Source organism: Schistosoma haematobium, chromosome 4 (genome assembly GCF_000699445.3).
Source record: "Schistosoma haematobium chromosome 4, whole genome shotgun sequence".
Classification (NCBI taxonomy): Eukaryota; Metazoa; Platyhelminthes; class Trematoda; order Strigeidida; family Schistosomatidae; genus Schistosoma; species Schistosoma haematobium.
Genome location: NC_067199.1, coordinates 10,295,573 through 10,367,661, shown reverse-complemented (window position 1 = coordinate 10,367,661; position 72,089 = coordinate 10,295,573). Strand labels below are relative to the sequence as shown.

Genomic DNA, 72,089 nt, shown 5'->3' with positions numbered 1-72,089 from the left:
ATTAGCCCATCCCAACACGGGTTTGTGACTAAACGCTCATGCTTCAAATCGCACCTGGAATTTTTTGATCAAATTACCCAGCGAAGAGATGTTGGTCAGTCAGCGATAATTCTTTACTTCGATTTCAGTAAGGCTCTTGACAGTGTCTGACACAAACGTGTTCTAAAACTCTCTTCATTTGGAGTGCAGGATTCCCCTATATCTTGGCTCAAATCTTTTTTTGGAAGAACGTAGTCAAATCGTTCGCTTTGGATCTTGCTACTTTCAACCTGTGAATGTGACCAGTGGGGCTATACAGGGAAGTGTGGTTGGTCCATTACTCTTTCTCCTTTTTATCAATGACGTGTGTTCCCTCTTTCAGTATGGTAAACCTTTCCTTTTTGCCGATGACCTGAAAGTAGTTTATTCATTCTCTTCCACCAAAGGAAGCTATATTTTAGCGGTAATCCACGAAGAAATAAACAAATTATACGAATGGACTGTTCCGTGGAACTTGCCACTTAATGTTGACAAAAGTGGATTTATTCACATTGGCCGCTGTCTTAACTTAAATCTGACTATACACAAACATACACTCAAACCTCTCAACACTGTTTGTGACTTGAGTTTAAGATATAGCAACAGTCTGAACATTTCTGAGCACATTATATCTCAAGTATCCAAAGCTAGACAGCTGATCGGATTGATAATGATAAACTTCAATAATATCGAATGGAGTTATTATTATACAGAAAATGTATCTTACCCATTCCTGAATATGGTATGTTAGTTAACAGTAGGCATAATGACCTGATTAAAATTGAAGGTGTTCAAAGAAGGTTCACTAAAGCCGTTTTGAGGTATCCCGACAACATGGGTTATTACCGAAAATGTCAACAACTCAGATTAGAACCCCTCTGGATCAGGCGTATCAAATTAAACCTTGTCTTTAACTACCTGGTTATTAACAGTATTTCCTACTCTTCGGTATCCACCTCTTCATACACTATGATATCATCCCACAAACTACGCAGTAAGGAAAATATTCCAGCGACTCCAAGAACCTACACAAACTTACGCCAGAATGTTTTCGTTGTTCGCTACTCAACCATGTGGAATAGACTGCCAGTGAACCTCCGTTCCAGTGAAACTACAACCCGGTTCAGAAGTCTCCTTGATGATTTTCTTCCCGAAAGTGGATTGTGTCACTTATTGAATATCAATGTGTTTAATAATGGTTTATACAAACAAGGTCCATCATGTATCTAATTGGCTGAAAAGCAAAGTGTAACCTTTGAAACTTTCAACGTCCATTTTATCTTATTTCTATTCATCTTAATATATGAAGTCTGTTTATGTTCGTATTTATAATTACTACTGTTATTAGTATCATAATATATACTGTTCATCTCTTCTATTCCTTCTAAACATATTTTGTTCCTAAACATCCAAGGTCTATAATAACGAATTATCTTACGTTACACTTAAATAAATTAACTTCTCACATTCATTTTATCTTCACCACATATTTATAACACACAGAAATTAATATTTAAATATCCTTTGCAATTAATTGTGGTTTCATGGCATCATTCTAAACTATTATTGCACAAATGTTTATACTAAAATCAAGTTTCACTGTATATACTACTACATGAATCTACATGAATTTATCCGAGTGCACTAGAGGAATTTTCCTATTTCTTTTTTTATTTATTGTTGCCTTCCTTCAGAGGTCAATATTCATTACACAGTTATTATTATCATCATGGTTGAACCCATTCACTAGACGTTCATTTCTTTTCTCTCTTTTTTCCATCTAGATAAATATTATTCCTAACTTTTCGAAGTTTATAATTAAGACAATAACTTGTGTTGCACTTAAATTAACTTCTCAGACTCGTTTCATCTTCACTATGCATATATGACAAATACATATCGATATTTAGTTATTCTTTTCACTTAATTGAGACTTTCAAAGCATCACTCAAACTATGATGCATACTTACTTACGTACTTACTTACTTACTTACTTACTTACTTACTTACTGTTACTCCTGGTGAAGGAACATAGGCCGCTCACCAGCATTCTCCATCCAACCCTGTCACAAGCAATCCTTTCCAGCTCCTTCCAGTTGTTATTCATCCTTCTCATATCTGCTACTATTATCCGACGTGATGTGTTCTTAGGCCTTCCTCTTTTCCGCTTCTCTTCAGGATTCCAAGTTAGGGCTTGTCTTGTGATGCAGTTTGACGATTTGCGTAGTGTATGTCCTATCCATTCCCATCGTCTTTTCCTAATTTCCTCTTCATCTGGAAGCTGGTTTGTTCTCTCCCACAGAAGGCTGTTGCTGATGGTATCCGGCCAATGGATGTTGAGTATCTTGCGTAGACAGCTATCTATAAATATTTGTATTTTCTTGATGATGGTTGTTGTAGTTCTACAAGTTTCAGCTTCGGACAGCAGAACTGCCTTGACATTCGTATTGAAGATTCTCACTTTGATATTGGTTGAAAGTTGTTTTGAGTTCCATATGTTTTTAAACGGTAGGAATGCTGTCATTGCTTTGCCAATCCTCGCCTTTCTGTCTGCATCTGAACCTCCTTGTTCATCGATTATTCTTCCCAGGTATGTGAAGGATTCTAAATCTTCCAGAGTTTCGCCATCAAGAGTGATTGGATTGCTGTTCTCCGCTTTGAATTTGAGGACCTTGGTTTTCCCCTTGTGTATGCTGAGAACTACTGATGCAGAGACTGCTGCTACACTGGCTGTCTTTATCTGCATTTGTTCATGTGTATGCGATAGGAGGGCTAGGTCATCTGCGAAGTCCAAATCGTCTAATTGATTCTGAGCTGTCCATTGTATTCCGCGTTTTCCCTCAGATGTCGAGGTCTTCATAATCCAGTCGACCACCAGAAGAAAGAGGAAGGAAGAGAGTAGACAGCCTTGTCTGACTCCGGTCCTTACTTGGAATGCATCTGTCAGTTGTCCTCCATGCAAGACCTTGCACTGTAGTCCGTCATATGAGTTCCGGATAATATTGAAGATCTTCTGAGGAACTCCGTAGTGTCGAAGAAGTTTCCATCACGTTCTCCTATCCACACTGTCAAATGCCTTTTCATAATCAATGAAGTTGATGTATAGTGACGAGTTCCACTCCACTGATTGTTCGACGATGATCCGTGGTGTCGCAATTTGGTCTGTGCACGACCGATCCCTACGGAATCCAGGTTGTTGATCTTGAAGTTGGGTGTCTACTGCATCTTTCATCCGGTTCAGCAAAACTCTGCTAAAGACCTTTCCTGGTACTGACAGTAGTGTAATTCCTCTGTAGTTTTCACATTTGCTCAGATCTCTTTTCTTTGGGATCGTGATGAGGTGTCCTTCTTTCCAGTCCATCGGCACTTGTTCCTCCTCCCAAATCTTCTTGAATAGAAGGCAAAGCATATTTGTAGTTACTTTGATGTCTGACTTCAGTGCTTTAGCTGGTATATTGTCGGGTCCTGCTGCGTTCCCGCTGTTGATTTGTCTGATGGCCATTCTGATTTCTTCCGTCGTTGGTGGATTGACACATATAGGAAGATCTGTGTGCACTGCTTCGATGTCCGGTGGATTCATTGGAGCCGGCCTATTCAGGAGTTCCTCGAAGTATTCTACGCATCTGTTCCGCTGTTGTTGAATTTCAGTGATTGGCCTGCCTTCTTTGTCCTTGACCGGTCTCTCTGGTTTACTGTATTTCCCTGTTACTTTCTTCGATATATCGTAAAGCTGTTTCATATTTCCTTCCCTCGCAGCTTTTTCCGCCGTCGTTGCTAGTTCTTCCACGTATTTCTTCCTGTCGGCTCTAATGCTCCTCTTCACTTGCTTATTTGCTTCTATGTATTCAGCTTGTGCTTGGACTTTCTCTGCTCGTGCCCGGCTGTTGTTAATTGCTATCTTATTGTTCTTCCTTTCTTTGATCTTGTTCAGTGTTTCTATAGAGATCCATTCCTTATGATGGTGCTTCTTTAGGTCCAGAACCTCTTGACACGTTGAAGTTAATGCTTCTTTGATACTTTTCCAGTTGTCCTCCATAGTAGTTTCTTCTTCCTTCAGTAGATCTTGAAAGGCTTGGAACGTGTTGTTGAGAGCTATCTTGAATTCGTTGATTTTATTAGTATCTCGAAGGAAGGCTGTATTGAACCTTTGTAGTGCTGTTTGTCTACTTGTCCAGTTCTTTTTTAGCTTCAGTTTTAAATTGGCCACAACTAGGTGGTGATCTGAAGCTATATCAGCACCTCTCCTGGTTCCCACATCTTCCATTGTCCTTCGGAACTTCTTATTGATGCAAATGTGATCTATCTGGTTCTCTATGGTGTGGTCCGGTGAGATCCATGTAGATTTATGTATACGTTTGTGAGGAAATATTGTGCTGCCTATGACCAATTTATTGAATGCACATAGATTTGCAAATCTTTCCCCGCTTTCGTTTCTCTCTCCCAGTCCATGTCGTTCCATAATATCTTCATATTCGGTGTTGTGTATTCCGACTTTGGCGTTTAGATCTCCCATAAGAATGGTGAGTTCCTTTCTTGGGCATTTCTCAATGATTGACTGCAGCCTCACATAGAATTGATCTTTAATGTCGTCGTTTCTATCATTGGTGGGTGCATAACATTGAATAATATTCATTAAGATCCCCTCCTCCTTTGTTTTGAATGACGCTTTGATGATTCTGGATCCGTGAGATTCCCATCCTACAAGTGCATTTCGTGCTACTTTGGACAGCATTAGAGCAACTCCCAGAGTGTGTGGAGCATTTCCCTCTTCGTGACCGGAATATAGCAGCATCTCCCTCGTGGCTAGCCTTTTCTGTCCAGCTTGGGTCCAATGGGTTTCGCTGATTCCCAGTACTGCCAAATTGTATCTCTTCATTTCGGTTGCTATTTGACTGGTCTTCCCGGTTTCATACATTGTTCGGACGTTCCATGTACCTACTCTGTTTCGTCTTTATTCATACCGCGACAGGAAAGCCATTCTGCCCCTAGTTCATTTGATACTCAAAGCTTCAGAATTAACTTTTAAGCACAAAGGAATGATGACACAGAGATAGTAATTTTTGGGAATTTTGGACGATTTATTCCATGGGATGTGTCACAAAGTACAGATTCCCTATGATGATGTTTTTCTTTGACTCGTGGTTTTGTCAAAGATAGGTCGTGCTGAAAGATTGTTGTACTACTTTTGAAGATAAGTGACTTCAAAAAAGTCGACTGACATAAAGTCAACCCTTGATAAATGACGATTAATTTGTCTATATCACTTGTTTTTGAATTTCCTAGAAGTGATAATTCTTGTGGCTATTACAGAAGTTTCAAAACTGTGACTGAAAATCTTCAGTAGGAATACAATTTTGTCACAGAGTGGTCAACAACTAGAACGTTCTGTCCAATGAATCTGCATTGTAATATTTAACGGAAACTTCAAAAACAAAAACATTCAACGAAATACTTAATGTAAGGACTAACATAGAACAACTGATCGACCAAAATATACCTATAGACGTAGCCTACATAGACTTCAGCCAGGCTTTTGACAAAGTCCATCACAATGGACCGTTATATAAGCTAAGAAATATCGGGGTTGTAGGCAAGTTAATAATGTGGATAAAACACTTCCCAGTTGGGCGACAGCAAACATTACGGGCGAACATAAAGTTGTCTAGCTGGGAAACTGTGCTTAAAAGAGTGCCTCATAGTACAGTTTTGGGGCCAGTGTTATTCCTCTTGTACGTAAATGACATTCTTCGTCTCTATCACCGTCGGTCTTGCTATATGTTGACGATGTCAAGATATGAAGAGCGATACGAAGTAAGGGTGATAGCTTAGAACTTCAAAACAGCCTAGAGAAATTGTCCGAATGATCTCAAACTAGGCAGTTGCCGAGTGTATTGTGATGTATATTGGTCATCAAGGTACAAATACATACATGATGAATAACATTGAGCTTGAAGATGCCACAGATATTTGGAGTTTGACAACGCTTTAACCAGTAACACCTAATATGAAGCGCACCCACCAAGTGAAATCAAAAGACAGGAGCCAAGAGGTTTGAAGATACATGTGATAAGCTATAAATATATCGAGGATCGTCTGATCTAATCTAGCTAGCGATTGCAGGGGTTGTTGAGAACGGCGTTCCCACTCGTGATCTGGTGCGGATGCACCACCGAGCGCCTTCAGCCAAGTGAATCCATTAAAACATGTGGTCAGCATCCAATGTCGAAAACCTACAGAGCTGTTTATTTTGGGGATTTATTTGCCGCTACAAGCTACCTGTTGTCCAGACACACAATAACTTGGGAGTTATCTTTAGTCAAAACTACTGAACATCGCAGTGCGATATACGTCAAGGGTTTTAGAAATCTATGGTCAGTACGTAAGGCGTTTAATCATGCCGACTTTTTAACTTTGTATAGTGTTCGTGTGACCCAAAACTTGAGTACTGCATACAAGCGGCTATCCCCTACTTAAAAAAGACACTGAGCTTTTTGAAAAAGTTTAGAGGACAACAACTGGGCTGGTTTCCGGAATAGCGAAGCTCATGTATGATGCTCGACTGGCTGAAATAAACCTATTCCTGATGATGTCACAGGTATTCAGTGTTTGACAACGCTTCTACCAGTAACACCTTCTAATGTATTTCGTTCCCACCCAGAGAAATCAAAAGACAGAGTCGAGGAGATCGGAAGAGTATATTTGGCGATGACCAATATATCGGAATTCTCTGATCTAATCTGGCTAGCGATTGCGGTTGATGTTGAGCACGGCGTTACCACACGTGATCTGGTGCGGATGCATGACCGAGCGCCTTCAGCTAGATGAGTCCACTAAAACATATGGTCAGCATCCAATGTCGAAAACTTAGTGCTATTTATTTTGGGGATTTATTTACCGCTACAGATCACTCCCCCCCTAGTGGGGCAGTGACGACCCTAAGACGTGGCCAGCCAGAAGTTTAAACCCAACGAGTTTGTCGTTGGTAAACACTCTTCTGATAGCTTACTAAGTGTAGCAGCGTCTGGTCGTCTTTCCTTACTATATGGGACCGAGGTACAACATAGTAAAAAAAAGTTACAACGAAAAATTTCGATTCCTCGTAAACGTCATCGTTCTTTTTCAGCCGTCCTGGAAAAGAAAAAAGAAAGTGTAAGTGCATGTCGAAATACACTCGTATGTGCGTAAAAACACAATGTCGGCGGAAAAAAAATGGAAAATAACCTCATGAACACGTAATAGCGTTAAAAAAATTGTTTTTTTTTAAATAGAAATAAAAATATATAAGCATATTAAAATTGCTATTTTTAAAAAAATAATATAAAATGTCGAGAAGTGTCTTACGTGCAATAGTCGTTTAAATGTTCCGGAAATCTCACCCTTCTTCCAGAACGCGTCGTTTTAAGTTTATTTTCGGATACTGTCGAAGTATCATCGTGTGTGTTGGTTATCGGATGAGGTATTATAAGTGTCGGAGTCGTGTCGTTCGATTGTACCGAAGGAAAATCCACGTAGATAGGATTTCCTTCTAAATACGCTGCTTTTAAGCGATCGATGCTGATGCTATCGTTGGTTCCGTTCTTATCGACTATATGGTACTTAGATTCACGTTGAAGAACTTTGAAGGGTCCTTCGTATGCTGATTCGAATGGTCGTCGATGCGAGTCTCGACGAACGAAAACGTGTGTACTATATCGTAAGTCAGGTTGAACGAAAACATCAGTTGATTGAGGTCGAGTGGAAGCAGGTTTAACTGAACGCATTGCGTTTGTAAGCCTGTTCGTGTAGGAGGTTAGATCCATGTTCATTGAAGAGGATGAAGGATCCACGAATTCTCCTGGAAGTCGAAGTGTCGTTCCATAAACGAGTTGAGACGCAGTGTATCCAATGTCAGCTTTCACTGCATTGCGGATACCTAGTAAGACGAGTGGAAGAGCGTCGGTCCACTGTGAAACGTTTGCAGCTGATAGTGAAGCTTTTAGTTGTCGGTGAAAACGTTCTACCAACCCGTTTGCTTGTGGGTGGTAGGCAGTCGTTCGGAAGCGAGTGGTTCCTAAAAGTGTGGTCAGACGACGGAAAAGATCAGATTCAAACTGACGTCCGCGGTCTGTAGTGATGGTTGAAGGGCAGCTGAAGTTTGCTACCCATCGTTCGACGAAGGTGCGGGCCATTCTTTCAGCAGTGATGTCCTTGATAGGTACTGCTTCTGGCCATCGAGTGAAACGGTCTACGCAGGTTAAGAGGTAAGAGTATCCATTTGAATCTGGTAACGGTCCTACTAAATCCAGATGAACATGGTCGAAACGAGCATCGGGAGTTTTAAATGAGCCTAAGGGACATTTATTGTGTCTGATAACCTTAGATTTTTGGCAGCTTACACAGGAGCGTGCCCACTCCCTCACGTCTTTATTCATTCCAGGCCAGCAAAACCGTTCTGCTATAAACTTGATGGTTGCACGAACACCTGGATGCGAAAGTTTGTGCAATGTGTTGAAGACATTGCGTCGATAATGCTTCGGCACGATTGGGCGATCCCTACCTGTAGATGTGTCACAAAGTAAGGTTTCCTTACCTGTTCCCATCTGTTTGATGCGTAGTTTAAGTGTTGTGGACGATAACTCGTGCTGAAGATCACTGTCTTCTTTTTGAAGCTCGGCGAGTTTAAGAAGGTCGATTCCTTGGAAACTGTTCAAGGAAGTTATGCGAGATAAGGCGTCTGCAACTACATTGTTTGCTCCAGAGATGTGTTGAATATCTGAAGTAAACTGCGAAATGTAGTCCAGTTGTCGAGACTCACGGGGAGAGTACTTGTCAGAAGGAGAGCTTAACGAGAAAGTGAGCGGTTTATGGTCCGTGAAAAGAGTGAGTTCACGGCCTTCGATATAGTGTTGGAAATGCCGTACAGCACAATACATAGCTAGGAGTTCCCTACCGAATGTGCTGTACCTCGATTCGGTGTCCAGCAACCTTCTAGAGAAAAATGCCAAGGGTTGCCAGGAGTTGTTAACCCATTGTTGTAAGACGCCACCGATTGCTGAGTCGGATGCGTCTACTGCGATGCTAATGGGTGCTCGGGTGTCCTGATGTGCGAGCATTGTTGCTTTAGCAATCAGTTCCTTAACTGTGGAGAATGCTTTTCGTGCGTTGTCGTCCAAATTAATGGATTTCTCATTTCCACGAAGTTGGTCAGTCAGAGGTTTAATAAGTAATGCGCATTTCGGTATGAAACGTCTATAGAAACTTACGAGGCCGTTAAACGTGCGTAATTGCTTGACGGTGGTCGGTTCTGGGTAATCCAGAATGGCCGCCACTTTGGTTCTAAGGGGTCGGATACCTTGAGCATCGATAGTGTGTCCCAGAAAGTCTAACGAGTCGGTTCCGAATTGGCATTTCTGAACGTTTACAGTAATGCCATGTTTTTGAAGTCGTTCGAAAACAAGATCCAGATGCTTGAGATGTGTTTCTCTGTCCGGACTTGCGATTAGACAGTCGTCAACATACGCGTGTACGAAGTTGAGACCTCGAAAAACGTCGTCTATGAATCTTTGGAATGTTTGAGCAGCATTTCTTAGACCGAAAGGCATTCGCAAAAATTCATAGAGTCCGAAGGGAGTTATGATAGCTGTTTTCGGTATGTCGTCAGTAGCCATAGGGATTTGGTTATACGCTTTAACCAAGTCGATTTTCGAAAAGACAGTTGTACCTTTCAAGGTAGCTGTCAAATCGTGAATGTGAGGCAACGGGTAACGATCGGGAATGGTTTTCGCGTTCAATCGCCGATAGTCACCAGTTGGACGCCAATCGTTGCTGTCCTTTTTAGGGACCATGTGCAACGGAGATGCATATGGGCTACTTGAAGGTCGTATGATTCCTAAGTCCATCATGTGATCGAATTCGTTTTTCGCTAACCTTAGCTTTTCAGGAGCTAGTCGTCGTGTTTTAGAGAATACAGGTGGTCCTGTAGTCGTGATGTGATGTGTAACATTGCTGGTTACACACGGTAGTTTCGGTTGAGTTTGTTGTATCCCAGGGTACTTATCGAGTAGTGGTTGATAGAGTGGGTCTATCATATGTTTAACTGTGACTGGGGATACTCTACAACCAGTAAAAGAAGTTACGCAAACGGACAAATTAGTGTTCCCGTCTACTAGCCTCCGTTTGCGCGTATCGATGATCAGATTGTGGTGTTGTAGAAGGTCCATACCAATGATTGGCATAGAAACATCTGCAACAACGAAAATCCAGTGTATGGGTTTGCGTAAACCCACGTTAAGGTAAACGCACCTTTTGCCATATGTAGCGATCGGTTTTCCGTTTGCCGCCTGTAAGTTTAGGGTCGATTCGTGTAGTCGGTCGTTAGGATTTGCTAGGAGAACGCTAACTTCTGCGCCAGTGTCGACGAGGTAGCGAACTCTCGTTGTCACATCTGTGACGAATAACAGACGGCTTTGTTCGCCGGCTACGGTTGCCGTTAACGCGTGCCGACTTGGAAGTTTCCCGAGTTGTTTTTCGAGTCACTCGGTTTCGTGTTGGGAAAATTGCAGGGTTTTCTGCAATTTCTGGAAAACTTTCCATACTGGTTATGATACCAGCACCAGTCGGGGTTATCTGTCTCTCGTGGTCTAGAGACAGATCGCTTACGAGAAATGCTTCTACGTGGTGTACGCGATCTCTTACGGTCGGTACGAAGACTAAGATAACGCGTGAGTGTGTGACATAAGTCGGTTATATCATTCTGAGTCGTGTGAGGCTTTTCTTTGACTGAAAATACCTCGGTAGTAGAAGGTTTCGTAATTTCTAAAATGCGGTCGGCAGATGCAGCTAGCTCGTCTAAGCCGTTGTTCTGGAACGAGACCAGAACTGCTTGCACCTGTTGGGGAAGTTTAGACAAGAAGAGTTGTTTGAATAGACCTTCGTCGAAAGTTCTTAGGCCTATAACCTCTCTCATCCGTTGCAACATGTCCGTCGCAGAACCGTGTTGCAGGTCGATGTTATTGAAGAGTTGATCTAACCTTTGTCGATCGGTTAGGTCTCCTCGTTTAAGAATCGAGCGTTTTAATATTTCGTAAGGATCGGAAACATCACTAGTAAACATACTAGGTGTTACGTACCTGTTGAATTCGCGCGGTAGTGCCTTGACTACTGCGAGGAATTGTGCACGTGTGTCGATCACGCCGTGCTCGGAGAAGTCGGCTTCTGCGTAGCAAAACCAGGCTTCGATGTTGTCGGGCCAGAAAGGCATCAGTTGAAACGAAGGCGGGGACAAAGTCTTAAGCTTGAGTACTTTAGGTGTCTGTTCAGTCATGATGAAGTATGAAGTACGATAATGAACGAGGGGAAAAAATATATATATCCAAGAAAAAACACGAAAAAAAATCACAATGTTTAAAAAAAAATAAAAAATAAGGCAATGATATATAAAAATCCCAAAAAGGAACAGACTCACAGTTGCAATAAGGTGTACCAGATCACGTCGGGCTCACCAATGATGATGTCACAGGTATTCAGTGTTTGACAACGCTTCTACCAGTAACACCTTCTAATGTATTTCGTTCCCACCCAGAGAAATCAAAAGACAGAGTCGAGGAGATCGGAAGAGTATATTTGGCGATGACCAATATATCGGAATTCTCTGATCTAATCTGGCTAGCGATTGCGGTTGATGTTGAGCACGGCGTTACCACACGTGATCTGGTGCGGATGCATGACCGAGCGCCTTCAGCTAGATGAGTCCACTAAAACATATGGTCAGCATCCAATGTCGAAAACTTAGTGCTATTTATTTTGGGGATTTATTTACCGCTACATTCCCATTGTAATATCGAAGAATTAGAGATGACATGATTACAGTTTTCAAATTACTTGGTGATAAATTTACACATGATATGTCCTAATTTTTTTGTCTTGTAAAACAGAAAATTTACGAGGACACTCCAAAAAAGTTCATAAGCCCAGAACAAATTACTTGCCACCTGACTATCGACTTTCTCATCAAATCATCAACAAGTGGAATTTATTAACTCAACATGTGATTGAAGCTCCATCTGTCGACACTTTCGAAGGGAAGTTGGATCAACTGAGAGGCCGTAATTGTCAGGACTAACACAGGCCATCAAGTCTCCTGTCCTTTCCAAACTGAAAGTGATGGGAAACAGAATACCCCACGCGGGCTATTAAAGTTTGGACGTCTACTCAAGGCTAGTCATTCAAAGTAAATAGTACGTAGATGTCATGATACCTGTTGCCGTTAAGTCAAGTGTATTGTATCTCAGGATTCCAGTCATTTAGTGAGCTGTTGCTTTATGTGGTCATTGGTCGTTTCCTTAACTGTGACCGAACAAATTTAGTCCCAATTGGTCGATTAATCGACCAATATAAAGGGGAAATAGAGGGGGACAAAGAGAAATAAAGAGGAAGTAAGCGTAAATAGGGAGAAAATGTAAATTTTCCCTCCTATGTCCTGCAGCAACTCATGTTACTGCATATCGACATGAAATCCATAAGTTATAGTCTCGCCAGATAGTTAACTATCTCAATTGAGATCATTGTCTGAAAATTACTTAAAGTAACATCTTATCATATATCCTGAAAACTCACTAAGTAGACTGAGGGAAGTTCTGCTTGGTAGAAACTAATTTGTGGACTAATCGGTGAAATTAAGGATAACAAGTGTTGGATTCTGGTGCAAAATTCGTCCATTCATACTGTAGCGCATCAACTTTTCTGCTTCTAGTTTGATTCCAGGAATGTCTTAATCCGTATCCAGTGTTATTGCTGATTATTGAATATTGCTTTCCACGATAAGTGTATGTGAATTCTGTACGCTTGTTGGGTAGTCGACCCACCTTTTGTTCTCTTTTTCTATGCCACTCACGCTGCTCTGCACGTTTGTTGTGTGCGAAAAGTACCTTTTGGCTAGAAAGCCGCTAAATTACGGTTAAATAGTATCTTGGCATCATAGCTTATGTCATTTCTTGATGAGAACTTCTGCTTATATTTCTAACTCAAAATTGTAATCATAGTTCCACCTTTAAACTTCTATACATATTGTACTTTAGCTTGTAGACAACAGTTTTAATAATTTGCATGATTTTTCTTGGTCTGAATGGTTCGAATCTCATAACACTCCAGTACACTTGGAATAAAACTATACTGTAAGGAAACCTACATCAATCTACGGTTTATTTAGTTGAACAGATACTATGAACACAAGAAACCGCTATGGCCGCTACTGTATTAGCAGACAAATGAAATACTAGGAGTCTGGTCATATGGATACTGTTGAGAGGTGCGTCTTCACATTTTAATCCAAATTATTTTAAACGAAACTTTGTAGGTTGCTTCCTCAAGAAAGTGTATGTCACCAAATTAGAAGTCCTTGTGAAGCAAAGATATCATATATCTTAAGTACTCTTGTTGATGAGCTAGTAAAGATATTCGAGAAGTCTGTTTATATGATTATTTGCCGTTGATGACGTTACAAATGGAGTACCTTTTTATGAAGCCAAAGCCATACCACTGTTTTCTGACAAAAATGGTTTCTCACTCCGTTTAAGCGTCTTTAGTAGACTGAGTTTAGTACATTTTCGCTCGTTCAGTTTCTCTCCACATCTAAGAAACCTTTCTAGAAGAATTCTTTACAGCCTTTTCTGTCATGGATAGCTCTTTATTTCATTTATTTTCATTTATTTGAACATAAATATTGGTACAAAGGGGCACCGAATACATATGCGCCACACAACTCACTTGATTTGTGTGTAGGCTGTGATACTGTCCGGGTGCCCAGACTGAAGCAGGTGGTTTTCTTAGGAGGCCACACCTGGAGCGTCAGACCTAAAAGTTCGATCCACAAGGCAGTGGAGCAACGTCAGGAGATGCAGTCCTATGGTAGTCGGTGACCAAGAATAGGTTCATACGCCATTTGTTCCCCCAGGATCCTGGAGTCCATGATTTGGAATCAGGGTCTTCCAACTCCCCTTAATGAACCTTCCGTGTACATCAACCCGATTCAAGCGCCGAACTTTCTCTTTTTGTCCTCTCTATTTTGTAAACATCACCCCCACCGCGAGAGGGCAGTGAGTAGGACTTCCCTGATAGTGGTTGTATGCAAGTGGCCATGTGGGAGCTTTTCGAGAGTTGACCCAGATGTTGCTTAGGAAGATATACAAACAGCTGTGAGCAGTGACATCTATTAGTGACGTAAACCAAAGGGTCACATAATACCGATGGATTTCTTCTAAGTCTATTGCACTGATGAGTTCATGTAAACTCATACCATCAGGCTTTGAATACGATAAAGAGCGAGAGCGAATCAGATCTAGGTTAACCAAAAGTTTAAGGAACAACCGTGAGCAGTAGTGAGCAATGGAAACAAAAGAGATAGAAAAGGCGGCGACTGTAAGTAACACAATACAGCTCTTCAGACTAACAAAAGAAACTGGGAATAAGAAGTCAGATGTAAGGGACAATCTCGGAAAAAGACGACACTTATCTGTTCTTAGCCCAGATGTTTAGAACGATGAGCGGGACACTTTAGAGAACAGTTTAGCTGGCCTTAAGCTACTCTATAACTACCACGATTCTCAAACAGCCTAAATGGAACAATGAAGTAGGTCCCCTAATCTAGTTGAAGTTCAAAAGGCTATAGTTAATCTGAAACAAGGAAGAGCAGCTGGTCCAGGTGGATTAGCTCCAGAGGTCTTTAAGTATGGTGGTCCAATTTTAGCGACTAGGTTGAATAATATTTTAGCTAAAATCTAGGAGTTGAACGTCATCCCATCTGACTGGTCACAATCACCGATTGTCCCAATGTATAAGAAGGGGTCAAAGTTGTCATGTGATAATCATCGGGGGATTAGTTTGATTAACATAGTATCTAAAGTCCTAACCTCAATAATTATTGGGCGCCTAAGACCCATGAACTGCAAACATGAGAAAATCAGACTGGCTTTAGGCCTGGTCGTGGCTGTATCGACCACACATTCACCATTTGTCAGGTTTTAGAACACAGGCATGCTTATCGGCGTTCAACAATGATGGTCTTTTTTTTACTTCAAAGCAGTATTTGACTCCGTAGATCGAGAGGTTCTATGACAGTGTCTGTCATTGCAAGCTTAACCTCAGAAGTACATAAACCTTTTGAAGTCTCTTTACTTGAACACCACCGGTCGAGTCGGAGCTTATGACGAACTGTCATCTGATTTTGCAACCTCAAGTGGTGTCCGGCAAGGCTGTCAGTTATGTCCATTTTCGTTTAACTTCATCATAGACATACTGCTGGAAATAACGTTTTCGTCGACTGAATTTTCGGGCATTGATCTCCTTCCAGGAGGTCCACTTATGAACTTAGAATACGCAGATGACATAGTCTTGTTTGATAAAGACGCTGATAAAATGCAGTCTTTTGGTCGCACTGAGCAACAATGCCAGGATCTTTAGGATGCGTTTCCCCCTCTCTAAATGCAAGTTGTTGTTTCAGGACTGATCTGCGTCAACACCTGAACTAAGGATAGGGAGTGAAGTAGTCTGATCAGCCCTAATGGGTTGGTGTCTGACGAAACCTCAACACGGATTCAGAACGCTCGTTTGGCTTTTGCCGACTTGCGTCACCTATGGCGAAGGCGAGATATCCGTTTATTAATTGAGGGACGAATATACTGTATAGTAGTTCGTTCTGTTCTACTTTATGGCTGCGAAATGTGGCCACTAAGAGTAGAAGATACTCGTAAGTTGCTAGCATTTGATCAACGATGTCTTAAAAATATCGCTCGTATCTGCTGGGATCGCCGGGTAAGTAATAGTGAGGTTAGACGTAGGGTATTGAGGAATGGTGGTAAATCAGTTGATGAGGTTGTGAATCTTCATTGACTGAGGTGGTTGGGTCACGTGTCACGTATGCCTGAACATCGATTACCACTACGTGCAATGCTGATTAGTGTTGGCGATGATTGGTAGAGAGTTAGGGGGTGGCCAAACCAAAACCTGGTATCAGTGCTTGAAGTCACTAACTCCTAGTCTGATCTATGTTGGTAGATGTAGACCACTTGGTTGGGGTCCGCGTAACCATCGTAACCAATGGTCAGAGTGACATGGCTCAGAATCGATCACTATAGAGCAAATGTATACATTCTTTGTTTTCCCTTAAACGATGACATTAAAATTGCTTAATATTTTTCTACCAACCAAGTCTTCCTTCCTGTGCTATATCTTTATATGCAATCCTTCTTTTATATATTACCACCATTGAATTAACTACTTCTATGCATTCGGTGTTCATCTTATTGTGCTAATGAGGTGTGGCAACTTGGACCGATGCATATATCTGCCTAGTCCTACGTTGTAGCTGACTTACCAACTGATTTCGAGAGGAAGAGCTGACTGTCCCCACCCTCGGCCGTACCGGGGCATTTGGGGGCAATAGTATGTACTACAACTAATGTTGAAGTGTTTATATATGTACAGTTTGTATCAACTTCTTAAATTCCCAGTTTTTATTTGTTTTTACTTTTCCAGATATTTAACAACTTTTGGTCATACCGTACACTCAACTAATGATTAGCTATGGATTTTTCCCAGCTTGATAAAGTTCGATCTTTAATTGAAGTGGACCATTGTTACACATCTTCAAGTAAAAGTAATTGTGATAGTGATAACGAAATATTCAACTTGTCACCTTACCATTCAAAGTAAATTATTGCTATTCTCTTTTTAAATCTTGATAGTCTTGAAGTAGAAGAAAGTTGCTTAGATGTTGGTGGGCCTGCTCCTAGATGTTCATTTGAAGAGGGAAGAGTTCATCAAAATCTATCATTCACTAATTGTTCGTCTGTGCCTGAGTTATGCCAAAGGTTTCCTACAAAACAACCCAAAGGTTGCCTTAGTTAATAATTCTTATTGCTCAAAAACGTTATAGATGATAACCATACGTGGGTTTTGTGTGAAAGAAGGCATTTGAATCAGATTTTATCATCTCTGAGAAAAGTTTTGAGAAATGAATACTTTTACTGCTCTCAAGTTCGCATTTATTATGTTATTTGCTTTATTAATCTCAGTTTCATGATATTAAACGCCTGAATGTATACAAGGAACTTAGTCTTCATCGTGCTGCTAATACTCTGAGAAGAATATTCGCTGACCTTTTTTGGGTACGATTACTTATGGAATTTTAAATGCCTCTCATTGCAACCACTGTTATGCTTATATATATATATATATATATATATATATATATATATATATATATATATATATATATCCACTACCTCGTCATAGTAACCGAACTTAACTGTTGTGATAATTCATTAAACCTAAAATTCTTGATGGTTAAGGTCCCCTGGCAATGAAATTTTGGTGTATTTTTACTGTCACAGGATTGGTAATTAGACTATAACACCTCTGATGGCTATGTTACACCACTTACCCTACCGACTTTCTGTGACATTTAAGTTATCTGAATACAAAGTATAAGCAATGTAGTTGTTTATGAATCTTGTAAACATGATACAGACTGTTACTTACACTAGGCCATTTTTTATACGAATGCGCAATGGTATATGTATCATATGTTGATTGTTAAAAGTTTCCTGAAAATCGGATAAAGATGACAAGACCGGTGCACGAAAACATCGAGTGTTAGTTTGAATAGTAGTGAAGAGCTGTGGACTTCATTACTTGTCTAGACACATCCACATTGGTACAAATGGCACCAAAATAGATATGCGCCATACAAACCAGTGAATTCGTGTGAACTGATATACTTTCCGGGTGCCCAGATACAAATAGTTTCCTTAAGGGGCCACTCCCCGAGCCTTTGACATAGAGGTCGGATTCACAAGGCAACGCTAGGAGATGCGGTCTCACGATAGTCGGTGACCAACAATAGGTTAGTACGCCATTTTCTCATTCAGGATCCTGGAGTCCATGTGCACCATTGGTTTGGAATTAGGGTTTCCTAACTCCCCTTGGTGGATCCTCTGTATCCGTCAACTCGGTCCAAGCGTCGAACATTCGCTTTTCATCCTCTCAATTTCGTAAACAACGACCTCAATGAAGAAAGACATTGAGTAGGACTTACCTGGTAGTGGCTGTATACGCGTGGTTATGCGAGAGCATTTCTAGAAGAAGAGCAAACTCTCTCCACCCTCGACCATACCACAGCATTTAAGGGCTGTGTTGGTAGCCGCAGAGTAACCGCTATCAGTGGTTGAAGGCTTTGGGTGACATGTTTCAGGATCGATCTCAATGCCTCAGAAACATTCACTCTTTGTTTTATCCTAGGTCTTGAGTTCCAGTATTCCTTTCATATATGCATTTTTATTCCTTTTCTCCAATTCCTAGTATCTCTTAATATCATTGGTATTCTAGTTATTTGTAGTCCTTTGGTACTCTTGTTGTTGATTTTGCCTCGTACTGGTTTATTATGGCAATTTAAACCAATGCATATTTGTGTTTTGCTTTATGTTGATTACAACTGAGTGACATTCTAAAGTGTATTTTGTAGGTAGAGTAAACAAAATATTAGACTCTTCTAGTTGTTTCTGTTTTTAACCATAAAGTCAATTTGATTGAATAAATTAAAAAACTTAAAGTTCAACAAGTAGTTCACTAAACTACGAAGAGATTATTTACCAACTTTAACGCATTTCGAGTTACACGGGAATCACTGAAATGAACTTGACTTAAGAACTGTTGAGTAATGAGTGGTAGGATAGAGAGATTCTATGTGCTTTATAGTTTATTTCGTAAGGCTTTGGTGATAACTTTGCCGGTGATAAATTTCTCAATTCAAAAGATTTGCTACTATTTATGTAAAATTAAAAGCATCAGCAGTTCTTACTTAACTCTACTCCAACCCTTTTATTTGATTGTAAACGGTCAAAATACAAAGTGTGAAGTTCGTACTACAGTTGTAAAAGGCGAAAGATTTATTCGCAAATGAGGAGACACCAGAGCCCCCAAATGCCCTGGTACGGCCGAGAGTGGGGAGTCAACTCTCCCTCTCGCAATGCTCTCACATTGCCACGTGCATACAACCACTATCAGGGAAGTCCTACTCACTGCTTTCCTGTGGTGGGGGTGTTGTTTACGAAATTGGTTGTATGCACGTGGTCACATGAAAGCATTACTAGAGAGAAAGTGAATTACCATAACATCATGAGCAATTTTATTAGATTTAATTTTCACTCTATTAGGTACCTTCTTGTACCTATGTTAATGTGTTTAAATAAATAAATAAATAAATGAACCAAAGTGTACTTTTTGCTGTTAGTCATACGAAACAGTTATTGGAATCTTGTGTCTATGGAAATTACTTTTCTCACTTCGAAAAACAATCAATTGATTCAAATTATTATCATTACAATTATTGTCATTATTAATACTATTATTATCATTATTATTATTACTATTATTGTCATTATTATTATTATTTTCCACATTATTCACCCTCTTTTATACTCATACAGCGGCTCGTCTTTGGTGGAAATTCGACTGTATCTAAACGTTCTCGAGTCACTGTCCGGTTGAAAATTGTATGTTACCACTGAATACGAGAACTGAAGCAGTTTTTCTGAAACCACGTGCACCATTCAAACTGGCTGCCTTCAACGTTCGCACACTTATGCAGGTCGGACAACAGATAGGGCTAGCTATTTCTTTGAAAAGTCTAATATCGATGTTTGTTGTCTATCCGAGACCCGTATTCAAGACTCTGGTGAAGTACTACAAATTCGATCTCCATCTGTCGCTTCGAAAAGCTTGTTTTACGTGCGTTTATCCAGGGACCCTGTGGCATCTTCGTCTGGTTTTGCTGGTGTTGTTGTCGCACTAAACGCTAGAGCTGAGGCAGCACTAATCGATTGGATCCCCATTAACAGTCGGTTATGTGCTGTTAGATTAGAAAGTTCGATCAAAGTGAGAAAAAATCGGCGTGAGAAACGATGTCTTTTCGTCATCTCCGCCTATGCCCCGACAGGTTGCAGCCCAGCTGCAATCAAGGATGAGTTTTACCACCAGTTATCTGTTCTTCTCCAGAAAGTGCGTTCGACAGATATTGTGGTACTAGCCGGAGACTTGAATGCTCAGGTCGGGCGTCTAGGCACAGAAGAGAGTCGTTTAGGTGGCCGATGGGGACTCGGTCGCAGGTCAGATAACGGGGACCGTCTACTGCAACTGTGCACAGACCATAACCTGTTTCTGGCTAGCACTAACTTTCGGCACAGTCATCGCCGATGTGCCACCTGGCGTCCTCCCTCTGCATCTCAAGCCTGGACTCAGATTGATCACATCGCGATCAGCTACCGCTGGCGTGGTTGTGTACAAGACTGCCGCTCCTTTTGGAGTACCTATCTGGACTCTGACCATGCCTTGGTCTGCGCCAATCTTGCCTTACTTTTCAGTGGACAACGAAGTGACCGCCATCAACGGATTGATGTCAGCAAGTTGGTTGCAACTTCTGTTGCAAGTAAGTATCGAATCGAGCTAGCTTCTAGGCTAGCTACCATTCCATCGAAAAGCATGGGTCAGCAGTGATTGTAATTGCATGACGCCATGAAAATGGCGGGTACAGTCAGTTGTGGGTTCGCGAAACGTCCCGCTTATAAGCACTGGGTTTCGTCAGGTTCCTTACAACTCATCGAAGCCCGTCGGTCTACTCCGAGAGACTGTGAGTTTGACCACAAACGAAGGATGTTACATAATCAAATCGGGCAAAGCTTGCGTAAGGACCGAGAAGCCTGGTGGTCGGAGCGTGCTAATGAGCTGGAAGCAGCAGCTGCATCTGGTAACTACCGGAAGCTCTTCCAATTCATCCGAGCCACTAGCAGCAAGAAGTCTGGTGTGAGCAAAACAATCTGCGAGGATGATGGGATGCCAATCACTAACATCCATCGACGTCTTGGACGATGGGCAGAATTTTTCGAAGGGCAGTTCAACTGGCCTGCTGCTCCGGCAACATCGGTCAGACTGTCCTGCCCTCCATGGCCGGTGACGACTGATCCACCAAACGAGGAGGAAGTCCGCAAGGAACTCCAACTCTTGAAACGCTACAAATCACCTGGCCCAGATGACTTACCTCCGGCTCTTTTTAAAGATGGTGGTGACTTTTTGACTAAGGAATTGACGACGTTGTTTACAAAGGTTTGGGAACTAGAGAGTGTACCAACGTCATGGAATGAGTCGATAGTTGTCCCTATCTTTAAAAAGGGTTCACGTCGTTCCTGTAACAACTATCGGGGATAAGTCTACTTCCGATTGCGTCCAAGCTATTGGCTTCTGTCATACTTTGTAGATTGTTCAAAACCCGAGAAAGATTGACTCGCGAGGAGCAGGCTGGGTTTCGTTCTGGTCGAGGATGTATTGATCATATTTCACCCTCCGCCAAATGTTAGAACACCGCCATACTTATCAAGGGCCAACAATCGTAGTGTTTCTTGACATCAGGGCTGCCTTCGATTCGTTGGACAGGACTGTTCTCTGGGATTGTCTATTGAAGAAGGGTGTGCCTGAGAAGTTTATTAACATTTTAAAGGCCCTATATACAAATACCTCAGGCAAAGTGGGAGCATACAACCACCTCTCTCCATTGTTCCATTCGAGCAGTGGGGTTAGGCAGGGTTGCCCAATCTCACCATTCCTCTTCAACTTTGCCATCGATGACATTCTGGAAACAGCTCTGATGAATGTAAGTAATGGTGGTGTGGATCTGTTGCCTGGAGAAAGACTTCTCGACCTTGAGTATGCGGACGATATTGTGAAAGCCAGAGCGGCTTATGCCAATCTGGGCCACCTTTGGCGCCTTCGTGATGTTAGTCTGGCTGTAAAAGGTCGGATCTACAACGTGTCGGTGAGAGCAGTTCTGCTCTATGCTTGTGAAACCTGGCCTCTCCGAGTTGAGGACGTTAGACGACTCTCTGTGTTCGATCATCGCTGTTTCCGAAGGATTGCTGACATTCAGTGGCAACACCATGTCAGTAATGCAGAGGTTCGGCATCGTGTGTTCGGGCACAGAGATGATAATTCAATTGGTGTCACCATCTTGAAACACCGACTTCGGTGGCTTGGACATGTTCTCCGAATGTCGTCCCAGAGAATTCCACGTCGTGCATTATTTGCCGACTCTGGGACTGGTTGGAAGAAGCGGAGAGGTGGTCAGTGCATGATATGGTGTCGTGGCATGAAAGAAAGCTGCAAATGACTGGCTTCTGTCGGTCCTTCACGACTCCCTGGTTGGGGTCTGAGAGATGGTGCTACACAGTGGCTAGAGACGTTATCAGATATGGCTCAGAATAGAAGCCAGTGGCGATTCTGCTGTAACCTTCTTTTACTTTCTTCATAAAAAGTGGTTGTGTCTCCCTTACATGAAAGATTTCTTCTGATTGTACCTTTCCGTTCCCTCGTTACTACCACACTACCTTACGCCATTCTCTTCGTTATTGTTCTGTTTTTCTTTTGCGCTCCTTAGTTTTTTTTTATTTCTCTTTGAATTCTCATTGTTTTGTGTGGCGCATATATATTGGCGCTCTTCTGTACCAATATTCATGTGTCCAAATAAATAAATAAATAAATATTGCAGGGATAATACTTATATGTCCGGACAAAAACGTTATGTTCTTAAAAAATCGTCTTATTTTTTATAACAACAACAACTTTGTGGAAGTATTTTAGAAAAAAATACTCAATTGTTAGCCTCAGTAGCAGTTTTATCATGAAAGTTTGTATACAAGCTTTAATCAATATGATTTGTCTGCTCTAAATTTCTAAAAATAATTAGCAGTGCCACGGTGTGGATTCCAGTAAAGGAAACTAGATACCATCTGTGAATTGATTGGGTCGCTTAGTCCTGATGTTAATATGTTAGTGCTACAAAATATCACTAAATACGAGAACGCTCTGTAGACTTTTGTTATTGAATAAATTTAAACGGTACTAAATCCTTTCACACATGTATGCCACATATTGTTATCGTGCAAATATCTGTTACTTTCTACACTAACTCATTAGTAATCATTGTAACTGACCTTTTTCTCAATCTATGTGAAACTGACTTTTGACCAATCAAGAGACCACTAGATCCTAGTTGTCCGTGAATCTGATTGGATAAATACATATTCCTCATTTAGAGAGAACCGTTAGTCTTATACATGCATCTCTTTTGCATTTAAAATCCCATTCATACGAATTGCTGGTATTATTATCAATTGATAATCAGTAATATGTTTGATATTTCATCTTCACAAATATCTAAATTGTCAACTTTTTCTCAGCAAATTTTATTTCTTGTATTAAAAAGATATTGTGTTCTTTTAATTTTATTAGCACATAGAGAAATGTCACAGCATTCACCTATGGTGTGTGAAAAATCTTTCAGAAACTCTGTTACCAATTTATCGTTCAGTTTTTTGCATATTATGGAGAAAAAATAAGGTGAGCAGTGATAATAACTATTGTTCAATGTCCTAACACTTAAAATATATCTACAGTTGATTTACATTCATGTGTTATCCTTAAGGCCCGACCGTTGTTGCTACCTTGACGTGGTGGTCGGGCTTGCCTATCGTGATGAAGCGACCGAGCTATACTGGCTGGAACAACTGTTCCTCAAGGTCCTACCATGTCAGACAGGTCGGCTGAAGAGCGGTAAGACTAAAAGCAACAAACCCAAGGTCCGAAGGCGAAGTCGTACTGCTGACTGTACAGAGGTGTGACAGCAATAAGGTGTTTCCTTCAGACAACCAGCATGATAGAGATGCTGCCTTCCCACAAGGAGGGGTGGGGTTAGAAAAGGTCGACCCTAAAAATGCACACCTCGCCTTGTCTCGCGGATATCCGTCTCTGGCGGTAAGGTCTCAACAAGTACGGAGCTAACACAAAAATTACCCATGAAAAGGTCGTGTGTGACCGACCTCAAGCAGTTGTCCCTTGGGCACTGCGGTCACGCTCCCAGGTCACTAAGACCACCTCTAATCCAATTTCCTTTTCAGGTACCTCCAGAACAACCCTTCCACGGTGTGGGCATCCGGGAAGTGATAACTGCCCTCATACCTCTAACAGCACTCAAGACCACTGTATTCCTAATCAACCTCCGTCTTCACTTTCTATTATTCCTCCTACATCGACTTTCACCTCTAAACTTCCTCTTTCGGCTTCCTCCTCAAATGTCACCATAGCCAACGATTCTAGTGCTCAAAACACTGTCCCAGGTCTACTGAAACCTCGCTCCAAACTACACATTGGAGCCTTCAACGTACGCACCCTATGTCAAATAGGTCAACAGGCTTCCTTGGCTAGAACCCTAGAATCTCGTACCATTGATGTATTCTGTGTCTCTGAAACACTCATACAGGATCCCAGTGTGGTCATTCACTTGACCTCACCTCGGCAAAACGGAGAGCCAACGAGATACACACTCCGTGTATCTGGTGACCCGACGGCCAGCTCTCGTTGACTGGCAGGAGTAGGGATAGCACTAAGCATGAGGGCAGAACAAACACTGTTAGAGTGGATCCCCGTTAACAGTCGTTTATGTGCTGTTCGGCTAAACGGCTCAGTAAGAACTCAGAAGGATAGGGACACACGTCGTTGCCTTTTTGTCATTTTTGCCTACGTTCCCACCGACTGCAGCTCAGATGAAGTGAAAGATGAATTTTACAGAAAGCTATCTGAACTTCTTCAGAAAGCTAAACGTTCAGACATAGTACTCGTAGCAGGTGACTTTAATGCCCAAATAGGTAGTTTAAACCGAACAGAAAGATATTTAGTTGGGTATTTTAGTATACCGGCACAGCGAACAGATAATGGTGATCGTCTGCTGCAACTGTGCTCAGACAATCGTTTATTTTTAGCAAACACAAATTTTAAATATAAGGAGAGACATCGTCTAACATGGCGACCCCCTACACCAAACCAACGATGGACTCAAATAGACCATATTGCCATCAGTCATCGTTGGAGAGGGTCGGTAGAAGATTGCCGCTCATTCTGGAGTACCTTCTTGGACTCCGACCATGTCCTAATACGGGCACGCATCTGCTTGCGCCTCACTGGACACAAAAAAGCCACAGTAAAAAGACCCATTAGAAGTGAATTGAGTAGCGAGAAAACCAAAAGTAGGTTCCAGGAACAACTGAGGTCACAATTAAATAGTTCTGAAAACGAGGTTGACCCAGATGTTGCTTGGAAAGCTATACAAACAGCTGTGGAAACAGCAATGACATCTATCAGTGATTTAAACCACATGGTTACAAAGAACCAATGGATTTCCTCTAGGTCTATTGGACTGATGGATTCTCGTAAACTCATCCCATCAGGCTCTGAACACGATGAAGAGCGACAACAAATCAGATCTAGGTTAAGCAAAAGTCTAAAGAACGACCGTGAGCAGTGGTGGGCAACGAAAGCAAAAGAGATGGAAAAGGCGGCGGCTATAGGGAACACAATACAGCTCTACAGACTAATAAAAGAAACTGGAATTAATAAGTCAAGTGTAAGTCAGACTATTTCGGAAAAAGACGATACCCTCATCTGCTCTCAGTCCAGACGTTTAGAACGATGGGCGGAACATTTCAGCTGGCCTTCAGCTACTCTACAACTACCCACCATTACCAGACAGTGTGAATGGAACATTGAAGTAGGTCCCCCAACTCTAGCAGAAGTTCAAAAAGCTATAGTTAATCTGAAACGAGGAAGAGCAGCTGGTCCAGATGGATTGGCTCCAGAGGTCTTTAAGGATGGTGGTCCAATTTTAGCGATTAGGTTGACTAATATTTTAGCTAAGATCTGGGAGTTAGACGTTATTCCATCTGACTGGTCACAATCACTTGTCGTCCCAATATATAAGAGAGGGTTAAAATCATCCTGTGACAACCATAGAGGGGTTAGTTTAACTAATATAGTATCTAAAATACTAACCTCGATAATTATCAGACGCTTAACTAAGACTCGTGAACTGCAAACACGAGAGAATCAAGCTGGCTTCAGACCTTTTCGTGGCTGCATCGACCACATATTCACCATTCGTCAGGTTCTAGAACATAGGCATACTTACCGGCGTCCGACAATGGTGGTCTTTCTTGACTTAAGAGCAGCATTTGACTCGGTAGACCGCGAGATTCTGTCCCAATGTCTGTCACTGAAAGGCGTACCTCAGAAGTACATAAACCTTTACTCGAACACTACCAGTCGAGTCAGAGCTTATGGGGAACTGTCATCTGCTTTTGCAACCTCAAGTGGTGTCCGTCAAGGCTGTCCACTTTCTCCATCTTTGTTTAACTTCATCATAGACCTACTGATGGAAATAACGTTCTCGTCGATTAAATTCTCGGGTATTGATCTCCTTCCAGGAGGACCACTTATCGACTTAGAATACGCAGATGATGTAGTCCTATTTGGTGAAGACGCTGATAAAATGCAGAGTCTTTTGGTAGCACTGAGCAACAATGCCAGAATGTTTGAAATGTGCTTCTCTCCCTCTAAATGCAAGTTGTTGCTTCAGGACTGGTCTGCGTCAACACCTGAACTAAGGATAGGGAGTGAAGTAGTCGAACGCATTGACAACTTCACTTATCTTGGAAGTCTGATCAGCCCTAATGGGTTAGTGTCTGACAAAATCTCAGCACGGATTCGAAAAGATCGTTTGGCTTTTGTCAACTTACGTCACCTTTGGCGAAGGCGAGATATCCGTCTATCAATTAAAGGACGAGTATACTGCGCGGCAGTCCGTTCTGTTTTACTTTACAGCAGCGAAACATGGCCTTTAAGAGTAGAAGACACCCGTAAGCTACTAGTATTTGACCACAGATGCCTTAGAAATATTGCTTGCATCTGTTGGGATCACCGGGTAAGTAATAGTGAGGTTAGACGCAGGGTATTAGGTAATGATAGTAAATCAGTTGGTGAGGTTGTTAATCTTCATCGACTGAGATGGTTGGGCCACGTGTTAAGTATGCCCAAACACCGATTACCACGACGTGGAATTCTAACCGGTGTTCGGGATGGTTGGAAAAAAGTTAGGGGCGGCCAAACCAAAACGTGGCATCAGTGCTTGAAGACACTAACTTCTAGTCTGAGCCATGTTGGTAGATACAGACTACTTGGTTGGGGTCCGCGTGACTATCGTAACCAATGGTCGGAGACTCTTGGTGACATGACTCAGAATCGATCACAATGGCGTCGGTGTATACATTCTCTGTCTTCCCTTAAACTAAGAGATTAAAATCACTTCATATCTTTCTTTCTACGAACTAATTCTTCCTTTCTGTACTATATCCTTATTGCAATCTTTCTTTTATATATTACCACCTTTGAATTAACTACTTTTATGAGTCCAGTGTCCATCTTGTTGTGTTAATGAGGTATGGCAACTTGGACCGATGCATATATGTGCCTGGTCCTACGTTGTAGCTGACTGACTGACTGTTATCCTTAAGGTGATACGATTCCTCAAGAAAGTATAAGAATTCCATTTGATCAAATACTTCAGAGTCATATTTCTTAGTGGGAATCGAAAATTATGAGGATGTCTAGAGAAATAAATGAACAATGATCCGAATAACGATGAGATTTTACTTACATCTGTTAACCCTCGTGGAATATAGGCCGCCGACCAGGCTTGCCTAACCAAATCTATCCTGGGCTCTCCTTTCCAGTTGTCACCAATTGCTATTCATTCTTTTGATGCCAGCCTGCAATTCCCGACTCAGTGTATTGTTTGGTCTACCTCTTTTCCTTTCATGATTCCGAGTCAAGGCTTATCTTGTGATGCAGCCTGACGATTTCTGTAAATTGTAACCTATCCACCTCTAGCGGTTTTTCCTTATTTCCTCTTCATTTAGAAGTTGTTCTGTCCTCAGCCACGGTATGTCACTGCTGATGGTCTCTAGTCAGTGGATCCGGAGTACTTTGTGTAGATGGTTACTCATAAGATCTTGTACTTTTTGACTGTAGTTGTAGAAGTCCTCTAAGTTTCGGCTCCATACAATGGAACTGTCTTGACGTTTGTGTTGAAGATTCTGACTTTGGTGTTGGCTTTCAGACAATTGTTTTGGGTTCTATATGTTCTACTGTAGGAATGCTACCCTTGCTTTGTCAATCTTTGCCTGCACATCTGCATCAGATCCTCCTTGTTCATAGATGATGCCTCCCAGGTATGTGAAAGTTCCCACTTCTTTCAGAGTTTCTCCATCGAGTGTGCTTTGGGATGGTTTTTCTACGTTGTATTTGAGGATATTGCTTTTTCTCTCATGTATGTTCAGGCCTACTGATGCAGAGGCTGCTGCTACACTTGTTGTCTTCATTTGAATTTGTTGGTGTGTGAAATAGAAGAGCTAAGTTATCTGTGATGTCCAAATCGTTCAGATCTATACAGAATGTCCTTTGTAATTCGTGTTTCAATTGAGACGTTCAGGTCGTCAAAATCCAGTCGACCACCAGAAGAAAAAGGAAGAGTGGGGTAAACAGCCTTGTCTAATACATCTGTCAACTATCCTCCATACACGACTTTGCAGTGTAGTTTGTCGTATGAACTATGATGTTGATGGTTTTCTCAGGTACACCATAGTGTCGAAGAAGGTTCCATAAGGTTCTCCTATCCACACAGTCGAACACCTCATAGTCAGTGAGGTTGATGTATAGTGACGAGTTGCATTCAATTAATTGTTCAGCGATGATCTATAGTGTCACTATCTGATCAGTGCTTGAACGGTCCTTACGGAATCTGGTCTGTTGATCTTGAATTTGGCCGTTTACCGAATCTTTCATCTAGTTCAGCGACATTCTGTTGAAAACTTTCCCTAGTACCGACAGTAGTGTGATGCCTCTCTAGTTCCAACATTTTCTCAGATCTCCTTTCTTTGGTATCTTAATCAGGTCGCGGTTGTGACTTTTCTCCGGCTGATTGTCACGTGATTGATTCATCAATTAGAATACGACTTATGTGATCTTAGCACTGCGCCAAACCAATGATGTATTGATCGGTATGAGCAGCCTAGCATCCTCACTAGTCCTTATTTGTCCTTTTCCCTGCCTAGCCCTGTCTGTTGAGTTCGGGACGCCAATATCAGCTTCCACTATGCAACCGTAGCTGCTACCTTGACGCGGTGGTCAGGCTTGCCTATCGTGATGACCCAACCGAGCTATATTGGCTGGAACATATGCTCCTGTAGGTTCTACCATGCCAGGCAGGTCGATTGGAGAACGGTAAGACTAAAAGCAGCAACTCAAGGTCTGAAGGCGAAGTCGTACTGCTGACTGTAGAGGGGTGTGACAGCAGTAAGGTGTTTCTCTAGGATAATCAGCATCTGCAGCGATGCTGCCTTCTCACAAGGAAGAAAAGGGTCAGAAAAGGTCGACCCTAAAAATGTCACACCTCACCTTACCTCACGGATTTCCGTCTCCGGCGGTAAGGCCCTTTAAAGAACGGAGCTAACACATCAAAAACCTTCCACGAAAAGGCCGTGCGCGACCGGCTTCAAGCAGTTGTCCCTTGGGCTCTGCGGTCACGCTCCCAGGTTGTTAAGACCAACACTAATCCGACTTCTTTTTCAGGTTTCTCAAGAAGTACCCTTCCATGGTGTGGGCAACCGGGAAGTGACACCAGCCCTCATACCCGTAACAGCACACAAGACCAAGCTGGTCACATTCAAATCCTTCTTACACCTCCTAATACCTCTCTTATCTACACGACTAGCCCTTCTCACGTCTCTTTATCACCTCGCACCGCTAGAGCAAACTATTCGAGTACGTGGAACGTTATTCCTGGTCTCCTGAAACCACGCTCTAAACTACACGTAGGAGCTTTTAACGTCCGAACACTTTGCCAAATAGGACAACAGGCTTCCTTAGCTAGGACTTTAGAATCTCGCGCCATCGATGTGTGCTGCGTCTCCGAAACGCGCATACAGGATCCGAGTAGCGTCATCTATTTGACCTCACCATGCCAAAATAAAGAACCAACTCGATTCACACTTCGTGTATCTGGAAGCCCAGATTCTGCTTCCCGTGGCCTCGCCGGTGTAGGTATAGCATTGAGTTCTAGGGCAGAACTAGCTCTCTTAGAGTGGATCCCAATAGACAGCCGTTTGTGCGCTGTCCGACTGAACGGAACAGTAAGAATCCGAAAAGATAGGGACACTCGTCGTTGCCTCTTCGTCGTCTCTGCCTATTCTCCCACTGACTGCAGCTCAGATGATGTAAAAGATGAGTTTTACAGAAAGCTCTCCGACCTCCTCCGAAAAGCTAGGCGCTCGGATGTAGTAATAGTGGCTGGTGACTTTAATGCTCAAGTAGGTAAACTAAGCGATAAGGAAAGACACCTGGGTGGATCTTATAACATCGTGGCTCGAAGAACAGATAATAGCGACCCTCTGTTACAACTATGCTCAGATGACTGCCTGTTTCTTGCAAATACTAACTTTAAGCATAAGGAAAAACATCTTTTAACACGACGACCCCCTAATTCGTCCCAACGTTGGACCCAAATAGATCACGTCGCTATCAGCCACCGATAGAGAGGCTCGGTAGAAGACTGTCGCTCATTCTGGAGCACATGCTTAGATTCAGATTATGCTCTAGTACGAGTGCGTATCTGTCTGCGTCTTACTGGACGTAGGAAAGATGCTGCAAGTAAACCTCTTAGGGGCCTACTTAATGATAATCAAGGTAAGAGTTTATTTCAGGAACAACTAGGAAAACAGTTAGGCAGCCATGTATGTGATGCCCACCCCGAGGCAGCATGGAATGATATCCGAAAAGCTGTGGAAACAGCAGTGATATTTGCTAGTACGGTAACCCGTTAGGTTAGGGAGCAACATTGGATCTCAGCAGCATCTATCTCACTGATAGATGCTCGGAAACTCATTCCACCTGGCTCTGAACATAATGAAAAGCGGAGTCAGCTTAAGCGCAAGTTGACAAAAAGTCTACGCAATGATCGTGAACAGTAGTGGGTAGCGAAAGCAAGAGAGATGGAAAAGACAGCGGCAATAGGTAATAGCAGACAATTTTTCAGACTTGTTAAGGAAACCGGTATTAGGAAACCCTTCACAGCCTTAAAGTAGCTCATAACATACTACTGCACAGTATACTCATTTTTTGGTCGACAGACGAATAGCAAGAAATTTTATTATTGTTATTTTATTGTTAGGTTAATCCATTATTGAAAGTGCTCAATACGACTCTGCAAGAACGCTATGTGGATGATGTAATAGTTAATCGATTCTTATCTGACTTCAGATCATCTGTCGATGATGAATGCAACGACGGTGTAAAAAAAACTTTGGTAAGTTATACTGTTTATCTCTATTTCTCTAATTCTGAACAACTACAACCTTGACGACGAAACATTTATCATGTATTGGCTGATTTTCAAAGGTTCATAAGATGAGAACATTATTTCTTAACGAAAAAAACTTTCTTTACAATAAAGTTTGAAATTATTTTACACAACTTATTTTTAAAATAATTCGAGTATTTAACGAAATACAGTTTTGTACGTACTTAGTAGATCTTGAACAGGATAAATGTAAACAGTACCCCTGGATATTTGAACATAAACACGTCCATCCATTTAACAACAAATAGTAGTTATTCTGGCAAATTTACTTTTGTTTCTTTCCACGACTGTTTTAAATTCCTTAGCAGAGGAAGATGCTCTGAGTAACAAGCTGAGGAATGAAGAAAATACTAATCCAATCACGACATGCTGCATATATATATATATATCTTACACCCGTCGCCCTTCGTGGACGAGCATTGTCCGCCCACCAGCATTCTCCATCCAGCTCTGTCCATAGAAGTGCTACAGGCGGTGTTATACATATTTTATTTATTTATATATGAGCTGTTACTCAAACAATATCGCTTGTTACATGACAAGTTTATTTATTTATGTGAATACAAACTTTTGTACAAGGGGGCACCCAATACATGAACGCCACACAATAACAATTGGGTTCTGAAGAGATAGAGAATGGAGAGTGAGTATAATAAAAAGAGGAACAATGAGCAGAAATTAGTGAATGAATGCGATTTAATAATAATAGCGGGGGGATGTCACCAAGCCTTCAGAGACAACGATGATCGCCTAACATTCTCAACTTGGAAAGGCTGGGTTTCGCAAGCATAAAGCAAAGCTGCTCTCACCAACGCGTTGTAGGTCCGACTTTTAACAACCGGGCTAACATCACAAAGGCTCCAAAGACTGCCCAGGTTTGCGTGAGCCTCTCTGGAGTTCATTATTCCTGAATTGATCTCATCACTCACGCCACCGCCAGCACTTACACTGCTATCCAGATACACGGACTTCTAGAATACTTCTATCCGCTCACTATCCAGGGTGAGTGCAAGTTCAGGTGCGTGCCAGTCTTGCAAAAGTACATCGTACGTAGAAGGTACAAGACACATGCCATACCTACGAATACTGATTGGCAACCGACTAAGTGCGGACTACATGGCTTAGGTATCATCGCAAAGTAAGACAATATCATCCGCATACGCAAGATCGAAAAGTTTTTCCAGGCAACAGATCCACACTACCATTACCTACATCCATCAGAGCTGTTTCCAGAACGTCATCGATAGCAAAGTTGAAGAGGAATGGCGAGATTGGAAAACCCTGTCTAACCCCACGGCTTGAATGTAACGATGGAGAGAGGTGGATGTATGTCCTCACTCTCCCTGTAGTGTTGGTATATAGGGCCTTTAAAATGTTAATAAACTTCTCAGGCACACCCTTCTTCAATAGACAATCCCAGAGAACAGTCCTGTCCAATAAATCGAAGGCGGTGTTCTAATATTTGGTGGAGGGTGAAGATATGATCAATACATCCTCGGCCAGAAAGAAAACCAGTCTGTTCCTCGCGAGTCAATCCTTCTGGGGTTTTGAACAATCTACGAAGTATGACGGAAGCCAATAGTTTGAACGCGATGGGAAGTAGACTTATCCCCCGATAATTGTTCCATGGATGATGTGAACCTTTTTCAAAGATAGGGACAACTATCGATTCATTCCACGATGTTGGAACCAGACGTTTATAAACAACTTAGTCGGTTCCTAACCAGAAGGTTGCCACTATCTCTAAAAAGGGTCGCAGGTAAGCCATCTGGGCTTAGTGATTTATGGAGCCTCAAGAGTTGAAGTTCCTTGAGGACTGCAGTCTCGTTAGGTGGACCAGTCGTCACAGGCCATGAAGAGTAGGACAATCTGACCGATGTTGCCGATGCAGCAGACCAGTTGGACTGTCCATCGTCCAAGACGTCGGTAAATTTTACTGATTGGCATCCCGTCATTTTCACAGATTGTTTCACTCACACCAGACTTCTTGCTTCCAGTGACTTGTGTGCGTTGGGAGAGCTTCCGGCAGTTACTGCTTCCAAATCATTGTTACGCTCTGACTTCTCTATCCTTAAGCAAGGTGTGCATAGTTTTATTACATAATAGTCTTCGTCCATGGTCAAACGTGCGGTTGGTCAGAGTAGACCGACGTGCTTCAAGGAGTTGTAAGCAGCCTGTAGAAATCCAGTGCTTATAAGTGGGACGTTTCGTGAAGAGGATAGCGACTTTACTCGCCATTTTCATGGCGTCATGCAAATGCAGCCAATGCTCATCTATACTTTTCGGTGGGTTGATAGCTGAAAGCATTGAATATCAACTGTTCACTTGGATATTTCAACGAGTAAAAATTAAAATTTGTGACATTATATGACTTGATAAAAAGTTTTTGATATGAAGTGGCCTCCACTAATTTGTATTTGTGTTATTACGATCGGTTAACTTGGTTGTTGATTACATATTTTATTCATTCTATTCTGACATTACAATCGCATTTTATTGACCGGTTGATATTTAATAAAGTGAATAATAGAGTGAAAATTAGATCTAATAAAATTGCTCATGATGTTATGGTAATTCACTTTCTCTCTAGTAATGCTTTCATGTGACCACGTGCATACAACCAATTTCGTAAACAACACCCCCACCACAGGAAAGCAGTGAGTAGGACTTCCCTGATAGTGGTTGTATGCACGTGGCAATGTGAGAGCATTGCGAGAGGGAGAGTTGACTCCCCACTCTCGGCCGTACCAGGGCATTTGGGGGCTCTGGTGTCTCCTCATTTGCGAATAAATCTTTCGCCTTTTACAACTGTAGTACGAACTTCACACTTTGTATTTTGACCGTTTACAATCAAATAAAAGGGTTGGAGTAGAGTTAAGTAAGAACTGCTGATGCTTTTAATTTTACATAAATAGTAGCAAATCTTTTGAATTGAGAAATTTATCACCGGCAAAGTTATCACCAAAGCCTTACGAAATAAACTATAAAGCACATAGAATCTCTCTATCCTACCACTCATTACTCAACAGTTCTTAAGTCAAGTTCATTTCAGTGATTCCCGTGTAACTCGAAATGCGTTAAAGTTGGTAAATAATCTCTTCGTAGTTTAGTGAACTACTTGTTGAACTTTAAGTTTTTTAATTTATTCAATCAAATTGACTTTATGGTTAAAAACAGAAACAACTAGAAGAGTCTAATATTTTGTTTACTCTACCTACAAAATACACTTTAGAATGTCACTCAGTTGTAATCAACATAAAGCAAAACACAAATATGCATTGGTTTAAATTGCCATAATAAACCAGTACGAGGCAAAATCAACAACAAGAGTACCAAAGGACTACAAATAACTAGAATACCAATGATATTAAGAGATACTAGGAATTGGAGAAAAGGAATAAAAATGCATATATGAAAGGAATACTGGAACTCAAGACCTAGGATAAAACAAAGAGTGAATGTTTCTGAGGCATTGAGATCGATCCTGAAACATGTCACCCAAAGCCTTCAACCACTGATAGCGGTTACTCTGCGGCTACCAACACAGCCCTTAAATGCTGTGGTATGGTCGAGGGTGGAGAGAGTTTGCTCTTCTTCTAGAAATGCTCTCGCATAACCACGCGTATACAGCCACTACCAGGTAAGTCCTACTCAATGTCTTTCTTCATTGAGGTCGTTGTTTACGAAATTGAGAGGATGAAAAGCGAATGTTCGACGCTTGGACCGAGTTGACGGATACAGAGGATCCACCAAGGGAGTTAGGAAACCCTAATTCCAAACCAATGGTGCACATGGACTCCAGGATCCTGAATGAGAAAATGGCGTACTAACCTATTGTTGGTCACCGACTATCGTGAGACCGCATCTCCTAGCGTTGCCTTGTGAATCCGACCTCTATGTCAAAGGCTCGGGGAGTGGCCCCTTAAGGAAACTATTTGTATCTGGGCACCCGGAAAGTATATCAGTTCACACGAATTCACTGGTTTGTATGGCGCACATATTTATTGCCCCCTTGTACTAATATTAATTTTTAAATAAATGAATAATTAGTTAATTTATTAGGTAATTGAAGCTATTATTTATACACAAAATAGTATAATTAATCGTTGTTCCTTAATTCATAAATGAATAATTCTAGATTAGTGATTACTATACATCAATAAATGATCCTTTTATTTCTAGTCATCATAAAGAAATGGTCTAATCATAATAATTACGTCATTTAACTTCGCGAATGTAAAATTGACATCTTTCTGATAGGCTGAAGTCTTTTTTTCTCATCATTATCATCATCTTAATAGTTTCCATTTTTCTGCAATATTTACCAAAGATGCAGTCTTCTTCACGATCCATCATTACAAAGAATATACCTACTCAGATATCTTTAAATCGTTCAACAATTGGCGATGGAATAGTTCTAGCATGTATGACTTTTCCGGGATCTCGTGACAGTAAACGATTACAAAAATTAATCAGTTTACTCGGTGAAATTGGACAAATTAATTTAGAAGATCATGAAGAACAAATATGTGATAGTATGAGACTTCGATTACGATTATTTGTCCGACGTGTTATTAATTTGGTAAGTGAGAATATTCACACATTTTTTACTCACACAGTGTGTATATTTTTGTATGATACACTTTTTTATCGACTTGAACAAGATCTCTTCTGAAGTAGGCGGCTATTTGTTAAAGCACCTATTATTTATTTACAAAGATATTCTTCTATCAATCTACTGAATTATATACTTTTATGGTTAGACTACAACTATATTATAACGACAGCTTTGAAGGCTTATCAATTAGGAAATAGTATTTAATTACGAAACAATTTCTAATAAAAATTAATCAAATTAAGATGGATAAAGAGTTTCAACATTGTAAGTGAAAGAATAAAAGTTAAGTTTGAAAATTGGGAGTCCGACCAGATTCAGTAGTCAAGTTTACAATTGTTAAGGTTGGAAGTTATAGAATCAGGTGTTAATGATACAATATATTTGGAGTTTGAGAATACTTTTTGACCATAAAAACACTTGATTATTATTTAAAAAGCATCATTTACGTTCAGGTGCAGTCTATGTCAAAGGCGCGTATTTCTTTTTAATTTGGCTTACGCACCATGATAAATTCACAATGTGTTCGCATGAAATTTGTTTGGGTTTTTTTTTGACAATTTTAAGTCATTCACTAGTAGATGTACGGAAAAATAACCGGAAATGCATGATAAAGGACACATACTGAACATCGATAAACGTATAAGTTACACTTATCCTATTCTTTGTTATCCCCCACGTTTTCAATGTTGCACAAAATCCGGTAAACACTGTCTTATATCCGATTGGTTCTTTTAAATTCATCGGTAGAATATAGTCTTGCCTATTTCTACTTTAAGAACTTTCGAGGATAAAGCCTTCCACAAATCGTAACTTATTAATGTCTTGCCTTAACAACTGCCGATAAAACAAAAATGTTCATATCGTACAAATTTCTAATCAACAAACAAACAAATTATTATAGGCAGTGCAATACTAGGATTGTTAAACAACAGCAAACAATACATTTAAACTTGGTAAAATGATGTAAACATGTCATGGTAAACAAAATTTGTATCTCTACGATAAAGCATTTTGTACAGTAAACATTGTCTTCCTCCAACAGAATATTTCATTGTGACTGGAAATATTTTATATGAACAAAACAAAGAGATCGCTCAAAATTAATAGACGAACAAATAAGTTATTTTCTCTAATCTGATTGTTAAGATTTTTCAATTTCGATTATATTTTTCCCTCCTAAGAAGCCATACCCGTGCTTCCTCTCCAAAAATGATGTTAACTTGTTAATAGTTCTTCCATAGGGTCGTCTTTATCACGGATTGATCTCGGTTGAGGCAGTTTTGGAAACGAGGGAGCAATAAGCAACTGCTTCGTCTTAGTATTGTATTCCTGAATAGTAAACACCAGCTATGTTGCCAGGGATCGATCTCAAGACCTTCAGGCTTTGCAGGGAACGTTAAGCCATTAGGATCTCCAATTCAGTATCCAATATTGCAATCCTAACTGTAATCAGTTTGTAATGTAGCACAGCTACTGAGAATTCATTGGTGTCAAAACTGTTATATTAGATGTCGACCCGGTGGTTTACTGCATGACCTGTGTTATAGCGGAACAAATAGTAAAGAAAGTATAACTTTGGGGACTAATTTTCGGGTTACTATTTGTATTTTTATTGTTCACTTATTAAACAACTGTATTATTGTATTTACCCTTACTGATTGTAAGCTTCCAATAGATATGTTAACTAATATTATGCGTCTTACTACTCCCTCATTATTACCAATTATCCACTCACCATCTCCTTCTGTTCCCTTCCACTTTTGGCGTAGCAATGCTTAGATTGTAAGTTCATATTCATTTTGTTGTGGGAGGAGGAAATTAGTCCATGTTATTGTACGAGTTGATGCACATAAGATATAATACTCCACAACTCCATGATGTATTCCATTATCGGACGGAAGACTGAGTCAGAAGAAAGGTATACATTTTTGGCGGAGAAGAGTTAAAATTATTCTCAGTCTCAACTCAAGGTTAACCTGCCAGTCAAAGCTTAGAATATTATGAGATAACTGGAATAGTATACTTAGGATAGAGAAATATTTCAGGCTTCTCATTAACGGATCTTCTCTTGGGATACCGACTAACCTTACAGTCATGACAACCCGAAAGGCTCTGGTTCTGATCTATGGCAGGCTCATTGATGTGCAGTGTTAGGAAGTTTCATACTATGAAAAATCAATCTGTATCAAATACAACTTATAGATTAAACTAATCTCCACAAGATCCCTTCTAATGGATTTATATTGTTAAGTGTTGCTTTCTCTTATTTTTACAGCTTGATGAATACAAGAATGAATCTATTTATCTAGTTAGCTTCGGTGTTGGTTCGTTACTTATGTTATTATCTGTTATACATATACTCTCGTTGAATAATTCTCGTTCAGAAAATAATTATACTAATCGAATAAGTATAAATGGAATTATTTGTGTTGGTTTACCATTAATTGGTTTAAGAGGTAAACGAGGTGAATTGAATGATCCACTCCTATCGATACCAGCTTTACCAATATTATTTATTATAGGCGCTAGAAGTCGACTTGGTGGTTATAAAGAAGCAGTTGAATTTCGAAAGAGATTATTCAATGCTAGACAAAGACAACGTCCACTAACTTCTCGAATCGATAATAATGACAATGATAATTTAATTCATATGAATTATACTAACCAATTTCGACACAAAATCAATGGATCATCTAGCATCACTGCTACTAATACTACTACTGTTGTTCATGATGATAATAATGAATTGAATTCGATCTCACCAACTTTTGATTTATTAGTTATTGGAGGTGCCGACCATTTACTTCGAATGCAACCGTCTGCATGTAGACGTTGGTGTACTACACAAAGTATGGTAGATATTAGAATGATGGTAAGCTAAACTAGGCTTACCTCAACGCAATGTATCTATATATTCGTTTGTTCTAACTCCATTTTATAATTTCATTATTACCATGGTTTATTTTTGGTTTGCCAATAAAATAAACCTTTATATAGGCTAGTACTTAGCTAAATATTAGAAATAGTACATATTTTTGACCAAGTACTTCATTGACCACGATGAGAATAAATGAAATTCAACTACACCGATTGGCGGGTATTGTAGTGGTTGTTCGCTGGGTAAAGTTATTTTATTAGTTACATCATATAACCAAAGGTTTTTTTTATTCGATCATCTAATGTTATATGATTATAGAAATTTATCACTTTCATTGATGGTAGCGACTAACTCTTCAAAAATAAACGAATTAAATAACTTGACTGGAGACTAAAAATAATTCCGCCTCTAAATTCTTAAGGACGGGCTTGCAGGTTTTTCAGTTAATTTCTATCATGTAGACATTATTGAATGAGACATAACTTGGTTAAATGTTATCATTCTGAGTAACTCCATATAACCATTCAATTAAAACACCGTCAATTCAACAACTACCAACGGTATAAAGACAGAAATTGAAATACCAAGTGACTGGGAATACTGCATTTTGAACATACTAGTCAGCGGATCAAACCAGTGAATTGTTGTGGTATAACGACTTACTTTATATAAACTAAATCTCCCAATAAAATCCATATGTAAATTGTTAACTCAGTTTATATGATGAATTTTTAATCTATTAAAACAAAAATAGGTTTGTGAATGTGTATGCTCTGAGTAAGGCTGTTAGAACATCATCCTGATAAATCCAAACATTGAAGAGATTTGGTTTGATTTATGTTTTCGAATGTATAATACAAGATTAGAACCACTGTTTGTATTCCTTCAAGACTAGTTGACACTTGATGTACCTAATAAAGTGAATGTCAAAGAGTCGCAATAAATAAGTAGAATTTAATTTGTACAATCATAATTATTCTACGAGGTATTGTCGTGTTACACAACTGTTTGAACCTCGAAGTAGTTGAAACAGTATTCGGACTTATGATTCACTGGTTGAAAATGTAGTATTTGTGCCACAGATCCGCATGTGATCCCTACCTGTAGAGTTGCATCATTCCAAATATCTTGCAAAAAATGAAATGTCACAGAGACAATTTCCAGATACTTTCCAAACATATGTGGTACAGCTTGCTAACTCGTTCTGCTTGGTTATACGGATACTAGTAATGGTTATTTAGGGAAAAATACGTATTTGTTGACTAATATTCTTTAACTGTACGTCATATCAGAATTAATTTGTGAACAAATCAATCATCACGTAGGTCATTTACTAAGTCTAGGTTTATATACTTGGCTTCAAGACGCTATCTGTTAAAGCTAATGATACTCAGCTGCTCAAATTGAAGTAGATGCAAGTTCCGAACAAACAAATTATTAGTTAGATCCTAATTGCCTTGATGTCAACAAACCATTGCTTCTCAATCAGTCATAAACAGTGTCAGACCTCCACTGTGTACAGTTTGATGGACTGAAATGAAATCAACCCGTGAGGTTGTATCAAATTACCAGACAGTGAAGCTTCTAATTCTAGTTACTTACGGTTAAAATACAATGGCAATATGTCTAACAGTTGGTCTTTTCGTATGTTTCAGCTTGTAAAGTATCGGACCAGCAATTTATTGGTATCTGGTTCAAGTGCTCTTTACCGCTTAAGATGACTCCATAGTTGTGTAAATACAACACATCTCACTTAAAATGATCTTAATTTCATCCTTAGAACCATTTTCACCCGTAATTTACATCATAGATGGACTTAATCTGGACGACCATCGAAAGCCAAAGGGGAGAGAACAATGAGGATGATTGTCTTCCCAACATTATCCACTAAAATGAGACAGCTGTTCAGTATCCTCTGTTTTTCAGTTGTTGTATCTAGCTAAAATCATTCTTCACACTAAACAATATCCATAAGCCTCCTATTACTAACATATATTTATTTTTTTTCAGAATGCTATCAAAAAGTTTATTTGTAAAACTAGAATACAACCATTTGGATAGTTATCCATGGACTTTATATTATCCCCATTAACTCCCAGTGGTAAGAGGTGATCATGACTTGATATTATGTTGACAACAATAACACATTCATAAGCATTAAATCCAGATTTTTGTTTTTACGCTACATTGGTAAGAATATAATACAATTCAACAATTTCTTTTGAATATCATCAGAGAGCGGAAATAATGTATAACCATATACAAAAGTTTACATCGTTTTGATTAGTATCAACATGATACATGCTATCGTTCATATTTTTTCAAGAAAAAAACAACCTCTGAAATAATTGGATTCAAATGGAATAGAGAATTACTTAAGATATGATTTTTAGTAGATGAGAAATAAACACTAAGGTGTATAATATTAATATTTTTGTATTTCGAGTTATTTACATTGTGAATTTTGTATAATAGTTGTAAATAAATAATATTACTTGTTAATTTTTCAAATTCTCACATATGAATAACTGTACTCAAACCACAATACATTTTAATAACCTTGTATAAATTTATGTGTTATACTACACACTTAGCTGTTCAAGAAAATTAATAACGAGATGGTGGGAAATATTTGTAGCTCGGTTAAATGATTTTGGTGAAGTTGCATCCTCTGTACTCGGTGTTTTGATTATGAAGCTTCCATTGTTTTTAGATACATCATCAGTTCACAGAACGGAACCTCACCAAGAATAGTAATACAATTTGTGTGAAAAAATCCTCACAGACAAATCATAGTCATGGCTTATTGATTAGTAGTCCTAACTAAACCGATATTCGAACAAGCAGACATAGTGTAACATAATCCATGTTCCTGATGTTAACCTTAAGACATTGTCGTTTGAAGTCGATCTACACTACCTGTTTGACGTCAGCTAAAATGAGGTTACACTTTGAAAACTAGGTTAAATCAGCAATTAATAATTGTGTGGTTTAGTGTTACTTGATTAGTTAATCGGAGATGTCCATCAGTACAAATTTACTCTAAATTATTGTACCCTGAGATATAAATTTTGTGAGCCCCCAAATGCCCTGGTACGGCCGAGAGTGGGGAAAGTCCGCTCTCCCTCTCGAAATGCTCTCACATGGCCACGCGTATATAACATCTGCCAGGGAAGTCCTACTCACTGCCTTCTCGTGACGGGGGTGTTGTTTACGAAAATCAGAGGACGAAAAGCGAATGTCCGGCGCTATAACCGGATCCCAAGCCAATGGTGCACATGGACTCCAGTATCCTGCGGGGACAAATGGAGTATGAATCGATTGTTGGTCACCGTCTTCCATGGGACTGAATCTCCTTACGATGCTTCACTGCCTTGTGGATCAAACCTTCAAGTCGAAGGCTCGGGGTGTGGCCCCCTAAGAAAACCGCCTGCTTCGGTTTGGGAACCTGGGCAGTATCAGAGCCCTCACACATATCGAATGAGATTTGTGTGGCGCACATGTATTTGGTGCCTCATTGTACCAATATCTATGTGTTAAAATAAATAAGCAAATAAATTTTGTGAATCTATGCGACTTACTTTGAACACTGTACCCATCATAACCAGCCCAAGCTAACAATCTTCATTATACTAAAGCCAAGCTCCATGTTATGCCCTCCATACTTTAATTGATATGCAGTTTAGCTATCCTCACCTGCAATGTCTCAACTATAGGTAACGTTACACTAGCCGAATTTGTCATTGAACAACTGAAATCTCTGAATCAATACCGCCTACGATTTCATCAGTGACTGGTCTGTGGATAACAGTTTTGATTACCTTAATTGATCCAAGTGCTCGATATGCATTAGTCATTCCTTACGGATCAGAAATAGAGTTTACAGTTAGTAGTATTGACGAAGCAATTTCTTAGAAAAAAAATCCCAACGGATTCTCATTGTGATATTAAAATAAACCTTGTCACTATCTTCCTCACTTAAATTGAATGAAGGAAATAGTAGTTTTCATGGGAGACAACCTATTGATCACATCACAAGGATACTGGGTCTTTAATTCGAAAAGAAAAATTAAATACTCTGACGAGATATACATAGTAATTAATAAAATAAAAGTTCGCTAGAAACTTCATCGAATACAGATAGAGTCTGTGCCTGATTTGAAATATGATCAAAAGTGGATATATACGTATATTTGTAAAGTTTTCCTCTCAATTTCGGTCAACATTGTTTGGCCTGTTGAATTTCCGATAATAATTGTTCCCAATTAAAGTTTCTATTCGGTAATTCTGCTGTGTTTTTCTGAAAAAGTTGGTCATCATATTGTGGACCAGCGCACCAGAGTGATTCTAAATCGTACTTTAATCTTGTAGAAGGTAGAAACAAATGAAGAAAAATGGTGCCTGAAAAGAAGACACACAAAGATAAAAGGTTAATTTGCAGTTATCATCACTAACTTTACAAAGACACGAATCATTAAGTGATCTCCAGTGCTGTTAGAGTAGTTGTCATTTTCCGATTGCCCCGCCAAAAATGGTGCTTCTTTAGGAACCTGAAAAAGCTGCTGGGTTAGAAGTGGTCGCGACGACCCAGAAGCGTGGTTGTAGCGCTTAGAGGACAACCGCCTGAGGCCGGTCATGCACGACCCTTTGGTACTTTTAGTTGTGCTAGCCTCGTATATTTACGGCCTCACCGCCAGCGATAGGAATCTGTCAGGTAAGGTGTTCTATTTCCAGGGCTGGAATGCAATTACACTAATTATGGGATTTCCTTAGATTCAGTCATTATTGATGCAGGGGGTGCATCGGTCCAAGTTGTCACATCCTACGAAGTCAACATAGAGGACAAAGCAATCAGCAAGATGAGAAGCGTAGGATAGTAAATAATATTTAGAACAGTGAGTATATAAGCGTGAATAATACGGTTCGAAAGGAGCAAACGCATCTGAAAGATGGAAATTCGGGAATAACTTCCTAAAATCACCTAACATCAGATCATAGTGTATGCAATGTCGAGTCAGCTAGACTAGTGACCACATTACAACTTTATCGACAGAATTCGATCAACATTAAAGTACTAAACAAACGTATAATACTAATCAGTAGTCAGTCAATTGTACATTTCTCAATAGTAACATCTCAGACTAGGGAATTAAGTGACACGGGTTTAAATCCCATAATGAGCACCAGTCCTCCTAAAATTACAAGTATGCCCCGATGACGAGCGCCAATTAGCATGGAACCCAGGTCTATGGTTTTCTACTGACTACTTCCGACAACTAAACAGACTGAGAATAACTAAGACCATGACGGAGGATGAGTGCAACTGTACACTCCAAAAGAGTACGACTTACACATGATATTTAAATATTCAAGTAGCTACCTCGTACTTATCATTCTTGAGACTTATTTTTCCCAAACTATACTGGATGATAGTATTTTGACTCCTTTAATTTCTACCTTTGTGATTTCCCATCGGTATCTACTGACATGAAATATGACAATTCAAACTAGTGCAGAATTAATTCATTTTTGTATTGGTTGTTTGAATCTTCCTATTGATGTTTAGGGCTGCAACTGATCAGTCTCCTATTGGTATATGTGCATCCTGTGAGGATTACCTTGATATTGCATTAAATGACAAGCATTATAAACAGAGAGATTTAAGGCAATATCGAGCCAATCCGCACATGATGCACATATGCCAATAGGAGACTGATCAATTGCAGTTCTAAACATCAATAGGAAGATTTAAACGATCAATACAAAAATGAATTAAAATTTCACCCCACTGCACAAGCTAGTGGCTATTTGGACTTAGTAGCTAAGAGAATAGTGCGATGGCATTTGAAGCGAGTGGATATCAACTCTGGGATGCAGGTACATCCAGCCGACGAATCCCAGGTAGGACGAAACGCGTCCTGGATTTCACTGCTAGACATCATCCATCTTTGCCTATAACGCTGAATTACTTCAGGTGCTACGTTGCCTATAACAGATCGTCATAATACTAATAGAACTCACTATTATTCAGTATTTGAACTGGTTAAACTATTTACTGATCATATAATATACTTTAACTATTCTAGATGTAGAATAAATCACGTATTGGTGGATTGATCCCTTAAATTTTTGTAGGCTCATGTCCCTTTTTTCCTCTTTTCAAATTTATTTCACTGGATTATACTCTTTAAATAACACCTCCAAACCCTAATCTTCCCGATTACTGCTTATGCTCTTGTTACCTCTACCACTACGGGATTTGAATCGACAACTGCATCTCTGTGCTAAGGTGGTGTGGCAACTCGAACTGATGTACGTACGTACGTACGAAGTTCTACGTTGTTACTGACTGACTGAGGCTCATCAGAAATACGAAATAAAGTGTATTCAGTTTGATTTCGCTTACTCATATCGACAGCTATCCACTCGCAGGATCCATCGATTCCCTGGAACAATGGTATTGGGATACTTGTATTCCTCAATTTGTATTTTAACTACGATTGATATTTAATAGAAAAAAGTGAACTCATAAATATGATCATATTTACAAAGGGATTGTAGAGAAAAGTTTACCATTACACAAAGACCTCCCAAGCTTAGTATAGCTGTTGGGACGAGAATTTACTACTTGATAAGTGATTAATGAATTTACATGAGAATGAACAAAAATCAGAACAACTTACGAGAATGACCCATCATATTTGAATGGCTCACAAAAGAGGTAGGTTAGAATACTATGCAATAAAACACAGTTACATTATATACCTGGGACATATGCGTCAGTTCCGCAATTTGTTCAAGGATATCAACCAAACACTTATTTCGCTTATATAACTTTCGTCTGACTAACGCAGGCCTACCTACTTTACCACATATCAGTATTTGTGTGTAAGTCCATGTTTAGCTATAATGCTAGTAGAAGGATGAACTCCTAACGACTAAATTCTCACTTAGAGATAAGTCAGAATACGTTGGTCAGTCTATTTTTTTACCGATTAGAGCTGGTGAACAGGTCTACGAGGTGCTAGGAGTCTCCGGTAATTTCTACTTCTGTACATTTGGCTTTGACGTTTTTTGGAATATATTTCTTTACAACTGTTAAGCCAAGTGAAATCCAGTGGTCAAGGTGTACTTCGTAAGGAAGAATGCGACAGTAGTGATTTACGATGTCAAGATTGGGTAATCAGTTGAATCGGATTCTTCAACATCAGATGGCTGAAATGCTCAAATGGAGTCACTAGCTCCTTATCGAGTGTTCAAATTCATACCCTATATCATCTACCTCTGTTGATGCAGTTGTCAATAGAATATAAGATTTATTTATGGGCTTACTTTGAAAATTACTTTTATCGTTTAGAATTCTCTACTGATGTCCTAACTCTTCAACAATAATAGGCATATTTTGATAGCGAAAAATTTACCAAGTACCGAATCACCTTACTAATCCTATCTAATAATTTGAATTTTATATTTCGAAAAGACTTCGAATTATTACTAAATTTAACTGGTCTTGGCACTTGTAACTGCAGCCATTTTCTTGAGCACAATGAATAACAATGGTAATGTTTATTACGAGAAATGTCTCGACAAAAAATATAATATAACAGATACCTGCTTACTTATTCTGAATTTATACAACAGGGTATTGATTTGTCTACCATATAGCAAGTGAGGCTTGGTACCTATTATATATGAAGCTGTACCAGATTGCTGAGTTGTGATAATAATGTTTATAAGAAATATGGTAACAAACGCTACAGGATATATATACATTGATGTTGGATAACCAAAAACTTGAAAAGGACGCAATTACCTGGTTGAGGTAATATACTATGATTACAATAGATACCGAAGACGTCATCCAAATGGATAACATAAATAGTTACTTTCTCCATAAGACAGAATTGTTATAAGTCTACCTCGAGTCCAATCGTAAATATGTTCGAACAATTACGACCAGTCTGATGGAATTACGTACAGCTCTAAAACTCGGCTTATGCATTCAATCAATCTAACTGACACTACTCGACCGTCAATATTAACGACAGTAGAAAGTAACCCGACAGAGTTTTCTGCTCTACTTAGGTTAGTTAGTTCAGCTTTCCTAAAAGTTGACATTTCGTTGTCCGTTAGCAGATAGTGGGCGACTGGAGTATGAGTGATTGGGTGCTAAAGGAAATGCTCCTCAGTTTTTTTCTACATCGTCTCCAGTCGAAAAGAATCCCTCTCGCATTTTTAGGCCATAGTTTGATGAATTATTTTTTAAGGGTATTCTGTTTGATGAATCTAAACTGTTGTCTAGTGTTGCCTATTACTAGACTTCAGTCAGTCACAACGTAGAACTTCGTACGTACGTACGTACGTACTATTACTAAACTTACCTTTTTAAATTTCGTTGCCTACCACTACCTATGACAATTGAGTCGTTTTATCAGCAAACATTTCGGTCGAATCAGTTTCCTGTCATGTTTAAAATTCACTAGAATGCGTTTACGAGCAGCTTTCAATTCAGAAGTTGCTCAAATCTACTGATCTTTTCTATCTCTTGATGAACAATTTTAACAGAAGTCATTTGAGTTTTTTAAAGTATTTGGTGATTATATTGAGCTACCTTGGGATGAAAGTCCCTTTTCTGGTTAATCAAGAGTAATGAACGAAGACTTGGTTAGGGTAAGTCAATATATTGTCTTATGCAAAATCACACACTGCATTTGTAAAAAGTGAAAAGCATTGCATTAAATACACTATTTGCATATCTTATTTGAGTTGTCCCTTCCATTCCTGTTGTTATTTCATTTGCTTTCTATTCTCCTTTCTCTTTTCCTCTTCTGTTCGTAAGAAATCTACTTTTAATTCCTGACATATACTACTTATATCCGTCCATTTGAGTAGCACAGACCACACAAGTACTCAAATAATTTTTAACACACTCTTGATATATTTACTCCCTGAAAGATCTGTCTGTCCAATCATACAGACAGGCACATGTATATCAGTGAAAGTTTTAATTAAAAGGATATATTCCAGAGAGAACGACGGTCTACTGTCGATCCTCTCCAACGGTGTCGAGTAGTTGTATGGTTTATTTGTGTTGACTATTGAGTCGATGTTTGAGGGTTGTTAAGTAATCATCTCCTTATTGCTAAGTCAGTTCTTGCCGGAAATGTATGTCAAAGCAAAGCAGCAGCATTCAGTCACCATTACCGATTCATCAAGTTGGAAAGAAAAATCTCCACGTAAGTATTTTCCTGTCGAATTTGGCTTCATTTCGAAGTCGAAAACCACACGGTAGAACTTGAAATATTATTTTGCGCTAACTGTGATGAATAGGAGCGTCGGTATGTGCTACAAAGAGGTGACGGGATATATCCTCACTTCTCTAAGTGTTTCTTCCTATTTACTTGGACAGTACGTAAGCTACTATCGATTAAAATCGAATTCAGAAGTGTTCTGCTCCAAAACCTGATAACATACCTAACCAGAGGTTGCAAGAAGCCGGCAACGAATCTCTAGACACCTACACCAAGAGGGATCATTTTTCAAGAAGCCTGAAAAACAAATGACATTAGAATCGAATAGTGAAAAGACTGACTGCTATGCACATTGTTGGTAAAATATTTCTGTACAGAGGTATGAGGAGTACCTATTATAACAAGATTAATGATGCTTCTATGAGAGGGATATATTTCCCTCCTGGAAGCATGTTGCTGTAAGTCAACAGTAGAAATCAATAGGCAAGTGGGAATGATAACTGAAAACGCAAATTCTGCTCTGACCATGAAAATACATAAAAATAGAATAGGACTCACCAGTTTGTGTATATGGACAACAGTGTTTTGAATGTGTCTTTTAGATACACCGTTTCCAATAACCATATAAGGAGCCAGAAAGTTACGATCCACATTTAGGCAAACAATATCTCGGATATTTTCACGTTTTAATGCTTCCACTAATTCTGGTATATCAAAAAGATCTAGTTAAGTACTGGGTTAAGATAAGTTTCGGGAGCATACTTTCCATGCGTATAAAAGACAGATTTTCTTCGGGCCTCATTTTAGGAGATATATGAAGCTGCTCAACAACTGGGTTTACCTCCCAATGTTCATCATAGACTTCGAAAACTGTATCTTCTTCCACATTATTATTAATAGATTCTTGTTCGATTGGTGACTTTGATTCAGTACAGTAATGGCCAGAGGAGTGATTATTAAATCTGGAAAGTATTTTGGGGGTTGCAGTTAACAAGTTAGCACGTATTTTTTGCAACAAAAGCATTTTAGGTTGGTTGAGCCAGAGAACTCTTAAGTCCTCGATTTATCCATGGAATTTCTGGTAACAGAATACTTTGAACTATTTCTGGAAAACGTTGAAGTACAGATGATAGCTATTAACACACAAATAAAATAATTGCATGAATATTTAAGAAATCCAGTTGTATGATGCATATTAAGACAGTGTGGCCGATCTCCGTCGCATGTATAAAACAGATCAACGGTCAGCATTTTAAGACAAGAAAATAAGTGTACCAACACATGCAAATGTAAGAGGTATAACTAGACGTCACATAGATTTGCGATTTATAAACAAATGTCGTTGTTCACATACGAATAATACCTTAACGACATAAATAATAGCGTAAAATTACAATGTGAATAACCGAAACAAACAAATAAGGGGAAATAAAAGCAAACTTTGGAGATTTTGGAGAAAACCCTTAGGGGAAGATGGCGTGAATAAAGGCAACAAGGAACCTAAATATCGCCATTTACCGCAGAACGGCGTAAACAATGTGCGACTTCCCGAACACTTCCCCATTGAAGGAAAGTCTCAGGGTTAACACTTTTACATCTCTCAAAATTAACACCCAGCTGTCTAATTTTCCACAAGATAGACACCAAATTGCCTTTTTTTTCTCTGAAAACAACACTGATTTGTATACTTTGTGCCAAAAATTGAATTTATTTCGTATACTGTTTATTAGATTTTCAAAGTCAATGCTTAATGAAGAACACAAATAGGATTCCATGTGCCTGGTCACTAAGCATATATAGAATTCTCACTTTTTCGTATACAAACGCAGTTTAATCGAGATTGTAACAATTAGCAGCCTCAAGGTCAAAAACGATAAGGAGCAATCAATTGAAATCCGCGCCAGATTTCTGGCTGCATTCTAGATGAATCACTTGTTCTGCAGTCAGAGCCATATAATCAGAAAAAAGCACTTTGTCTCATCGCTGTTTACTGAAGCATACAGGCGAGTGATCATTGCAGTTATTGTTCACTTTGTGAGATACATTAGTATTTATTTAAATCTTTCGAGACCTCAAATCTGGGATCTGTTTTCAAAAACAGTTAGATGGTGCTGGGGTTGTATTGGTTGTTGTTGATATTATTTCGTTACTAATGCGAAAGTGTGGTCCTGTGACATTGTGGAAAGCTATATTAGTTACTACTGTGAGATTAGATGGTAGTTGGAGGTAGTCGACAACAAACCCTAGACCCGGGTTTCGTGCTACTTGGCTCTCGTCAGCAAGGTGTATCTGTATACTTGAGGGAACTGATGCTCCCCGACGGACTCAATCTCGTGTCCCCCAGCTTCACAGTCAAAGACGTTACCCCTGAGCTATCGGGCCACGACCGACCTCCTGTAGGACTGAGATGTAATCACAGTTTATTAATCACTGGAGGTTGGTCGCGGCCCGGACAGCTCAGTGGTAACGTCCCTAACTGTGAAGCTTGGTGGCACGGGACCGAATCCGTCAGGGAGCACCAGTTCCCTCAAGAACACAGATACACCTTGCTGACGAGTGCCAAGTAGCACGAAACCCGGGTCCAGGGTTTCCTGTTGACTACCTCCAACCACCATCTAATCTCACAATAGGGTAAACAGTGTCAAGTCATCTATTCTGGTGGCCATGTTGCATTCGATCTGCACTAATAAGGACGTGACACACATGACATTAGTCACCACTCAGTTATCAATCAATTGTAGTTACTACTATTCCATCTAAAATCAGGTCAGTGACGATTTCCTACTTATGCATTGAGAGGAGCTGTTATTTTAATAAACTGCATACTTAGCATACTTTCACAGAAGTGATGTTTTGTATGCAAGTCAACAACATTACCAATTTCGTTGCTCTGCTCAAGTCTGTTTTGATGTTTGTGGATTATAGTGAATTATCATGTCACATATCTGTGAATTTTCACCTTTGGATCGATTTTAAACGTTTGTAATTTGACTAAACTCGAATTAACCAAACTTACACTTGTCTAATTAAACCTATTGGTTCCACTTATAAGCTTTAGGTTTTCATTATGTAAATTTTAAAGTTAGTCATTGTCATCATTCATATGAAACATAACTTATTTGGAACAGCATTACCAATGTTGTTAATATGTCTAGAGTTATCAGTAATGTCGCAGTCTTTAATGTGTGTTGTAAGAGGTTGCCGGGTCATTTAAGCCTGAATGGAATTGAACAGAATGCATATACCACTTTATTGTCTTCAGCAAATATGAAGGTTCTTCTAAGTGATAAGAAATTGCAAATGTTGTTAACATACGTGATGAACAACAGGAGTCGAATGATTGTGCCCTGAAGGACACTACTAATAAAGTTTTAAGGGTCAGGGATGTGTTGCACTATTTTCATTACCTGGGTTCGACCTTTTAAGAAGGATAAGATTCATTTAGTTATTTTGCTTGCCATATTGGTGATCTTTAAGTTAAATAGGAGAGAAGACTGTCGTACTTTATCAAACGACCTAGTAAGGTCAAAGCAGAGAGTGACAACTAGCTTCCCCTCATCCCAACTAATCAATGTATTCTGGATGACAGATTACGCATAACTTTTTGGAAATAAATCCTTGTTGTAAAGATGTAACCTACTGGTGCTTATCTAGATGATTGCCGACTGTTCTCTTAATAATCTTGTCTATAGTTCTGAATAAGATGGAAGTGTGATTATTTGGGCGATAGTTGTCTACTTTTAGTCTGAATCCCTTCTTAAAATGAGTCGCGGGTTTTATGTGGTTTTCTTTTGGCAAGGGAAAATGGCTGAATCGACGGACAGAATAAACATTCTAATAAGCAGGATAGAAATGTCAGAACACCCATATCTATTTAAGTTAGCCGGGTTCCATCATAACCATTTCCGATTGAAAGATTGAATAACATCATTGCATCTCTCACACTACCCAGCTTGAATTCCAGATCTGCCAATACATATGTATCAAAACTGCTGGTTATGCGTTCCTTCTGATTATATTTAGTGAATGTTTCTGCAAATGGGTTGCTTGGTATTTCACATAGCACTGCTGTGACTCATATAAGTACATCACTGATTTTTAAGACTGGATATTAGGTTTCTTCTTTAGAGTAGCTGCTAAAAACTATTTTTATTTTGTGAACTGGAGAACCGTCGTTCAGCTTCTAAATCCTTTATTTATCGAAAGCTCTTATCATTACTAAATAACGACTGGATACTGAGAATAGCTGAAAAGTTATTTTGAACAAAGAAACTTTTCTGTAAATTTCTCAGTTTAGATCTAAATTTGATAGTAATATAATCAAGAGGAGGGACGTGCGGTTTATGTTATGATTGGAGCAATCTAGTCCAGAGAGGTTTCGAGATTGAAATGAAGAGAATCTAGTGCAATGTTAACGTCACCAGGAAGAAAGTACACATTCCACCTAAGATCTTATGGTGGAAATTCGGAGCAAGGCCAGTTAGTTTTTGCGAAGTTTCTGATATAATCCACCAAACCTTTTGATCCAATAGGTATGCAAGAGCACTTTCGCACTGTGAGTTGACAGTCTACAACTTTGTGATCACTGTCTGGAAATTCAATTTCGGCATATTCGCTATATGTTGGGGCATTATGTACGAAAGTTAGGTCTATTGGGCTAGTTTATCTGGTGAACTTATCGACTATTTATGCCCAACTGTTTGTTTCTAGTAATTCAATGAGTCTTTCAAAATGAGGACGACGTAACCTAGCTACAGCTAATAACAATAAGTAAGTGAATAACTGATTTAAATGTATATCCATTGCACGAACAGAATTTAGTGGTTCGTAGACTCAACCTACCATGAAAAGCTGATGAGCACAATTATCTACAGTGGCGAATATAGCGTAAACTAACGGTTCACAACCCTCTGGGAAGGTCATGATGGACAGAGTATCGGATCACACATACGCTATACAACCCCAATTTTTATCTGAATTTCGGCACATTTTGCAACCACCTACAAACTGTGTTAAGTCGGAAATGTTAGTGGGCATCAGATTTCAGTAATCAGAATATAACATGGATTGACCAGGTGAGCTAGGAATCTATGATTAGCCATCTTATCGCAGAGGGAGTTGGATTTAAATAAAATAATTGAAAGCTATGAAGTGGTAGTAAATTAGGATAAATCATAAACCAACTAAGTGAGTGTGGAGTTGTCCTGTTCAATGTTTGTGCAATTGAGGTTTGTGGATGATTCTTCACAATCAGTCAGCGATCCTCGGTTCACAACGAATACCATAAATTATGAAATACCGGTCAGATAATATGTAGTTTATAGTAATATATCTCTACCAGGGCAGGAAAACGACATTGTTACAGGCATAATATAGGAGCTACAATGTTAGTCTGCTTACAGCTTGCTCCTCACGTGGAGTTGTTAAACAAGTGAAGTCAATAAAAGGTAAAGACAGTGTATGCATGCAGATATCCCAAAGCGTTAATGACTAAGTTTATGTTTTAGTATTACACTGAGTGTAGTTGGTAAAATATTTTTGCAAAATGGAATCGCGTCCACTTTGCACACCAGATTTAAACTCGGTGTTATTGTGTTATAATTCTAGTCGTGCTAAGTATTTATGTAGTAAGTCTTGGTAAGTCCATGAATATCATAAAGTAAGTTTAAAAGAGCTTTGTATGAGCCTTGACCTTGAAAAAAACACATTAAGTTTGTTTCAGGCGTCGGTCGCTTCATAACTGCGTCCCAATAGCCTTATGATGAAAAAGAGAAACAAAATATCCGAATGTCACTTGAATACAGACGCCAAACAATCCTCAACAGTTGGTAATTGAACAGGCAAAGGCACGATAAACTGATAGATTAAACTCATAATAGCTTCTGTTGCTGGAGTGAAATGTGGTTAGAGGCTTAGGATAAGAGAATACGGTAATAGAGTACTATGAGTTGTGATATGTGATAAGTTGAATTGGATTCAAATGATGGAAGGCAAGTACAAGTTAAAATGAAAAACGCTCTATATGGGAAGTGCATCAAGAGGGCAAGGAGTCAAGAAAGACCAGTGATTCTATCTTTTGTTGTCTGATTTTTTTAAATTTCTTCCATCTGATGCCAGCCACACAGTCCTAGTCTAAAAGTTCAAGTTAGCGTGTTATAGGTTGTATTAGTAGAATAGCTAATCCAGTATAAAATTGGAAACATGAGTTTGAATGGTGAGCCTAGGAAAACAATCTCAGGATCACTGGCTGGTTGCTTTGTCTTCAAACATATAGAGCCTGAAAGCGACAAAATTTTCTGCCCCACAAACATAGGCAGATTGAATTAAACGCCCTCATCATCAGTAACTCCACACTCCCTAATTTCCTGATAATAGGCCCATTAAGATTTGTTTGTAGATAAAATATATCTCACACGATGCTGTTTTCTTCGCATCCTGTTGAAAAACACTGTTTCTATAAGTACCATTTTACAAGTTCGTCAGTCGTTCATAGATTTTGGACCGTGGGTGAGGCATCGATGCAATGCCTTATATGACTAAAGCATAAATCATAGGTTGCCAATCAAAGCACAGGCGTTAGGAAGGGTATAATTTAGAATGAAATGTTTACCGGTGTAGGTAGGAAAGCGTAGGAATATGATAGCTATTTATAAGGCGATGGGCAACCAAATAAAACTAATGGTAATTCGACATTATGTACGTGAAGGTAGAAAACTGATGAAAACTGACAGGCAGGAACTCACGCTAATATTTAGATGCGACGTACTTGTGGAAGTCTCTTAACAATATCCCCAGCACTTCGAGGAATTGGGCACGTGAATGTATTGGTCATGCTCATGGAAGTCAGCTTCTGCGTGGCGAAGCCAGGCTTCTATATTATCGGGCCAGAATGTCATGACTTGAAACATATAAGACGAAAAAGTCTCAATCTTAAACACCTTTGTGTCTGTTCCGACATAATGAACATAAAATATAAAAGTGGATGGAAAAACATGCAAAAATACAAAAACGATATCATTATATGTAAAAATAAAAAACTATAGTGTTATAATAAAGGAAAGGCTCATAGTTTGTTGTTTGACGTTTGCCACACCACCAAAGATGCCACAGGTATTCGGAGTGTGACGACGCATTCGCACGCAACACCTTTATGATTGAATGATACCAACCCAGTCAGATTAAAAGTGAGAAATGATGAGGTTCTAAGATATATTTTTGTAAAGCTATCAACACGTCGAGAAGCGTTCGATTTATGTCGGTCAGTAGTTTCAAGGGATGTATAGTATGGCATACCCACTCGTTATCTGAGCCGAATGCATGACCGAGTGCCTTCCGTTAGAAATAATAAGGTCAGTATCGATGTCGAAGATTCACAGATTTGCCTAATTTGAGTATTTGTTTACCGCTCTAAATGTATCTCATGAAAAACCTTTAAATAAGTCAAAATTATTTAGAAAGCTTACAGATGGATCGTACATTAGTGACGATATCAAGTTGAATGTTTGTTACTTAAGTTAGTCTTCTAGACATCAAGAATTCGATGGCATGTTTTCTGAACAAATGTACATGCATGTTGATTCGGTGTAATCAATAAACTTTCTTCCCTACTCTTAATCTCCCAACTCAATTAATTGGTTGGAGGTATGTGTAGGAAGACTGGGTTGGCAGTATTAACTCTCAGATACTACATATTACAGCAAACTCAATAATTTAAAATGTCATTTCAGTAATTATACTGGTGAAATAGGAGAGGAATAATGCCACAGATGTCAATTACTTGTAGTGAGATAACACTGGTTTCCCTAATAATGTTTTTAAATCTAATTTCCGGACAACCGTGTTTTCACAAAAATTTGGAAAATATGAAACAGTGAGACCTGAACAGTCTAAATTCAAGGAGTATTTAAGGGAGTTTAGAACAAAAAATAAGGATGGAAAAATGCACAAAGTAATGTTATTAAGCATCAAATTTTGGAAAATCAATTTAGTGTGACTTAATATTGAATGGTTGTTGTAGATACTGGTAATTTAGAAAATCACTAACAATAAACTGACAGAAACGAGAGTATAGAAATAAAAATTACCACTTAACTACACTAGTTTATTAGCCTACATGTCTTACGGACTAAGAAAGGTAACAATTGTAATCAGACTCATAAATGATTTTCTAGATGAAAGAATTTCTAACAGATTACAATATCTATCTACATCAATCTTGACGAGATAAGTAGTCAATAATTTCCGAAATGTCGATCACATCAAAATTAGGATAAGAGAGGAACATCTTAGAAATTTAGAAGACAGTTGATCATTCATCGGATAGTCAAAAACTTTCACGCTTAATTATGAATAGATAAAGTGAAAATCACCATATTTCGTATACGTAATTGCTTGTAGACGTATATATCCATGATGAGATTTCATATCATGATACATAACATTCCCAATGAAAACAATTACCTAGTCAACCAAAAGTGGCACTGAATAAAATAATCCATAACAGCTCTTAAATGAGATCTGTGAATGTGGGATTGACAAAATATTTTAAGAGAAGCGATCTTAATGCAATTAAAAAGTGTGTTTAGTGCTGCTCTTCAAAATAGGTTGAAACTTTATATTTTACAGAATTCAATCCATCATTGAATATACAGATAATCTCAGTAATCTCATGGATGCTGATCACCTATGGCCGATCATAAGAAGCTCAAAATATCCTAAAGTATTGTGAGTTGCTCAATGTTTTATTTTTCTTACCTTGAAAATTTTACGACTATGGTGTGCTACTTATATCGACATAAGTAGTATGTGATGTTAGTCGTGAACAGAAGGTCTGGCAGCAGAGGGACAAGATGATCGGACAGTAAAGAATGGAAACATAATGCAATTTGCATGAAAATGAAAGAACAATGAAGTCTGAGTCATTTTGAGACAATTGGTGGACATTTTACAAGTTACATATTTACTATATGATTGTTAGATTTTATTAACAAATCCTGTAATTTTGTGTTAAGTACATTCGATTGTCCCACTCGTGTTTTTGTTCACAACAGTAGTAGTAGTAGTAGTAGTAGCAGTAGTCGTAGTAATAATAATTGTATTAGAGTGGTGTGTGATACTGATGACGACAGATGTAGTGGTATGTATGTTGTTAGTTGGTATTATGTTATGCAAAACTAGTTCAAAGTGAATGTCACTTTCGTGGTTGGTCAATTACTTCTTTTCTTGTTCCCGGAATATATTATTGACAATTTAATTATTCGGCTGAATCATAAGAGGTGTCCAGTTTCCAGTAAGACACAGATTAACATGTGACCGCACTAGAGCATGACCTGAGTCTGAAAGTGTGTCGCGGAATGAGCGACAGTTTAACTGAGCTGTCTCAATAATGAATGATGGTGATATGGTTTAGATGGTTCCATCGTTTAATCAATCATATAGGTCGTCGTTTCAGACGATATCTTTCCTTATGATTAACGCTGGTGCTAAGTAGAAATAGATGGTTATCTGAACACAGTTTCGGGAGTCGGCAACAGTGTTTGTACCTATCTTTCTAAGATGTTACTTCCCCAATGAGTCGAACAATGCACGAGAGATTGACTCTTGGAATCCAGTTTTGTGGGGTCTATTCTATCATTGAAACTAAAGTTATATATCTACATCGACAAGAACACAGAAAGTCGCAGTGGGATCTCCGGATACATGGAGAGAAAATAGCGTCAGTTTTTGTCTATTAGGTGACGTCAAATGAAAGACTATACATGGATCTTGTGGGCCGGGGCATGTTTCGCAGTCACACTGTGGTGGACGAGAGCACAGGTGGGGACAACCTGATGTAATTCCATGCAACACCACACAATGTCTTGGTAAAATTTGAGAACCATATATTAAATAATTCATCTGCAAAATATTCATCAATTGTCTCGCACAATTTTGTTCCTTCGTTTCCATACCAATCACTCTCTGTAGTCGTTCTGTTCTCTTCGAATTTCTCAACCTTCTACAACTAGGTATTCCACTTTCGATTAGTGATACATACTACTACATCTATCGATAACAGTAGCATGCGCCACATTAATATCATTACTACTACTACTACTACTACTACTACTACTACTACTACTACTACTACTACTACTACTACTACTACTACTACTACTACTACTACTACTACTACTACTACTACTACTACTACTACTACTACTGCTCTACTACTACTACTACTGCTACTACTACTACTACTACTACTACTACTACTACTACTACTACTACTACTACTACTACTACTACCACTACTACTACTACTCACTCTACTACTACTACTACTACTACTACTACTACTACTACTACTACTACTACTACTACTACTACTACTACTACTACTACTACTACTACTACTACTACTACTACTACTACTACTACTACTACTACTACTACTACTCTACTACTACTACTACTACTACTACTACTACTACTACTACTACTACTACTACTACTACTACTACTACTACTACTACTACTACTACTACTACTACTACTACTACTACTACTACTACTACTACTACTACTACTACTACTACTACTACTACTACTACTACTACTACTACTACTACTACTACTACTACTACTACTACTACTACTACTACTACTACTACTACTACTACTACTACTACTACTACTACTACTACTACTACTACTACTACTACTACTACTACTACTACTACTACTACTACTACTACTACTACTCTACTACTCTCTACTACTACTACTACTACTACTACTACTGCTACTACTACTACTACTACTACTACTACTACTACTACTACTACTACTACTACTACTACTGCTACTACTACTACTACTACTACTACTACTACTACTACTACTACTACTACTACTACTACTACTACTACTACTACTACTACTACTACTACTACTACTACTACTACTACTACTACTACTACTACTACTACTACTACTACTACTACTACTACTACTACTACTACTACTACTACTACTACTACTACTACTACTACTACTACTACTACTACTACTACTACTACTACTACTACTACTACTACTACTACTACTACTACTACTACTACTACTACTACTACTACTACTACTACTACTACTACTACTACTACTACTACTACTACTACTACTACTACTACTACTACTACTACTACTACTACTACTACTACTACTACTACTACTACTACTACTACTACTACTACTACTACTACTACTACTACTACTACTACTACTACTACTACTACTACTACTACTACTACTACTACTACTACTACTACTACTACTACTACTACTACTACTACTACTACTACTACTACTACTACTACTACTACTACTACTACTACTACTACTACTACTACTACTACTACTACTACTACTACTACTACTACTACTACTACTACTACTACTACTACTACTACTACTACTACTACTACTACTACTACTACTACTACTACTACTACTACTACTACTACTACTACTACTACTACTACTACTACTACTACTACTACTACTACTACTACTACTACTACGAACACTATCACTACTGTTACCGCAACTGCTAGTGTCACTGCATCTACGTGGCAACCAGCTGATAATTTGCCTAATATTTCACACTCGTAATTCTGAAATATGTGCTGTGTGGAAGAATGGATCTTTCCATGATTTTCGAACAATGATCACTTTGGACCGTTTTCGGAGACGTTACCACTGAGCTAATGTATATTGTTCCAGTTCCTCTATACGTGTTTAATGAAACCGAGGAATTACTCAGTTCTACCACACCACCTGTTTATTCTAATGATATGATTGACACACCTTTGTCATAGTGCATCGATCACGTATAGCTTTTAAACTTCATTTCCAAAGAAATTCAACACAGTTCAACTAACCTAAAGGTATTGTTGGGACAATGAAATCCCTGATTTCTGTATTATCTAAACATCACTCAGTAACTGTCTTCGTTGAATATCAAGCACAAATAATGATACAGTGTCATGCTATTTTCATAAATGAAATCTCTCATGGTCATTTCGACTGTTTTATTCTAGTTACTATCGTTAAGAAATAATGCAAAATAGATGAAAATACTCTTTGTATACAAATATCTATACAACAGCGAAGTTGATTAGAGGAAGTTCATCTTTTTATTGGAAACTGGAATTAACATTCAACAAGTAACGAATCAGGCACCAGTTTGTTCGACAAATATCAAATTTCAAACATATACACTGTAAGATAGTAAATCTTAAATGAATCAGTGTGTGACAACAGATATGTATACAGAAGTCGAATACAAAGATTCACAAATTAGTTATTGCATTTAACAAAGGAAGAGAAGATCAAATGAGTGAGAAACGCTATATATACCACTTTAGTTATAAAAATGCTAAAGTTGCGCTAATCCATTAGACAACATATTCTCACTTCAGATGTGTTCTGGTCTACAACTCTTATTTTCGAAACACCACCGATCAATGATTGGTAATATAAAACATAATTCCATGTACTCACTCCAACACTCAAATGAACCACACTCTCCATCATCTCTTCATCACAACCATGTGGTATTCTATCATCCAATGGTATTAAGTCGGCGTCATGAAATATAACACAGTCGAAATCGAAACGTTTACGTGCTTCAATAAAACCAATGTTCATCAACTGAGCTTTGTTCAAAATACCAGTACCCTGTTGTTCAATAACAAATATTTGATAACACAAATGTTGTCTCTGGAGAACTGGAATCAGAGCGGACAATGTATTATTCAGTTGTTTCCATCTATCTCTACAAACAATGATGATTGCTACACCGGATTGTGGAACATTGTTGCAATTCGTCGTCTCCTCCTTAAACATCCAACCGCCACCAAGATCATGTGAATAAAATGTGTCGTTGATTGGGTTCACCTCTTCATTGAATTCACCATTGAATGGCATTTTCCCAATTGGTTTCAATGCACTCACCTTACTCGATGGAATACTGTCAATATTCTTACAAATAGTACGACGTGTGTGTTTACATCCAGTATATGTTGTATTCAGTATGATGCACTCTTCGCTAGTATGTTTTTGTACAATGATGTGTGTGATGTTGAAATTTATCAATTATATTTGTGCAAGGATAAATGAGAGTAGTGTGAATGCGATTATCGTAGAAACTGAACAAAAGTTTCTCATTGTTGATTTATTCCTAGTAAACATATTGTTATATAACTTTAGCATTGCTATTAGTAAAAATAGTATTCGTAATAATAATAATGGTCATATCTGTGGTGGACCAGACAGATATGAACGCGAAAAGTATAAACAAAGTTACTAAAGATCAATAGTAATATTAATATATACAGTTAATTGTTACAAATACAATAAAAATTAGGGACGTTACTTAAATTGACCAAACGTTGAGTGTTCTGATTAGGTCCGGTAATGTAAATCCACAATTATAAATGCTTGATGATTCTGAGCAGGTTGGCAAACTCTCTAGTGATATAATCCCACGTAGAATGTGATATATTCCAATTACAGTCTATAAATAATGACAATATTTAATTTAGACTTCAGCTAACTCAATCACAAACGAAAATAGAACGAGGGATGTGTGAGTAGTAATGTATTTGTTAGCCAGCAAGAATATGTCACGCTATGTTGGAATCACAACGGAAAGTGTCTTCAAGGTCATTGACTAAAACAACACGTACAGTCATTTAATGATGAATGTACATACAGTGAAAAATTGACAAAACAAATACAAATAACATTGAAAACTATTTACAAAATAAGCTTGTCAGGTCTATCTCCACATAGCTTCCTCCAGAGTGTCCGGAGGTAACACTAGTTATAATTAAAAAAATGTAAGGATATGATATATTCATGTATACAAAAATAATATTTGCAGTTATAGCTAACAAAAATGTGGAGATGAGTATGACATGTAGCAGAGATGTAGCATAGCATAATAAACACACACAAAAAAAATGAAGACGCTGTCATTTAATGTCTTGGTTGGCTAACAATGATAATAATAATGTACAAAACTGCTAATGACCCAAAAAGAAATTGAACTGTTTATTTTTGTTTACAATAAATGAGTAATTAGATAGAGTTTACTCGTCTATTACAGTAACAAAAATTTTTTTTACATATAAAAAAAATAAATGTGACAAAACGAATAATTGTGGAAAAATGTGATTATGTACACTGTGGAAAGGAAAAAAAATTTTTTTTTTGGTGAATTAGTAGTGTGTGACATGGGTAGGTGTGTGCTTTGTTTTTTTTTTTTTTTTGTTTTTTTAATCGACGAAATGGACATAACGCTTGGGTTTGTTTATAGGTCTGCCGGAGCGTGTTAAACAAGAAGGCTTAGTATTAAGTTTTTTATCCTCCACTGGTTTTTCAGTCACTGATGAGAGGGGTTGATTGTCAACAGCGTTGTCTTCTTTGACTTGAGTAGCTTCGTAGAAAGAAGGTTTGATTCTGTCTATAGAAATAGTCTGCTTGTTGCCATCTCTGCTGATGATGAAGTACTTTTGTGTGCGTTTAATTACTTTATATGGACCTTCGTATGGTTGTTTCAATGGTTTTTTAACAGCATCAACTCGAACAAACACAAACTTGCATGTTTCTAGATTTCTGTCGAGTTGTATTCGATTGTTATGTTCACGAGGCGGTATGGCTTTGATCTGTTGCATGGTCTGCAGCAGTTGGCTAGCAAAACGACTTGGGTCCGTTGGTGTTAAAGTGTTTGGGTCCACTAGTTGGCCTGGTAATGTAAGGGTTGTACCATAAACTAGCTCAGCGGCTGTACAACCTATATCTTCCTTTATAGTTGAACGGATACCCAGGAGTACAAGTGGTAATGCGTCACTCCATTTTGTCGTATCATCTTGTGCCATCAGCGAGCTTTTCAATTGGCGGTGAAATCTTTCGACCAAGCCATTAGCTGCTGGGTGGTAGGCTGTTGTTTTGATGTGGTTCACGCCCAGAAGACTTGTGAATTCCTGAAATAAGATAGACTGAAACTGGGGACCACGGTCGGTAGTGACGATGGAAGGTACTCCGTAGTTAGATATCCAGCGGTCGAGGAAAACTGAAGCCACTGTCTCTGCCGATGTGTCTTTAATGGGGCATGCTATGGCCCGTCTTGTGAACCTGTCCACCGCAGTGAGAATGTGGGTGAAGGAGTTTGACGGAGGCAGTGGCCCAACTAAGTCCAAATGAATATGTTGAAAACGTTTGTCGGGAATAGGGAATTCCCCGATCGGGCTGATAGTGTGTTTTTGGATTTTGCTGCGTTGGCACTGGAGGCAGTTACATGTCCAACGTTTAACATACGAATTGATTTTTGGCCAAACAAAGCGTTCTGTGATAAGCTTCGTGGTAGCACTGATGCCTGGATGCGACAGTCCATGTAGCTGTTGAAATATTTTTCGTCGATAGGGTTGTGGCACAAAGGGGCGATTGTTACCCGTTGAAGTGTCGCAAATAATAGATGCATCTGAGAAAGGGATGGGTACAGGTTTAAGATTCAAGTTAGACTTCTCTTTGCAGGTCTTCAAATCTGCATCGTTCACTTGTAGTTTAGCTAAAGCTTCAAGGCTGATGTCGTGGTTGTGTACCACCATGTTGATATCCTTTCTAGATAGAGCGTCAGCGACAATGTTGGAGGAACCTTTGATGAACTGGATGTCCGTAGTGAATTGAGAAATGTAATCCAGTTGTCTGGCTTCCCGTGGAGAATGTTTGTCGTAGGTCGTGTTGAAAGAATAGCAAAGTGGTTTATGATCAGTCATAATGGTGAAATCGCGTCCCTGAAGGAGGAAGTTGAAGTGTTTTACAGCTAAGTACATAGCCAGAAGTTCGCGTCCGAAGGTGCTATAACGCTCTTGAGTTGATGATAATCGTTTGGAAAAGAACGCTATAGGAGTAGTCTTGTCGTTAACGCATTGCTGTAATACTGCTACTACTGCTTTTTGGGAGGCGTCAGTGCAGAGGATGAGGTTTGCTGTGGGATCGGTGTTTAGGTGCTGTAGCATGGTGGCATTAGATATCATCAACTTTGCTTTCTCGAATGCTGTTTTGGCGTCAGGGGGTAGGTTGAATGTCTGACTCTTCTCTTTCTTCGTACCTTTTTTGTCGGCTTTCAGCAGATCGATTAATGGCTGTAATACTTCAGCACAATGTGGTAAGAAACGGCGATAAAAATTACACATACCGAGGAAGCGTCGTAATGACTTCACCGAGGTTGGTTCGGGGTAGTTAGTAATATCTTCAACTTTCGTCTGAAGTGGTTTGATCCCTTGTGAGTCGATGTAATGTCCCAAAAAATCTAAGGCTGGGACTGCGAATATGCATTTCGAAGGATTGATGACGACACCATGTTTTTTAAAACGATCAAAAAGGATCTGGATGTGTTGGATGTGCTCTTTTAAAGATGAGCTTGCAATCAGAACATCGTCGATGTAGGCAAACACGAAATCAAGGCCTCTTGTTACTTCATCCATGAAGCGTTGGAATGTCTGCGCAGCGTTTTTCAGTCCGAATGGCATCCTTAGAAACTCAAACAAACCAAAAGGTGTGATTATGGCTGTTTTCTCGATGTCTTCTGGTGCCATCGGAATTTGATGGTATGCGCGCACGAGGTCAAGTTTCGAGAAGATGCATTTACCTTGTAAATTTAACGAGAAGTCATGTATATGAGGGATAGGGTACCTATCAGGGATGGTTTGATTATTCAGACGGCGATAGTCACCACACGGACGCCAGTCTTGGTCTTTCTTTGGTACCATGTGTAACGGCGAGGCTCAAGGGCTGTTGGATGGTCTGATAATACCAAGTTGCATCATTTGTTCGAATTCTCTTTTAGCTACTTGCAACTTGCTTGGTGGTAGTCTCCTCGCCCTGGCGCTAATAGGTGGACCGTTGGTAATGATGTGGTGTTGCACTTGATGTGGATTACATTCCTTTTGATAATCTGATCTCGTGATGCATTCGTATTCTGACAGAATGTCGTTGAAAACGTTGTTCGCAGGTTTCATTATCCGTACTCCATGAATTTCATAGTCATTGGAAGGTGTACCATCTACTTGTAAACGCGTATTTGCGTCGATTAATCTCTTCTTGGTCATATCTACTAACAAATTGTAGGCACTGAGGAAATCAGCTACGAGGATGGGTCGTTTGACTAGGGCAACTATGAAAACCCATGTGAATCGTCTTCGGAGTCCGAGGTCTAATATAAGAGATTGCTCTCCGTAAGTTTTGATAACTGATTCGTTAGCCGCAATGAGAGACAGCTTAGTGTTTGTTGTTTGTTGTCTTCGGGAGAGGTGGAGTGGGATAATGCTAATTTCTGCTCCTGTATCGACTAAAAAATCCGAGCCAGAAATGCGATCCCTGATGTAAAAGAGGCGGCTAACTTGTTGGCCAGTAACAGACGCCGCCATTACTGTCTGGCCGGCTCGTTTCCCTGATAATCTGGCTTGTTTGTCGTAAAGTTGCACGGTTTAGTGCAACGACGTGCTTTCTCTCCATAATTCGAGTGATACCAACAAATGTCAGCTGCCTGTTTGGATGACCTAGTGAGAGGTCTGGACCTTGATCGCTTTCTCGAGATCGATCTGGAAGGACGGGAGTGGATCGTGGCAATGGTCGCCTGCAACGATGCTACTTGATGAGTTAAGTGTGCTATTTGCTGCTGAATGTCCAGAGGGGGGTTTATAGCATCTCTACTAGAGGTTTGTACCGCGTAGATTCCGCGACTATCGGGATATATTTCCATCATCTTATCAGCCATGTCAGCTAGTCGTCGAGGATGACAGAGGTTCCTGTAATACTGAGGATTTGTCTAACACTATGTGGTAACCTTTGTAACCACATTTGCTTAAGTAGCGTTTCGTCTAATTTGTAAGGGCCGGCTAGCTGTCGCATGTGTCGGAGCAACTGTGAAGGTCTCTTATCCCCTAGCTCGCACGAGGTAAGCAGTTGTTGTAAACGTTTTTCGTCTGACAGCGATGTGCGCTGGATTACTGCAGCTTTTATCTTGTCATAAGGGTCAGTTTCTGGTACGTTGTCAATCAGGTCACCAACTTCCGTTGCTACTTCTATAGGTAGTGCACCGACGACGTGGGCATATTTAGTCGCTTGCGAACGTATACCCTTCGCCAAAAATAGTGCCTCTACTTGAGCAAACCAAATTCTAGGGTTGTTGACACCGTATGTTGGTAATCTTAGTTCAGAAATAGCGTTGATTGAGTTTAAAACATTATCTTCTGGCTGTGATGAATGAAAGGGGTTGGTTGATGGGCTATCTATATCGATAAGTTTATTAGGAGAGTTCATAATGTCAAAAACAAAAAAATGGTGTGTCGTGCCAATTAATAATAATAAAAAAATATGTGGATATATATTAGATGTCTATAAAAAAATCGAGGCTCACCAAATAATTGTGGTGGACCAGACAGATATGAACGCGAAAAGTATAAACAAAGTTACTAAAGATCAATAGTAATATTAATATATACAGTTAATTGTTACAAATACAATAAAAATTAGGGACGTTACTTAAATTGACCAAACGTTGAGTGTTCTGATTAGGTCCGGTAATGTAAATCCACAATTATAAATGCTTGATGATTCTGAGCAGGTTGGCAAACTCTCTAGTGATATAATCCCACGTAGAATGTGATATATTCCAATTACAGTCTATAAATAATGACAATATTTAATTTAGACTTCAGCTAACTCAATCACAAACGAAAATAGAACGAGGGATGTGTGAGTAGTAATGTATTTGTTAGCCAGCAAGAATATGTCACGCTATGTTGGAATCACAACGGAAAGTGTCTTCAAGGTCATTGACTAAAACAACACGTACAGTCATTTAATGATGAATGTACATACAGTGAAAAATTGACAAAACAAATACAAATAACATTGAAAACTATTTACAAAATAAGCTTGTCAGGTCTATCTCCACATATCAGAAGTTAGAATGATCACGATAATGTTAGACAATTGAGTTCTTTTTATTCATTACTGTGATATTTTCATTGAGACACTGAACCAATTGATTTTGAGTAATATGTGGACCAATGAAAATTTCAATGATTTTCTTTCTTCAACTTACAATTACATGATTCACTGTAAAAATGTATTCGAGTGTTAGTTGTTTCGACATTAGTAATGTCTCTCCTTTCAAGTGGAGTTCCATTGAATACAACTGTACAGGCAAGATTTAATGTTTTCCCCGAATTCTTTTCCCACTTTCAAATCAAGAAGAAGGAAAAATTAATCCCAGGTGCTTCATTTATATTACAGTGTATTATGGTCAACATCAAAAATTTCACGGCTTGGTTATGGACTACTTTGATGTATACGTCTGATTCCCACTCGTCAACTTTAAATGGATTAATTAACACTGGTCAACTTCGAATTTCTTTATCATTATCCAACTAAGTCTCAATAAATTGAGATATCAATTTAGGTCTTAACAGTAATAACGTGTGCCTGACATAGATTTTCTTTTGGAAACTTCCATGTAAATATCAATTGCTAATGGACATAGTTTATTCTGATAGGAGGTGTTTACAAATGTGATCTGATTCATTTGTCTGTCATTTACATTTCTTAGCGTATAACACGAAAAATTTGACATTATCGTAGTTATTTCTTGGACATTTATTTGGTTGTTACTTGATTGTGATGGATCAAAATGACCACTGTCAATCCACTTTCCTGTCCAGCCTCCTTGAGGAAAAACATTTCCCCATAATGTGAGTAACCAGGGAGTGACCACCCCATTGATACGTCTGACAGAACTGAACATCGTGTTATTGATGAGTCAATCTGTCCTTCACTTCTTAACATTTCTTCGGCACACACAATTGACCTTTTTCCTATGATTTCATCACTATGCGTCGCCAATGCCAACGATTTGACTCCATGAAACATCATTTGTGGTCTCCTAAAACCGCGTTCCGAATTACACTTTGAATATTTCAGGGTCCGAACCTCGTGTCAAATAGTACAACAGGCTTCCTCAGGTGAGACTCTAGAATTCCGTGTCTTGGATATATGGTGTCGTGGTGTGTGCTACTGATATCGATAGATGTAGTAGTATGTATCACTAATCGAAAGTGGAATACCTAGTTGTAGAAGGTTGAGAAAATCGAAGAGAACAGAACGACTACAGAGAGTGATTGGTATGGAAACGAAGGAACAAAATAGTGCGAGACAATTGATGAATATTTTGCAGATGAATTATTTAATATATGGTTCTCAAATTTTACCAAGACACTGTGTAGTGTTATGTTTAGATGAGTTTGGATGTCCACAACTTGTGTTGTTCTTCATTACAGTAGTAGAAGTATCAGTTACGCTTTGTAATTGTTTGTTTACAGAAAATAATTTCTAAATTTTTTGCACATTTATTCACTAAGAGTTTCAAGAAAAACTCCAAAGATATGTAGCTTGGGGTCGAGTCGAGATTGACTATGAACACCGCTACGGAGAAACACGTGCCAAATAAATCCATAAAATCCCCCGGAAGCGAAATATCAGAAGGCAGTTAATGGACCAAGTCGAGATATATTTGCTGGCGATCTCGTGGTATCGAAAGGATACCGAGATCGTGCCAGGATACAAGCTTGGTTACAGGACGTAACCGAATTCGCGCGAGGTCACAATCACAGTGTAAGTATAATGGATGTTTTTAGCACAGTTAAACAAAGAGCACATTAAACAAACACAGGTACAATTGGTTGTAATAATAATAATTGTTTTCACTAAACCAATCGTGTTCTCGTGATAAAAGTGAGTCACTACAGATACTTACAAACACTTGATAGGTATATGAAGGCTCTACTACTTCATGTACACAATAACCCATAATACGCTTCAATTTGTCACTGGACACAATGATCATTAAGGTGTTGGATTTGTGGTCAATACATATTTTTCTAATTATATCACACTCATTCATATACGTATATCAATACTCCACATACTATTTATTAACTGTGCGTTCAATAACAGAATTGAAATATCTACACACTCACACAGTGTTGAGTTTATTCAACATAACTTATTAAATGAACAAAAATGTGTTCACTATTCTGTTATGGATAACCTGACATACTGTACTTCTACAATGATAGAAATTATTTCAGTCGGTGGTATAATATAAAAGAAAGTTATGAGATGATGACCTTCACATATTTGTGTGTTGTTTACTATTTTCACCGGTCCTTTTTTTTTTCAAAATAGTTGGATCAATTTTCTTCTTCCGTTTTCGCTTCAAATAAATCGGACGTTTATTATTATTATTTCAATGAATGAATGTCTGACTTATTTATTTGTTTGAATATTCTGTTTCCCGTTGACATCAAAAACGTTGATGAATCATCATAGATCCTGTTGAGAACGATAGACAGAACCCACTGAATTGTGCACATCATGACTCTATCATCTACCAATATTCCACAAGACCTCCACTTCGTCTAGTTTTAGATACGCATAATTCACCATACCATAAAACTGCAAAGTGATTAGTTCAAATCCTAGATCTTCTGCATATAGTAGTCGTCAAATGAAGCGTTAAAAACGTTTTCGATTTCATTTCCAGGGTGAAACATACATACTTAGATGGGAAACAGATGATATCGCTAGATGTTGCTTCCTTGTTCACTAATGTACCAATAACTGAGACTATTGACTTTGTGTGCCAACAACTACTTGTAAAAAAGACTAATATTAAAAGTTCGGATGTTCGTCTCAAAGAATTACTTCTGAAATGTACAATCAACGTCCATTTTGTCGTTAATAACACAGATTATAGACAGTGGAATCCAGGATGAGGATTTCTTCGTATTTGAGACGCGTCAGCTGGGTTCATTTGCATATCAGTATTGATGTATTCACTGAGACCCAAACCCACTGACTATCTCTTCAAACACCACCGCATTACCAGTTAAATTACCAAGTTCGGACGGTCATGTGTGGCAAAATATCTGATCAATCTTAGTCCTGAAATGATGGACAAAATCTTATATCTGAGAACTCGTTGAACAATTTGGTGATTATCTGGTTTCATGGATTAGCATTTACTGGGTTACCGTGCAAAATAAAATACCCTGGGTTTGCGTCACTATGATCAACATTACTGGGATGCAGACACATACGGCCAACGATTCTCAAATACGACATAGCTCCCTTCCAGTGTTTGATTGTTTCTCACGTTCAAAATCTACTAAAATGTGACTTCACTGTAAAATATTGAGAAGCATGCCAGTTTAACACTTGATATTGACTGCCTGGACGTTTCCCAGATACCCCGAATCTCCTACTCTTTAGCTCCGAACAGTAAGACAAAGGCATTTAGTAAACATCGAGGTTTTACTTTAAGGTTCATTAATGTATGGGTATATTGATAACTTAAATAAAGCCAGAACGAACATGGATGCAGAATAATATGAACTCATCACATTTCGTGATATCTCATCAATCGATTAAAGCCAAATATGTATTAAAATTTTACATTGCTGTGGAAAAGAAAACCTGCTTCTTATACTTACGCTTCAAAGGAGATGAGGTCACTGTAATAATAAATCAGAGGATAAATTCCGCGTTGAAGGTAACCTACACATCAGCAGAACTGACGAAGATATGGGAAACCAACTACTCTCTCAAACAAACTAAAATTAACAGGTCCTCTTTTCTCAGTAGCTCCAACTGTGTTTACCAATTTACATGTACGTGCCAAAGCACATGTATTGGAAGAAACGAGAGAAGAGTACGTGTTCGCATTTCCGAGCATGTTCCAAAGAAATTGAGACTGCGAGGAGCAAGGGCTATTAACAGTGCAATAGCTCGGCATTTACTTGGCACTGGGCATGCCATTGACATTCCTCAAGTTTTTAGAATTATTAGCAGATAAAGAAATACCGCTTCTCCTCGGTTCGCTGAAGCGATTGCGACAAAAACTCAAAACTGATCTATGTATTCAAAAATATGCAGTAATAAACCGTGTGCTACCCTGGTAATTCAATTTTGGTTATTAGTTTTATTTTGTTAATGTTTAGTTTGTTGTATCTCGCTTTCATTATCGAATTCTTATTTTCTGTACATTTAAACCACCACCCTTCACTCATACATTTCCACACACTCAATTCTCCTAAATTATGCGAACTCATCAAATCTTGTTTATTTATTACGCAACCCATCTTACCAGCTTTTCAATTCTAAGAATCTTGTGCAAACCCTTCATTACCTCTAAAATCATCACACAACTCATCTTATCTGTCTCTGAACTTCACTCAGTTATTACGTCACTCACCCCTCACATTTCTTGATTCTAACACTGAGTGACCTCCGACCTGTTCTTCACACACATATATATAGTTATTATTGATAACCTTTGTTATTCCAATTCTTCACATTCACTTATGTCAATTGTTTCACACTATATCTTACATCAATGTGAAATTTTAATACATATTTGGTTGTAATCGGCTGATAAGAAACCATGAAATATAACGAATTCATATTATTCTGCAACCATGTTCGTTCTGGGATTATTTAAATTCATGAAGGGAACTAATTGCATGAAATTATTGATAACTGTCGACCTCCAGAAACGTCTGGAGGTATACTAAATTCGGTAGTTGAGCAAGTAAACATCCTAACAGAGTTCGACACATAACCCGTCAATATTCTAAGCTTTTGTGACGTATGTTAATTGGAAAAATGTTCTTATTCTCTTACTGGTTCCTGACAGACTGATGGATAAGTTCTCGTAAAGATCTCAACAACTACCATTAAAATTTTATTTATCATGTAATATTTCACTTATTACTGTCTGTTCTCACTACAATGAGAAATAAAAAGTAATTATTATCCAAACTAATTAATTATGATTTAAATGGAGTTTTGTTCCCTGAGCTGGATGGTTTGGTCATGGAGCCTTCGGCGTTCTTC

General features: G+C 38.9%; 3 protein-coding genes across 5 annotated transcripts; 1 reads left to right on the top strand and 2 right to left on the bottom strand.

Moving 5' to 3' along the window:
- Positions 1–12,130: 12,130 nt before the first annotated feature.
- Positions 12,131–41,295, top strand: KANSL3 (KAT8 regulatory NSL complex subunit 3). Of its 2 annotated transcripts, XM_051215618.1 has the most exons (10): positions 12,131–12,233; positions 16,528–16,700; positions 16,737–16,885; positions 16,928–17,028; positions 17,067–17,159; positions 23,329–23,436; positions 31,151–31,285; positions 35,670–35,921; positions 38,233–38,829; positions 40,846–41,295. In XM_051215618.1, exons 2-10 carry the CDS (start codon positions 16,576–16,578, stop codon positions 40,894–40,896), a joined length of 1,611 nt encoding a protein of 536 aa, XP_051066150.1. In that variant the 5' UTR covers positions 12,131–12,233; positions 16,528–16,575; the 3' UTR covers positions 40,897–41,295. The 2 variants fall into 2 exon arrangements, with proteins under 2 accessions (XP_051066150.1, XP_051066149.1); XM_051215617.1 differs by having other exon boundaries at positions 12,131–13,303; positions 13,352–17,159.
- A 1,491-nt stretch (positions 41,296–42,786) lies between these two features.
- Positions 42,787–49,984, bottom strand: MALSU1_1 (Mitochondrial assembly of ribosomal large subunit protein 1). 2 transcript variants are annotated; one of them, XM_051215615.1, is made up of 5 exons: positions 49,896–49,984; positions 48,849–49,219; positions 48,645–48,808; positions 45,242–47,467; positions 42,787–43,236 (listed from the first exon to the last, which is right to left on the bottom strand). In XM_051215615.1, exons 2-4 carry the CDS (start codon positions 49,108–49,110, stop codon positions 47,417–47,419), a joined length of 477 nt encoding a protein of 158 aa, XP_051066147.1. In that variant the 5' UTR covers positions 49,111–49,219; positions 49,896–49,984; the 3' UTR covers positions 42,787–43,236; positions 45,242–47,416. The 2 variants fall into 2 exon arrangements, with proteins under 2 accessions (XP_051066147.1, XP_051066148.1); XM_051215616.1 differs by having other exon boundaries at positions 45,242–45,329; positions 49,896–49,983.
- A 10,531-nt stretch (positions 49,985–60,515) lies between these two features.
- GAD2_3 (Glutamate decarboxylase 2) lies at positions 60,516–61,055 on the bottom strand (the record flags this gene model as incomplete). The annotated part of the gene is made up of 1 exon (XM_012945453.1): positions 60,516–61,055. One exon carries the CDS (start codon positions 61,053–61,055, stop codon positions 60,516–60,518), a length of 540 nt encoding a protein of 179 aa, XP_012800907.1.
- Between the last annotated feature and the right edge of the window lie 11,034 nt (positions 61,056–72,089).

What these genes read in the sequence shown, in the direction of transcription:
- KANSL3 (XM_051215618.1), top strand. Translation starts at nt 16,576, where the DNA reads ATGGATTTTTCCCAGCTTGATAAAGTTCGATCTTTAATTGAAGTGGAC. An exon ending in TATTCGCTGACCTTTTTTGG is followed by an intron (nt 17,160 to 23,328) that starts GTACGATTACTT and finishes TAATTTTATTAG; the next exon opens with CACATAGAGAAATGTCACAG. An exon ending in TCCGACGTGTTATTAATTTG is followed by an intron (nt 35,922 to 38,232) that starts GTAAGTGAGAAT and finishes TTATTTTTACAG; the next exon opens with CTTGATGAATACAAGAATGA.
- MALSU1_1 (XM_051215616.1), bottom strand. Translation starts at nt 49,110, where the DNA reads ATGCTTTTGTTGCAAAAAATACGTGCTAACTTGTTAACTGCAACCCCC. An exon ending in TTGTCCATATACACAAACTG is followed by an intron (nt 45,330 to 48,644) that starts GTGAGTCCTATT and finishes TATCAATCGTAG; the next exon opens with TTAAAATACAAATTGAGGAA. An exon ending in GTGGATAGCTGTCGATATGA is followed by an intron (nt 43,237 to 45,241) that starts GTAAGCGAAATC and finishes TCTTCTTTTCAG; the next exon opens with GCACCATTTTTCTTCATTTG.